The sequence below is a fragment of the Chionomys nivalis genome, chromosome 11 (genome assembly GCF_950005125.1).
Source record: "Chionomys nivalis chromosome 11, mChiNiv1.1, whole genome shotgun sequence".
NCBI classification, from domain to species: domain Eukaryota; kingdom Metazoa; phylum Chordata; class Mammalia; order Rodentia; family Cricetidae; genus Chionomys; species Chionomys nivalis.
In genome coordinates, this window is record NC_080096.1 from 80,813,346 (window position 1) to 80,885,434 (window position 72,089).

The window sequence follows — 72,089 nt, forward strand, 5'->3', positions numbered from 1 at the left end:
GGAGAATGCTGGGAGAAAGAAGCCGAGTCAGGAGTCGCCATGATTCTCCCATTCCAGACAGACGCAGGTTAAGATCTCCCTGGTAAGCCAGCTCGTGGTGCTACACAAAATATTAAAAATGGGTTAGATCGATATGTAAGAGCTAGCCAATAAGAGGCTGGAACTAATGGGCTAGGCAGTGTTTAAAAGAATACAGTTTCCGTGTAATTATTTTGGGGCATAAGCTAGCCATGCGGGCGGCTGGGTGCCGGAGACGCAGCCCCGCCGCTTTTATTTCAACAGGGAGACCAGGGGAAGGTAGGGGGGATCAGGGAAGGCCAGGGGACCTAAATTAGATTCCTTCATCTCAATCAAGCTGACTATTTCAGGCCACCACTCCAATAATCTAAAACTAGCAAGACAGGCTAAGAATATAGCTCAGAAGCAAACTGCTCTCTCAGAACTGGCAATGTCCTGGGTTTAATCACCAGCACTGAGGTTTTTCTACTAAAGTCAACCAAATCTAAGAATTTTCAGGCTAATTGTGTTTCTCCAACATTACATCATGATGTAAGTAAGTGACAAGATCAGCACATCACCTGAGACACACCACAAGAACCGAAGAAACTCCTTTTTCTCAAAAGTCGTCGGGAAATGAGGTGACTAAGGACATTGCTTTGTGTTTGGACATAGAGGACAACACCTTTTTAATGTCTATTTTGTTTTATGGCTATCATAAGCATATACTGTCATACATAATATTTAGTATTAAAAGTTGTATGTTGATTTTATATTTAAAATGATGCATGTAGATTTTGACTTTTAAAATGTTATATCTGAGCATGTGAAAGAGAGGAGGAGAGACGTTATGGGCACACAAATGTCACAGTGCATGTGTTTTAGAGGACATGACTGTTATGCCCAGATCTGCAAAGTCCCCCAAAAAACAACAAGGTGACCAAGTCCCGTATGTAAAAGCAAAGAGCCTTTATTTTATACAAGTTTGTAAACTTGGTCTCTCTGCATCTCCAACGTATTGGAATAAACAGAGAGCCCCGAGTTCAGTTAGAGTTGGGTTCTTATAGTGTAAAGGTGGGGGTGAGGGATTTTTAAGGTTCAGGACCCCTGATTGACTGACATTTGTCTGATGAGTGTGTACTGGTAGGTGATTCTACCTACAATGGTTGGAACATTAGGCATTTCCTTTGGATGGTCTGTTCTTGGGTGGTGCTTGGGTAAAATCAGTTTGTGGTCTTCCTGCAACCAGGTATTGCTTCAGGGTAAACTACTGAGACTCAGGCCTCCATTAAACTCATCCATGGCTGAGTCCTACATTGGCAGATGATAATGGTTGGAAGTAAAGAACTTCCTTTGGGAAATAGCCACAATGAAATCCAAAAGAGCTGTACCAGATTGCATTCCAAGAGAAGTGTTCCCTTTTCCCCAAAACTTCTCCAGCATAAATTGTCATCAGTTGGCCATTTTTACAGGTATAAGATGGAATCTCAGATTTGTTTTGATTTGCATTTCTCTGATGACTAAGGATGTTGAACATTTCCTTAAGTGTCTTTGAGCCATTTTAGATTCCTCTGTTGAGAGTTCTCTGTTTAGGTCTGTACTCCATTTTTTATTGGATTATTTGTTCTTTTGATGATCAATTTCTTGAGTTCTTTGTATATTTTGGAGATCAGATCTCTGTCTGATGTGGGGTTAGTGAAGATCTTTTCTCATTCTGTAGGCTGTTGTTTTGTCTTGTTGACTGTGTCCTTTGCTTTACAGAAGCTTTTCCGTTTCAGGAGGTTCCATTTATTAATTGTTTCTCTCAATGTCTGTGCTGCTGGGGTTATATTTAGGAAGTGGTCTCCTGTGCCAATGTGTTCAAAGTGTACTTCCCACTTTCTTTTCTATGAGGTTCAGTGTGGCTGGCTTTATGTTGAGTTCTTTGATCCATTTGGACTTGAGTTTTGTGCATGGTGATAGATATGGGTCTATTTTCATTGTGGCGATTTCTCAGAAAATTAGGAAACGATTCCTTCCTCAAGACCCATAATACCACTTTTGGGTATATATCCAAAGGATGCTCAATTGTGCCACAAGGACACATGCTCAACTAATGTTCATAGCAGCATTGTTTGCCATAGCCAGGACCTGGAAACAACCTAAATGCCCCTCAGTACATTTACACAATGGAGTCCTACACAGCAGAAAAACTAACAATATCTTGAATTTTGCAGGAAAATGGATGAAGCTAGAAAACATAATTTTGAGTGAGGTAACCTAACACAGACACAGAAAGACAATTATCACATGTAATTGTCTTTTTTTAGGTGGTTTTTTTAAACATAAAGCAAAGAAAACCAGCCTACAAACCACAATCCCAGAAAACTTAGACAACAATGAGGACACTAAGAGAGGCTTACTTAGATCTAATCTACGTGGGAAGTAGAAAAAGACAAGATCCCCTGAGTAAATTGGGAGCATAGGTACCTTGGGAGAGGGTTGAAGGAGAAGGGAGAGGTGGGGTTGGGGGAGACAGAAAAAAAATTGTAGAGCTCAATAAAAATCAATAAAAAAAATCAAAGAAAAAAGGAACTTCCTGTGGGTGGTCTGTTTCTATTGAGCTTCTCATGGCTGGCTCCTACAATGATCAAGTTTCAAATGTCTGTAGTAACCTTCTGCCTTGTCTGAGACAGGGTATCCTGCTGTTTGCTGGTGTGTGTGCTATGCTGGCTGTCAGAGTGAAAGCTTCTACCTTCCTGCCTGCCTCCCATCTCTCAGCAGATTGCTGCGACTGTAGATGCACACTACTATCTCTAGCTTTCTATAGGTTTAGGGGACTCTAAAGCTGGGCCTCGTGCTTGTGTGGTATAAGAGCTTTACCCAGCAGAGTGAGGGTCTCCCTGGCCTGGTTTGCATTTGTCTTTATTTTTAAATTTCTATGTGCCTCTGGCTGTGGTGGTCTGAATGATAACAACCCTGTAGGCTCATAGGAAGGAACACCATTCCAGGTGGAGGAAGTGTGACACTAGGGGTGGGCTTGGAGGTTTCAAATGCTCAAGCCAAGTCAAGGGTCTTGATCTTCCTGCTGTCTGCAGATCTAGATGTAGAACTCTCAGTTCCTCCAGAACCATCATGTCTCCTGTCATGACAATAAGTGACCAAACTTCAGAACTATAAGCAAGCCCCAATTAAATGCTATCCTTTGTAGAAATTGCCTTAGTCATGGTCTCTTCACAGGACACTAAGACTCTGGTGTTGGGCATATGAGCAGTGTGTACACATGTACACGTAGTGTGGATGTGTGGATGTAGGTGTGTGGATGTGTAGATGTAGGTGTGTGGATGTGTGGATGTAGGTGTGTGGATGTGTGGATGTAGGTGTGTGGATGTGTGGATGTGTGGATGTAGGTGTGTGGATGTGTGGATGTAGCTGTGTAGATGTAGGTGTGTGGATGTGTGTATGTAGGTGTGTGAATGTGTGGATGTGTGTATGTAGGTGTGTGTATGTAGGTGTGTGGATGTGTGGATGTAGGTGTGTGGATGTGTGGATGTAGCTGTGTGTATGTATCTGTGTGGATGTGTGGATGTAGGTGTGTGGATGTGTGGATGTGTTTATGTAGCTGTGTGTATGTAGGTGTGTGGATGTGTGTATGTAGGTGTGTGGATGTGTGGATGTGTGGATGTAGCTGTGTGTATGTAGGTGAGTGGATGTGTGGATGTAGGTGTGTGGATGTGTGGATGTAGGTGTGTGGATGTAGGTGTGTGGATGTGTGAATGTAGGTGTGTGGATGTAGGTGTGTGGATGTGTGGATGTAGGTGTGTGGTGTGAGGCTGGAGATCAGGCCTCTCTCTTGAACAGCTCTCTACCTTTATTTTTTAATTATTTATTTACATTTTAATTAAAATATAACCACATCAATTTCTCCTTCTGTTTCCTCCCTCCAGCTCCTCCTATGTCCTTTCTCTTTAATCTTTCCTATACTTCCCTCTCAAATTTATAGCCTCTTCTACCTTCACCTAAATACACACACATACCCTCCTGAGCTATTTTTCTTGTTTATGTACAAATGTTTTCAGGGTTTACAGCTTTGTGTTGGATTACCAGTAGGGGAGTTCATCCCTAGGAGAGGTTAACTCTCACTCTCTCAGCTGTGATTGGCTGCCGGCAGCTCTTTGACTAGAGATAGGGCCCTATGAGATTCTCCCCCTGACACATTGGCATTTCCACTTATCAATACTGGAATTGTCTGTGTGTTGTTTATGCGGTCACGCATCAAACGTCCTGGTATTCTGGCTATTACAGTCTTTCTGCCCCTCTTCTGTGATGTTCTCTGAGCTATAGACTCATGAGCTATGCTGCAGATGGGTGCCCCACAATCCCCTGGTCTTTGCGTCCAGTTGTGGCTTTCTGTAACTGTCTCCATTTGCTGTAAAGAGAAGCTTCTTTTTTTTTTCAATAAAAAAATAAATAAATAAAAAGAGAGAAGCCTCTTTAGTGGGCAATATAGCTACACTTGTCTGTGGGTCTAAGGCTTAGGGTGTAGGGAAGAAATTAGGGTGCTCCAGGAAAATAGTGGTAGAGACTCTCTTCTAAAACAAATTATCTCACTAGTCCCACATAGTTACATGGGTTTCAAGTACCAGGTATTATTCCTCTCCTTTTGAGTGGGACTTAAGTCCACCTAGACAGCTATTTGTTGCCACCATTATGTGGGTGTCATTACTGAGAGGTATCTAAGGACACCAGCAGTGGTGTTTTATTGTATTATTGAGAGTCACTCAAAAGGAGGTCTCTCGTTGCTCGGTTCTGAGGTTCTTGTTTGTTTACGATTTTTGTAGGTAGTATTGTCATTTTTTTGAAACATGGTTTCTCACTGAACATGAAGCTCATAGATTTCAGTAGGTTGATGGCTGAGTTTCAAGGACCCATCTGTCTCCACACAGACACCATGACACACACCCAAGGGTTTGGTCAAAGGCACATGCCACCACACCTGGTTTCACGTGGGTTCTGAATACAAAGTCAGCTTTCAGTGCTTGAGCAGTAGACACTTTCCAACTGGACTACCTCCCCAGCCCAGCTTTTAGTTTTGTTAATTATTATAAACCCATAAGCCTGAAGATATGGAAGTGAAGCCTACCTACAACCTTCCCTCTCCGTGTATCATTAAATCCTGTTCACTTATGAACCAGACCAACTTCTGGCTGCCATAAGCCATGGCATGGAATACAAAATATTTCACGATATTTGTCATTTGGATCTGTCTTAGTTGCTTTTCCTGTTGCAGGTGACAAGCTGACAATTGACACCATCATACTGTACACTGATATTGTTTTCTTATTCTGATGTAAGGAGAACTAGGTAGTTTCTTTGCTCTCTAGTGAAAATCCAGTTTCTTTAGCAGTCTCAACTTTCAAATCATTTTCAGTGTGACCAAAAGCAGAAATATTGGAACCAACCAAGTATTGAAGGGGAATTCAAGGGTCTGACCTGGCCCGAAGTGCTAGTTCATGCTATGGCCAAGGACAACTGGAGAACATAATGCGGATGTGTCTTTTTATACAGTGGAAAGCCGTGGAGGCGTTTTGGAAAATGGCAAACAATGATGCTGTAACTTAAAAGTCTGTTACCCCTCCTTTAAAATGTGATCCCTGGTACAACAGTATGAACTGGTGAAACTGTAATAATGGGCAGCCATGGAGGCTTCATGTGACTTACATATGATTAGCACCTCATAAAAGTATTTGAAAGCTCAGGCTTAGTCTCTCTATTTCTTTTACCATGTGGGGACAAAGCATTCACCCCAGAAGGTGGAAGGACATGCCCAAGGGGCACTAAATGTTGATCTGTAATCACCTTTATCTCCTCCAGAACATTCAGAAACAAATGTCTATTCTTTAAAAATTGCCTAGGCTTAGGCATTCTGCTGTAGTTGCAAGAACTAAGATAACTACCATTGTAAGTTATATATTGATCGAGGTAATATATGCCTCAAAAGATAAATGTCACATAGTCTCTCTCATATGTGACTCATGCCTTCAAATTTTCATATTTTTAAATTTAAATTGGAATATATAGAAAGACCATATTTTGGGAGGGGAGCTGAGGCCTTATGTGGGTAAGGGCAGTGCAATACATGTGCTCTGAACACAGAAGAGGGAATGTTGAGAGAGGTAAGGACAAGACAGACATGAACTGGGAAACTGGGGAAGAGAAAGAAGATAGGAGAGGGTGGAGCCATCAGGAATAGGATCAGTGCTCCTACCAAACACGCTCCAGCAGCCAGCTCCCTCATGGTACCATATGAGAACACAGCACACAGGAGCAGCCAGCTCCCTCATGGTACCACATGAGAACACAGCACACAGAAGCAGCCAGCTCCCTCATGGTACCACATGAGAGAACACAGCACACAGAAGCAGCCAGCTTCCTCATGGTACCATATGAGAACACAGCACACAGGAGCAGCCAGCTCCCTCATGTACCACATGAGAACACAGCACACAGGAGCAGCCAGCTCCCTCATGGTACCACATGAGAACACAGCACACAGAAGCAGCCAGCTCCCTCATGCTACCACATGAGAACACAGCACACAGAAGCAGCCAGCTCCCTCGTGCTACCATATGAAAACACAGAACAAAGGAGCTGTCCATGAGCCAGCGAGCAGACCTTCACAGGAACTTCCTGGCATTTTGATCTCAGACTTCTTTTCTCGGCCTTCAAAACACATTTATCACCCAAAATATGCCACTGGGTGATGTTCTGATTTTTCAATCTGAGTTAACTAAGAAAAGGAGCAAGAGTTAGAAGCAGAAAAATGATTGCAATCTATAGGAAGATTGAGATACGTCTTGGAATCGTTCCAGATTTGATTATGAAAACAGAGCAGAGAAGACAGAGGATAAACTGAAGATGGCCCAAATCGTCAGGTTAGCTGAGCAGGTATGCAAAGAGCTATCAGCACCATTCAGAACAGATGACAGACCCTAGGACAAGGCAGAGGAAACCTGATCTTCATTTACACGCTGGAGTTTACACTGATGGTGGCACAGCCTTCATAACACTCACTGAGAAGCCAGAGTCAGAGGAGACTCCAAAGGTCTAGGGTCTGTGAGAAAAGGGACTTCATGAGATGAGTGGAGAAAAACAGCTGAAGCAGAATTTTCCGCAAACTGGGATACCGTGTGGAGTTAGTGAGGCCGATGCTTCAGCAGTGCTTGGGGTACTTTGATTTTCTTCCCTGCTCGGAATAAAGTTGTAAGAGAATCTAAATGCAACAGGAACACTTATCAGTGCACTGGCAAACAGAATGAATTCCTTTGACTATTTCCTGGGCACACATGCTGAACCCCAAAGAATTGCTTATAGTTTAGAAGCTCAAATCATCCAGTATTTAAGGCACGGAAACTAGGAAAATGCACTGTGAGTGGAAACTGTCTTCCAAACCAGAGCTTTTCAGGCAGCCCAATGGTAGAACAGCAAAAATGTCCCTGATGGAGGGACTGATAGCTCCTTCTGGAAGCTAAACAGCCAAGAGTAACATGAAGTCAGGAGAACCAGAGAACACAGACACTGCTGCCTTCTGCGTGGGATTCCAGCTTGGCATCATCCCACTACCCTGAATTGCCAAAGTAAGGCCTCCTTTGGGGAGCCCTATCACGGAAGATCAAGCCCTGTCCTTGATGGGAGTGTGAGGAATGTTGGCTTACCTTACCTGCTCTGCGCCCCTCCCTACCCAAGTGGGGACTCTCCATGCTCACACTTCACAGCCTCCCTTGGGTGCTTTCCCCTCTGACATTCTAGACTCCTGGCATGGCATTTCCTACTGCCAACGTGTTCCTCTCCCCGTCCCACTGGAACGGATGCCATCTGCTGGGCATACTTTCCAAATACAATCAATTATCACCTCCCTTTCAAGTGGCAAGAGGAAGAGAGAAGCAGGCATGGAATGCCCAACCTCAGAAAAGTAGAAACCAATCACATCTAAAAATGCCATGGTCACATATGGTCGATAAACAGGTTTCCCAAGGGACTTTCCTCTGTGGGCTTCCAGGCTTCTCAAGAGGTTTCTACTCTCGTCATGACACGAGGAGTAACTCCAGCTAGCCTAAGCAAGCCAATGTGACAGGGATCAAAGTAAATGTACCCTTTCTATCTGCAAAAAGAGCCCACTGCCTGTTTCCCAGACAAAGGGAAGGCTCAGTAAGTATCACCACCCGGCAATCTGAGTAGGGCTGGAATTGGGTGTTCCAGAATGGCCTGGTAGTTCTCTTTAAAAAGTAAAGCAAACTGCTAGCTTTGATTCCACTCCCCAGAACTAGGATAAAATTAGATGTCTCCTCACTAGCATCAGAGCCAGGCCATGGAAGGCCTTCATCACATGCCTGACTGCCCTATGGAAGAGGTCGGCCAAAGGGGGTGAGATGTAAGCCACACAGCTAAAGAGAAAGCTACAACATGAGGAAATTATGTAAACCCCTCTCTCCATCCCCTTTACCCGAAAGAGGATAAATCCATGGGCCAAGCCCAGGGCCATATTTCCTTTCTTGCAGAACTAGTAACTTATACGGCTGATGACCGATCTTACTAAAGAGAAGAGAGAAAAGACAAGGGTGGAGATTACCAGGTCCAGACAAGGTCTGGTGATGACAGGAGAGGACATGATGGTCCCTCCCTCTCTCCTAGGTGGTTCACCCAGTTTGCCAAACATAATCTCCAAGCCTGCTCTGAGATCCCTGGAAAGGTGCCAATTGTTTAGATGTCTCACCAAGCTTAGGGCGCCCTGCGAGCCCCACGGTAACTCAGAAGTGAAGTATTTTGTCTGTCATGTTTGCTTCTAGGCTCCAAGCACTTAAAGTCAAATAACATGAAGCACACAAGATAAAGTCAAAAATATTTGAATTAATAAATCCCCCAAATCTGACTGCTATTCGGAATTAGTGATTTATTTGGACAAAAGGTGACTGACCTCTTGTCTCTCCATGGCTGTGAATGAGTCTAGAGCCCATGGTGTTGTTAATAATTTATACCATTGCTGCTTAATTAGCACCACCAACGTGGAGAAAGGGGAGCTGAATCACTTCCTCTCCATTCTCAGGAAACCCCATTCTCTCTCTTGCCCAAGTTCATGTCAGGAAGAAAGACAAATAAAGCAAGGTATTCACTATTAACCTCAGTCCTTTGACCATCAATGGACTGGTTAATGTTTAACAGATGGTTACCTGAGGAAGAAAGGCCTGTGTTAATAGCTTTTCCCAATTTTCAGAGTGTAAATACTTTTCTTGTAGCGAATTCCAATTCCCAGTAGAATGTCATTGAACTCAGACCTAGGTACTAAGCAAAAGCAAGCTAGTGTTCTTATTTTCTCTGTTCACATACAGCCTGCGAGTCACCTTAGGACTACAGAGGTCATAGCGACAGTCATAAATTAATTATAGGGAAATAATCAAGAAATAGTGAACTTAGGATACCTCTGATCTATGTTCTCGATATAATTCATTTGTTTAGAAATGACTTGAATTTTTAGAAGTCTGCTTTGTTCAACCAGCAGCTCACAAAAACTCCTGAAAATCTAACAAATGAGCCAGAGTTTGTTGACTCCAGACTCTAAGCCCACCTTGCTGTGGGAACAGCGTTATATACAAATGGTCTTGAACATCAAAAGATTTCAATGTCTCAAAGGACGGCTTCCGTGTGAGTCAAGATAAGTCTCAAGAAGAAAAATACTCCTTTGATGTTCTCTAGAAAATCTTCTTAGGAGAAAGCAGCTGTATTTTGGGGTCCTTGAACATGGAGAAGGCTTGTTTGTTCTTTGGGGAAATGCAGTGCAAGCTGTCATTTTGGAATTCCTGTGACTTGTAAAGTTGGAAGTAAAAACCACAAGCCACCATCTTGCCTCTGCCTCCCTATGGCTATGTGGCTTCAGGCAAGTGATCTCATACTCCTTGGCCTCCATTTTCATCATCTGCAGAATGGGGACAGCACCGATCTCCACGCAAGGCTGTGAGGTTGATGAGATCATGTATTCCATTTGGCTTTGTGATCTGTGAGACATAGGCTAAGGCTTTGCTTCTATGTGGAGAATGAGACAGAAACCTGGAGTAAGGAAGAGCGGGTGTGGAAGGAAGGGGGGAGATGGCAGTTAGACAAATGACAGTGTAAGAAACCAGGAAGAAGAGGTTTGGAGTGGGAGGAAGATAAGGGAAGCAGGGCTGACATAGCCCATCATTCTTAAAGTCATTGCCGCAATGCCTTTCCATGCTCAGGTCACACTCACTGATGCAAGTTCCTTATTTCTTAACTGTTTCCAGTGCATACCACTGAGAATGATCATGTGTTCTAGCAATCATGAGTATACCCCCGTTCGTGCTCAGACATCACACACACACACACACACAAAATTTGGCTTTTCTCAACCGAGACCCTGTGCCTTTTCTGCCCACAGGGACTCTTCTTCCTGTATAACAACAATCTCCACTCCACTGCCGGCATTAGAGTTCCCTGTTGCCCCAACCCTATGCAATTGAAAAGATCCTTCTTGAGTTCAGTTATGTTTCTGCCTTGTTTGACAAGCAGCTTAAAATACTATTAAACTTTGAATGAGAAAAAATTAAATCAATTTCAATCAAGGCACTGGCTTGCCACGGCAACGCCATCATTGATCACCTGTTTTATGCAAGAATTCTTAGACAACTCTTTGAAAGACACAGCTTTCTCTGCCTGAGACAGGTTGAAATTGTGTTGGTGGGTAGATATACCATATTAAAAGCACAAACAGTCTATGTGAGAGGTAGCCACCTTCTTGCAAGCAAAGAGTAGACAGTTGCTTAGTGACCAGGTGAGGAGGTATTGAGAAGACTCAATATGAAACTTCTGCCTTAGTTCAGCCGGTACTAGTATAACAAAAGACCTGAGACTAACGAGGTTATTAAGGCCAGAAATGTATTTCTGAGAATCTGTACATTGAAAAGCACAAGTAAGTTCAGATATGTAATGAGGGATGCTCTTTGCTTAAAAGATGGTACTTCGCTGGAGCTTCCCCCAGAGGAAATGAACTCTGTGTCCTTCATGGTGAAAATCTGAAGGGAAGAAGGTGTTGAAAGCCACGGGAGACCTCTATGGAAGGCCTGCACCCACTCATGAGGGAGGGCTCAAGATCTGGTCATTTCTTAAACAATCCAATACTACCAAGCTGACCTTTAAGTTTCTGTAGGAGAGGACACTGGCATCTGAACCATGACAGTTTCCAACACTCTTCCACATCTGAGGTCATTCTGCCATGACCGAAATCTCCAGCCTCAGGCCGCATTCCTCAAGTTCCTCACCTGAGTTTCGCCACCTGCAGCAGTTTCTTACAGAGGTTGTAATATTCCTTCCTGCCAAACACCCAGCTGTGTTGACTAGTAATATGTCAAGACACAAGCTAGAGTCATTTGGAAAGAGGTATTCTCCGTTAAGAAAATGTCTCCATAAGATAGGTCTTTGGTAAGCCTGTGGGCTATTGTCTCAAAAGCTGTGGAAGAAACCAGCTGACTGTGGGAAGGGCTGTCTCTGGGCAGACAGTCTGGAATAGGTAAGAAAGCAGGTTGAGCAGCATGGGGAGCAAGCCGGTGAGGAGCATTCCCTGTGCTCCTGCCGTGGATAACCTCAGTGATGGAGTGTGGCCTAAGATTTTTAAGGTGAAATAAACCCTTTCTTCCCAAAGTTGCTTTCACAACAGCAATAAAACCCCTAAGACAACAGCCAGCAGTATTTCAGGCAACTCACAAAATGGCCATCCACTTGAGGCCTCTCATTTCCCAAGGCATCCATAATTCCAGCCACGGCTATGCCCCATACTTGTCTTTGAGGCCATTGTAGAAATATTCAGAAATTTTAAATTTGAGGATTTGCAGTATTTATCCCTTCTGTTTTTGTCTGCAGCCTCTCCCACACCCACGCCAAGCCTCTAGCTCCTGCATGTGTCAGGACAAGGGGATCAGCTTTGTACCCGGGGCTCTACTCCAGCCCCTCTTACCTCCTGGTAACCTCCACAGCTGCTGGAGTGGCGTGTTGAGGTGCATCTGTCATCTGGACCCACTCACCGACCGTGTTTTCCACGGTTTATTGCTGCCCACAAGGACAAAAGTCCTTCTGAGCTTAATCAGTTGGCTCTTAGGGTCTGAACACCACCCTACTCCTCTCGCTCCACTATCTTCTCCTCCTTCAAATGTTCCAAGTCACTATTGTGCCCAAGAACTCAGGCTGCCTGTGTGAATGCTACCCGTCCTTTAAAAACCTTGCCACCTGACCTCCAGTCATACCGTCTCCTCCAAGTATATGTCTCTTCCATTCCCTAAGTCTCATTTCAAAGAGCATTTGCTTTCATAAGATTTTTAATTGTACAAATTTATGTGACTCAGTGTGGTAATTTCAAACATGTACATGGCCAATTTTGGGTAGTTGCATTTCCATATCATTTTTGTAGACTTTTATTGGAATAATTATGCTTTTATTTATAGGGAATATATGCTATTTAATGTGTGTGTGCAATAGATATTGATTATGCTTAGTTTGAGGATAAACAATGGTTCCTAGTTTTTATTTCTTTGGATTTAGAGGCTTCCTAGTTCATGATTATAGCTATGTTTCTACAAACTGTCCTCGCCTTCCCCAGTTCTAAACTTCAAAGTACTAAGTAACCTCTTTTGTCTAAGTGTCTTAGGACGCCTGTCCTCTAACCGTCAGCAGCCTGGTTCCCCTCCTGCCTGCCTCTAGTAGCAACTGCTGTACTCTGTGTGAATTTATCCTTTAGTTTCATCAGTTTTTCTGCAAATAATGAAATCTTTCATATGTGAATAATTTTTATTATATATATAAACCACATTCTTTGTTCATTCACCTATTAATGAGCAACTGCGTGTATTTTAAATGCTAGCAGTTCTAGATAGTGCAGTAACAAGCACGTCCCTCTGGTAGTCCCGGGTGCACTCAGCGGGGAGGCTGGTACATTCTATGGTAGATTTGGTTCTAGTTTCATAGAGAAACTCTAGGCTGTTCATTCTAATAATGGTATAAATTTACACCCTCACCAAGAATCTATGGGTTCCTTTTCTCCACATCCTCACCAGCATTTGGTGTGTGTGTGTGTGTGTGTGTGTGTGTGTGTGTGTGAGAGAGAGAGAGAGAGAGAGAGAGAGAGAGAGAGAGAGAGAGAGGATAGCCTTCCAAAACTAAAGTAAGATATTATCAAATTGTGGTTTTGACTTGTAGCTAAATGGCTAATAAAGTTGAACATGGTCTATGATGTGTTGGCTACTTGAAATTATTCCTTGGATTAGTGTTCCATCTATTTTATTGTTATTTTTAGATTCCTTACCTATTTAGAGCATTAATCCACTGCCAGGTGAATCATGTTTTTCTTTATCTGAGGATTATTTCTTCACTCTCATAAATGGTAATTTTTTCTCTCATTTTTTATTTTGTTGTTGTCGTTTGTTTATTTTCAGTCTTTACATCTCAACCAAAGTTCTACCCCTTTCTTTCCTCCCCCACCCATCCACCCCACCCAGTTCTCCTCCTCTGTTTCTCTTCAAACACAGGCTGGCATCCCGTGGGTACCAACCAGTCATGGCATATCAAGCTGCAGCAAGACTAGGCACACCCTCTCCTATTAAGGTTGGACAAGGTAACCCTACAAGGAATGGGTCCCAAAAGCAGACAACAGAATCAGAGACAGCCCTCTTTTGGGACTTCCATTTGAAAAAAAAATCTACACAACTGTAATGTATGCAGAGGGCCCAGGTCGGCCCCATGCAATCTCCCAGATTGTCAGTTCAGTCTATGTGGTGAGCCTGGTTTAGTTGGTCGGTTTTGTAAGTTTTATTGTGATGCCCTTGATTCCTCTGGCTGTAAATGATTACTTTAACAATATGATCCAAATTGTGATATGACTAGTTTTTCCTCATATCTTGCTTTTATATTTTTATTTGAATATTTTACTTTATTTATTTATTCGTGTCTGCATGCATGCACATGTGCACACATCTGTACATCCCACAGAGTGCATCTGGAGGATAGAGTACAATCCAGGAGCGTATTATGACCTTCTTCATGAGCGCTTCAGAAATCAAACTCAGCAGCAGGCATGTTTCCCCACTGAGTCGCCTCACTATTGGGACACTGTATTACCTTCCCTGGACCCGGCTCCCTCCTCTTCTCACACTTTCATGGTTTCCAGTCTCACATTGAAATCTTTGGTTTGTTTTTGCTTAAGTTTGCTAGTTCTTTGAGAAGTCACGCAAGCGTTTTGGTCACATTCATCCCTTTTCCTCAACTCCTCCCAGGACCACACACACCCTTCCCTCCTCCCCCAACTTTTGGGTCTTTTTTTCCTACCATCAAGTCCACTTTGTGCTGCCTACATAGACTTAGATACATGGCCTTCCACTGAAGCATGATCCCCTTACAGGGGCTCCACTTTTAAACAAGACTGTTTGCACCTCTCCCAGCAGCTATGAATTGCTCATAACACCTCTAGTAGAAGCAGACTTTGTGTCCACCTCCTCATTCCACGCTGGGATTTGCTGTCTTGTGCTCTCAAAGGTCATATACATGATGTCATGGCTTCTGTGAGTTTCTAGGCAGCTGTCCTGCTGTGTCTGAAAGACACAGGTTCCTTGGAGTCACCCACTACTCTTTCTGCCCCCTTTCACAATGATCCCTCAACCTTGGGATGAGGGCGTGATCAATTAGCTATAAGCACACTGCTCTTGGACCAATCTTAATCATTTATGTTGTTGTTCTTTATTTTTCTATTGAATGAAAAATAAAGGTCACATTTCGATGCCCGATATGTAAATATCTAGTTTCCATAAATACACAAACTGTTTATTGAGATATTGTCTTTATTCAGTTTTTTGTGTGTTTTTCAGGAAATTAGTTGACTATAAATATGTGGGATTGTTTTGGGGTAATCTATTCTGTTCTATTAATTTATGCTTCTATATTTTATGAGAAGTCCATAGCATTCAATTACTATAGATTTTCAATGTATTTAATGTTGGACAATTTGATGCCTCTTTGTTCCTTTTACCTAAGGTTGCTATGGCAAACCAGAGACTTTCATGTTTGCACAGAAATTTTAGAGTTGTTTAAAAAACATGAAAAATGTCAGCAATTTGATGCCTATTGTATGAAAGCTGCTTTAGGCATATAATATATTAGTAATGTTGGTTCTTCTGATACATGAATATGAAAGGTTTCTATATTTGTGTGTCTGTGTGTTCCTCTTTAATTTCTTTCATATGAGTTTTGCAATTCTCATTACAGAAATATTTCATTTCTTTGGTTAAATTTATTCCCATATATTTTATTTTGTAGCTATATTATGAACAAGATTTCACCTAAAAAAAAAAACCCATAACCAACATCATAGTGATGTCTAATCTACTAATCTAAGATTCAAAACAAAACAAAATATCCTTTATCACCATTTTTATTTAGCATGGCATTAGAAGTTTTTTTTAAGAGCAATTAGACAAGAGAACGGAAGAGGGAAGCATGGGAATGGTAAGGGAAAAACAAGTTATCCCTCTATGCCAACGAATCAATTCCATGCATAGGAAATGGTGTTATTGCCACTTTTATTTCCCGGAGAGACAGAAGCATTGCCTGGTTCTTACAGGAACATCTTATCCAGTATCACAGAACTCTAAGAAGTCAAGGGTTAACTAGTTCCTAGAAACTCATTTTTTAACAACAACAAAAAGCTGGTTCTCACAAGCATTCAGCTCCAATACTCTGTATCATTCTTCATTTCTTTCCCAGACTTTGTGAATAATTTTGGCCCAAATTTTCAACTTGCTATCTTTCCAAGATGCACATCCAGAATAACAGTACTGACTGCGCAGCTCTCCTGGCTCTGTACGCGGCAGTGGCATCTCTCTCCACTTCCCAGCAGCACACATCACTAGTCCCCTGCAAAGCTCTTGCAGATGCTTCCATCTGGGCCACTGCACACATCTGTAATCCACCCAACAATAACTGGATTTACCTTGATGAGAAGTCCAGTGCTTTTTATGTGCTCCATCTCACAGAGTGGGTCTTAAATTCATTTTAAGTGGTTGGTTACTCCCATACCATCCATGCCACTATTGTACCAGTGAGCATCTTTTACCAGGAGTGTCATTACTGTATGCAGGATTCACAGCTGGGTGAGACTGATGAGTGCCTTCCAGCACTATGGACACTGCTAGTTAGAAGGAACAGAGTTTCCTGCTGAGTACCAACTAGGCGTTCTATGCTTTAGATATCTACAGCAACAGGGTCCTAACAGTTGACAGTTCACTGTTATCCTGAAACAAATATCTCCTAAAAGATTAATGAAAGTTTGTCATAGCCTTTTTGGTCTTCAGCCATCTTTATAGCTGGTCACCCCACTCATGTAATTTTGCCGATGGAGCAATAATCCAGAGAGGATAGTTGTGATGGATGTCCTCCCTGTCAACCTAACTGGACTAACTGGATTTGAGTTCATCTGTGAGGGTGCTTGAATACCCATCCTAAATGGAGGCAACACCATCCCATTATCTGGGCTATGCAACTAAATAAAATTAAAAAACAATAAATCCAGATGTGCACCATTCCGTTCTCTGATTCCTAGTCTGCCCAGATGTGTTACGCTTTCCCATAAGCCAAAACACATTTCTTCTTAAGTTGCTGTCAGTTTTCTTGTCATAAGTCTTGTAAAAACTATGACTAATACTATTACTATGATTGCTTACTGACCTTGAAAAGTTCCCCTTTCATACTCTGATTTGCTCAGCCCTGAGAGTCACGAGACAGCAAGAGATCAAGCTGAGCTCAGTTCTGATAGGCCACATTGAGTCAGACTTAGTGAACTACTGTATAGGTACCAGGTTATGGATTACCTTATATGAAAAGGAAACTAAAATGCCATTTCTGGCCACTATGACACTAGACATTTCTTTCCCTTCCAGAGCCTCAGTTTCTCTTTTTATGACTGGGTAGGTGTCAGCTCAAGTGGAAGATGTGTTTTCTGCTAGGTTAACCATTTCTGGAGGTCATATTCTCTTTTTAGTAAGTGTGTGGCTCTCCTGTTGTTGAGTCAAGTGATAACAGAGACTCCACTGAGACTGAGAAGAACAATCTCTGCCCTCACCAGCTAACTCTCACACATTTCTCCTTGAAGCCCCAAAATGTCTTCTTCCTCCCAAAGTTGTTCTCTCCATTCACTCACAGAACAGCAACTTCTCAGGCACCACTATGATGAGTGTTCTGGGAATTCACCTTTGAGCCTGTTCTGAAGCCTCTGCTTTCCAAGAGCTCAAGTGGCAGGAGGACACACAGAGGACACACACACTGAATCATAGGCAAGCTGGAAGTGTCCAACAGTTGCAGGAGGAATGGCATGCTGATCAAAGAAAAGCAACCGCACGTGGTCAGCCTCTGCCTAGACCTCACGGGATAGCATAGTGCTTTTGTAGATAGACCCACTGTCAGCTTTGAAATATCACATTGCTTTCCACAGTTCGCCAATAAATGAGGCTCAGAAGGGTTCGCTATAATTTGTCCAAGATCACAAAGTTTGTAAATACTGGGAGGATATCAGTCAGGTCACCCAAGCACCTGCTTAGATGTGACACTGAGTTTCCTAATTTTTCCTTAGGCACTATAGCCAAACCAGTTTGGGGCACCATGTTGGGCTGGTACAGAAACAAAGAGAATTGGCTTTCAAGTTCTAAAGTTTTCACCTGTAGAATATGACCATTTATACCACATGTTTCCCATATGTGTGGACAGGGTTGATGGAGGAAGGTCATTGGTTAACTAATAAAGAAACTGCCTTGGCCCATTTGATTGGCCAACCCTTAGGTGGGTGGAGTAGACAGAAGAGAAGGCTGGGAGAAAGAAGCCGAGTGAGGAGTCGCCATGATTCTCCCACTCCAGACTGACGCAGGTTAAGGTCTTTCCTGGTAAGCCAGCTCATGGGCTACACAGAATATTAGAAATGGGTTAGATCAATATGTAAGAGCTAGCCAATAAGAGGTTGGAACTAATGGGCCAGGCAGTGTTTAAAAGAATACAGTTTCCGTGTAATTATTTCGGGGCATAAGCTAGCCATGTGGGCGGCTGGGTGCCGGGGACGCAACCCTGCCGCTCTTATTACAACTGAGTGGCGCCCAACGTGCTAATGAACTCCACATAAAACCTGAGAGGACTTAAAAAGGACACAGAGAGAATTTAAGACAGCTTTTTGCTGTTTGTGGGTTGCGTGCCGCAAAGAAATTGTCCTGACTCATCAGCAGGAAAAAACTGGCTGTTTTAAAATGCCGGCTTTCTGGGCTGTGCCGCCATTGCGATCTCTGTCTGGCTCCTGCGGGAGACAGAGCTTTTAAACGGAGCATTTGGAGTAAAGTGCTACGATTTGTTTGATGGCAACTAGACTCACTGTGTGCCTAAAAGGAAGCATTTTGTGCTGCGGCTCAGAGGCACAAGCAACTCCACCACGCTACTGGTGCAATGTGCAAGGATCAGAGGCACGAGCGGCTCCGCCATATTGGCCTGGGCGGGGCAAGCAGGCAGTACCTGTTTTTGATCTAGGAATGTCACAGCTTAGATTCTTAAGAGCTTAGCGATTTAAGCACAAAACAAAGTGCTCCTGGATAGTAAAAAAGTTACAGATTCACAATAGAACTGATTCAGACACTGTTGGATGAATGTACGTAGGCTTGAGAGAGAGAAAAATATATATATAAAGAATAAAGTTAATGTCTTTAAAAAAAAGGGTAAAGTCTTTAAAGAGACAGAATACAGATAGTTGTAGATTAAAAGAAATAAAGAAAAATAAGCCACGTAAAAATGGAAAATTCACAGAGAGTCTGGATTCTTTGTATTATTGTGTTTTCTTTAAAATTTTTGACTGTGAAGGAGCTAAATGCAGAGAGACATTTCATTATATGGGCTGCCAAGCTAAACCAGAATGGATATAAGGGTATTATGATTTCAGAATTTGGGTCTAAGGACATGATGCTTTGGAGAGGGTCTTCTTTTGTTTTCACAGAGGATGCGACCCTGTGGATTTCTTCTATCCCAATATGGTATGATAGACCACGCCCTCCTGAAAGGTTACTGTAAACACCCTCAAAAAATTACTTCACTCAACTGCCAACTGGGATGACCCTGGCACACAGGTTATCCCATGAAAGATCTGAATACAGCGCCCCCATTCAGCAGGAAGCAGTTTGGAGAAAAAAACTGCGCCCATGTTCCCAAATATGGTTTATAAATGTTCTTTTACATTTAAAGGGGGATATGATATAGATATAAATAATTTGCATTGGTGTGGATTTGAAGGTCAATTTTGTTATATGTATATGCATATTTCTAATCTTGATTAAGGTATTGTGATTGTGTAGTTCATTTAAAAATGTAATGTATAATTAGGAAATATAGGTTGCTAATGGATAATTATAAATAATAGTCAAGCTTTTAGTCATGTTAGTTAGATTTTCTAGATATGCATAGATATATTTCAGCTAGGGATATATATTTCAGTTGGATAGGCATTCTTCATATCTTTCAAAGACTACAGAATATGGCATTTAAATGTTTTAATAACTTAGGGCTTTTCATGACAATGAGACACTCTGCTCCTGGAAGCACCAATCTACTTCAAGAGGAAGATGGGCATCGAAGAGGCTCCTTAAGGAGTTTGATAGCCATTTGGGCAAGAAACTGTTCTTGCCTGGACTGTTGCATAAACTGGACACAAAGAACCTACAGAGAGAGGACTACTGAACTTGCCTAAAGGTGAGACGGTCTTTCGGGGTTCCTGACTCATAAAAGAGTCTGCGAGACATTCTGCAGGACACAGCAAAAAGTGACTGAACTGTCTTTGGAATTTTCCTGATTCATGGAAATGTCTGCTGAAAACTATGGGCCTGTAGGCTGAAGATGGATGCCCCAACGGTACAGAGGAACTTTGGGTGACTGTCCAGGCAGCAAGATGTCTCTGTCATTTCTAGAATTTTCTTATTTCTTGTTTACTTAGGTAATATTATATCCTTCTGGAGTCTTTGATGGAGTTGAAGAATAAATAGATAGTTATAGTTTTCCTTAGTTATGATAAAGATAAAATAGATGTAAATATTGTAATTTTTACTTGATAACTGTTTTGTTATATGTAATTTTGCTGTTAAAGTTAAAGCCTTCTTTTTTTTTGTTTAAACAGAAAAAGGGGAAATGATGGAGGAAGGTCATTGGTTAACTAATAAAGAAACTGCCTTGGCCCATTTGATTGGCCAACTCTTAGGTGGGTGGAGTAGACAGAAGAGAAGGCTGGGAGAAAGAAGCCGAGTGAGGAGTCGCCATGATTCTCCCACTCCAGACTGACGCAGGTTAAGGTCTTTCCTGGTAAGCCAGCTCATGGGCTACACAGAATATTAGAAATGGGTTAGATCAATATGTAAGAGCTAGCCAATAAGAGGTTGGAACTAATGGGCCAGGCAGTGTTTAAAAGAATACAGTTTCCGTGTAATTATTTCGGGGCATAAGCTAGCCATGTGGGCGGCTGGGTGCCGGGGACGCAACCCTGCCGCTCTTATTACAACACAGGGTCTTGGAGAGAAGAAATGCTTGGATCAGGTGAAGACAGATCTAAAAATGCTGAACAGGAGCCTGAAGGGTTAAAGAGAGAATCTGGGAGTTGAGGAAGCTGTGAGTCTTTATGGACTCATGAAGGAGTGGGCATAGGGAAAATGAGGCTGGCTGTGTGCTTTGGGGACATAGGAAGAGCTTTAATAAGATTTCAACCCACTCTCACTGAAGACTAGTCTGAAGTCCTAAGGTCCCACTGGGGCATGACATGGAGGGATGGATGCAAGTCTAAATTAGGAATTCACCAAGGATAAACAAGAATTGACTTTAGAGTCCTCAAGAATTAATAAAAATAAGATGGCCCTCAAAGAGCTAGCCTCTAAAACAAGAAGAGATCTAAGTGAGGCAAACAACCAGCATGTTTGTAAGGGTGAAAGCCATGCCCAGAGAATGACCTTAAGAAGCTGGGCAATTCTAAAGCTCAGTGGGGCTTTCAGTATGTAAAGGGCAAAGAACAGCCTGGGAGCCAGTGGGCTACCTTGGAGTCAACCATGATGAAAAGAAATTCCAGCCCAAACAACTCTTTGATGTTTGAACTCAAGCAGTCAATCTCTCTCTCTCTCTCTCTCTCTCTCTCTCTCTCTCTCTCTCTCTCTCTCTCTGCCTCCAGATTTTCCGTCGGAATGGAAAGAAACCTGGAATTGCTTCATCATATGTTAATTTTAAATGTAATCATACTTACATGTTCAATTATTAGTTTGCCTATACCAACATTGCACCTAAGAAGTCATGGTTGAAAAAAGGAAGACTGAGTATGGACTGGATACTCAGATGCCAAATACTGCCCAGGAATTAGCTTTAGGGGTGAAGAGATGATTCAGTGATTAAGAAAAATGGCTCCTCTTCCAGAGGACCAGCATTCCAATCCCATCACCCACATGGTGACTTACAACCATCTGTCACACGAGTTCCAGAGAATTCAATGTCCTCTTCTGTTAGCCATGGGCACTAGATATTCTTGTGGTAAAATGCCCATATATGTATAATTAAATTTTTAAAAATATTTCTAAAGTATTATTATCATTAACCTCCATGTGGTTCTTTCAAGGAGGTATCATCAACTCAACAGACTAAGAAATTGAAGTTTATAGATGTTAGGTAACACCTAAATATTTAATAAAAATCTCAATTTAGGTATGTCCAATCTGGAGTCAGATAACTTGGGCTCCCCCTGACTCTTTGACTTCCAGCTCCATTCCTTATTGCCCTCTTGTTTTTGAAACTCTCTGCAATTCAGTTTTCTCATCTGAAAATTGTGAATCCCCCCCCCACACACACACACACACTTCTACCATAGTTGTGAGATTGATAACCTAGCTATCAGGGTCAGCCCACAGGGAACACTCCAAAATAGAGTTATCTCAATGGTGAAGATGTGAACTGTAGATTTTGAACCTGAATCCAAAGCCCAGTTTCACTCCTCTAAATGACATGATGGGAAACAACCCCAGTGCCCAACCCTACATGAGAGACAACTGCTATCGTCCAGACGCAGGGGAGTTTCCCGAAAGGATCCAGCTTCTCTGCAGCTCTACCGAGGCCTAGCTCAGTCCCTCGGGTTCTTCCCATTAGTTTTATTCCATTGAGTTCAATCTCAGTCAGTAGCAATTGTATCATTTGAACGATGGCCTTAACATATCATTTCTTTTTTATTTCTTTTATTTTTGAGAGTATAATATGATCACATTATTTGTCCCTTCCACCCAAGTCCTCTCATAACCCCCACTCACTGTCTTTCAAATTCATGGCCTCTCTTTCATTAACTGATGTTATACACATATTTGGATATGTATCGATGCACAATCGCAACCTACTCAGTCTGTAAAATGTTTCCAGGGCTGACTATTTAGTAGCGAATAATCAGCTGGTATACTCTTCCTTGGGAAAGACTGTGTCTCCTGCTTTCAGCAGTCCTTAGTGACTGTGATCTCCGTGTATGGTGAGCACGCCCCTTCGTCCTGCCATGCTTACTGTTGCCCTCCTTGTTTGGCTCATGTTTGGGTGAGACTTTCTGGGCATAGCTTCTGACATCTCTAGGAGACAAAGTCTCACAGCAACCCCTCTGCTCCTCGGGCTCTACAGTCTCCTCCCCCTTCTTCCACAATGTTCCCTGAGCTGTAGAGGCACGAACTACACTGTTTGCTGATGTGCCAAGGTCCTGCTGGAGCGAAAATGCCCTACCAGCAAATAGAAAGCAAGAGGTAGGATGTGTGACTGAAGTCTTCAGTGAAATCAGGGGAAACACGAGCAGAAGTCTACAATAGGGTTCACCAAAGCTTTGGTAGATGTGGGGTGGACGGTGTTAGTGGAAGAAAGAATGCCAGAAACAAGTTACCAAGGACCCACAGACGACATGGGCTTAGACAAAGCCTTGATTTCCCCAATGTAACAAAGGTCTCGAATCATTTTCCAGGTCTAACAGTCTTAGCTGCCTGGAAAGAGTACAGTTAATAAGAGATTGAATGAGGCAGACTCCTTCCAAAAACCTCTTAAGCTCATAGGAGACAGAGAGGTCAGTCTCTAGAGAGAAGCCAAGCAATGGGGGCCTCAGTTTATCACCTTATCACCCAACTGTGATTCTAAATAACTAGTCTCTGATCCAAAGTCTGGGCTTCCCATCTTCCGATGGTTCCTAAGACCAAAGCTTAACCTCGAAAAGCCCACAAACGGCTAGACTTACATTGTTCTATTGCTTAAAGAAAGTAAGCTGCAATCCGTGGGGGACAGGGGAGCAGGAGAGAGTGCAGAAGCTATTTTTATGAAAGTCAAATTCAAATACATCTCATTTTTAAAAAAGCCTTCAGTGAATGACGGCCCAGCTCTTCCCCAGTCAGATGAGCTTCTACAGCTCTGTCAGATGGCCCCACTTCTAACACCTCTAAGGCAGAGGCACTCAGGACGACTCGGTATGATTGCACACATACGTAACTGTTACTGTTTGAGCAGAGAGGATACTATTGGTGTCTAACAAATATGACCCCGTGCATAGTACAAAGTCGAGTCACTACATGGAGATAACACAGAGAAAAAGAAGAGAAATGTGAGGGTGAAGAAAAATCAAAAGATGAGTGAAAAGAGCTTTGTATGCTACTTAGGAAGCTGAGCTTTATCTTAAGAATAGAACACCAAGGCTGGGTCAGAAACAGAGCAAGGAGGATCTTTCTAGATGGATGGGCAAGATGGATGGTGAATGTCAAAGTTAGTGAAGAAGGGGGAGGTAAGGCAGCCCAGCCTAGAGGAAACACAATAAGGGTCAACCATGCTTGGCATTTGAGAGGAGCAGTTCCTGGTAACTGCCTAATTATAGAAAGTAAGAAGCTTGGAGAAGCTAAGAATGACCACTTGAGTTATGCCAGGACCACTGTGGTGACCCCTAAGAAAGGAGACGTAAGAGGAACTACAGAGGGGGTCAGTATGGCTCTTCCCACCCCACGTGTTAGTTTCCCAGTCAACTGCTGTTTATACTGGACTGTATCTAAGAAGAAAGGTCGAGAAATCCAAGAGAGTGTGAGACCAAGGATGAGGTGACACTTCTGTCCACCTTATAACACACATCCAGGCCTGCAGAGGATGAATGGAAGCCATGTTGCAGGTGTGAGTCTGCTCCCAGCCCGTCGTCCTGTAACCTGTATGTTCCCCAATATCATGATGGGAGGGACAGGGATGCGCTCATGGGTCTCTGAATCAACTCTGCCCGACCTCAGATCCAATGCTTTGCTCTGCAAGATTACCCCATTACATTCAAAGTAGTGAAGCAGCTAGGCTCTAAAGTGGCAAACACTTGGGTTTATATACCAGGTTCATAGTTGATTAGCAGCCTATTGCCCTTGTCTGCAAAATGGAGGCTATCATGCCCACTTCAGAAGGACATCATGAAACGTTTACACAGGGGTGGCATAAAGTGCTGGATAAAGGCTATCAGCATTGTGGTGCTTTGTGCTTTAAGGCATGTTTCTCGTCCAAATCAGTGTTCTCCAGGAGATAGGTGGCGATGTCTGGAGGCACTTCTAGTTGTCACAGCTTGAGAAAGGAATGTTACTGGTCTCCCAGAGAAGACACCAGGGACACCGCGGGGAAGTGTCTACACATGGGACAATAGGGAACTGCCTGGTCTGAAAAGTAGATGCAAGCTCCCTGTTACATAAGCCTGAGAGACCGAGTTGGATCCCCAGAACCCACATAAGAAAATCACCAAGTGGAGCAATGTGCCTTTGAATTTTCAGCACTGGGGAGGCAGAGACGGGATGATCCCTGGGACTCAGCACTGAGGAGACAGAGACAGGATGATCCCTAGGACTTGGTGGCCAGCCCTCAGAGCTGAACTCCCAAGTTCCAGATAACAGTGAGACACCCTATCTCAGAGAAGCAACTGTGTCCTAAGGAACAGCACCTGAGTTTGGCCCTTAGCTTCTTGGCACATTTAGTTGTAAATTCATGCACACATGTGTGCACACATATATGAAAGTCAATAATAGTGAGACTGAGAGACCCCATTTTAAGTGCAGAAAATCTAACCTAGGATGAGGCAGAAGTCAATTCTATTATGATTTCTTTTCACTTCCAGGTTTCACAGAAGAGACTATGGAAAACTAGAGTGGAAAGGGCCATATCTCAAAGAGAGACTGGATAGAGAAAGAGGATGCTGTAGACAGAGACAGCCATCTGGAGGCTGAGCGGGGAGGATGTTTGCCCCATTGGCCATCCTTTCGGAAACATTGGGTGGGGGAAATTATTCTCTGACCTCATACAAGGAGGTCATAAAAAGAGCATCAGTGGTGGCCAGGGTAAGGTCACTCAGGCTGACCCCATAAAGGGAAGAGAAGAGAGGCAATGTACTGTACAGTGCAGTCAGCACCTTATGAACATTTTGTCTTTTGTCTTCATAGCATGTGGACGTATGGCTGCCACCTTGTCACGATCGAGGAGAACACAGAGGCTATGAGAGGAATCAACAGTGAGCAGAAGGTCTCATGGCTGAAGGAGGTAAGGCGTACAGGCAGGAGCAGCCCTTCATACACTTTCACCCACTAACCGAGACTGCCACCAGTAAAATCTCAGTATAAACCTCCCTCCAAGCCCATGATTACAGGAAACAGCCAGTTTCTGAACATCGGGCTTGGTGTCACTAAAGTCAGCCAAGCTCACCAAGAAGCACATTTCCCCACAACAGCCCACTCCCTGCTTGCCCACATGAGGACCCTTGCTCTCCTGGAGATGGGGGAGGGGGCATGCTGATGGCCTGAAGTCATGCAACAAGTTTTTGACCGGTCTCCTGACATCTTGACTGTTTCATATTTGGAAATAGAAAAGCAAAAGTAAAAACACCCACTCTGCATGTTGCCTTCTCGGGACGGACAGCTTTCTGAGACAGAGATATTAGCTTGAAGCAGTTCCCCCTGAAGACCTTACGGAAGGCAGTTTACAGAGTCCTTTCTTCCCCAGCTAAAGTGGGTCTCTGGGCTGTTAGAGCAGCAGCTGGAAGGGGCATGAGGACAGCGTAAACAAAAACTACCGGAAGGCCCAGGCCCTAGTGGTTTCAGTTCTTTAAACCTTCAAGCCTGAAGCTGAAACACCACTTTCTTTTCAGAGAAGGAACGGCCGCTTCTCTTCCACTGCAGCTGTGTGCTGGCCCAAAGGCCTTTCCTCATACATTGCATTTAAAGCTCATCTCACTCAAAGAATATTAAAGTGACAGATGAGCATACAGACACTACAGCAAGACGAGGTTGCTCAGGGTTTCCGTTCATGGCCCCTTTGTTCCTCAGGGGAAGGGACTTCTAACCACTCTTATTTAGATTTTTATTAATAGTCATGTACTTGGTCATCCCGCTCGACTTGGAGGGGAATTGAGAACAGATGGAGAGGGAAGCCCCCTCCTAAGTGACAGAAGAGAGAGACTGGTGGTTGAGGTGCCTGCAAGCCATAGTTATCCAAGCTGTCCACAGCTGGCAACCCAATCGCCACTCTGGTCTTGCTGTCTTGGACTCAAAGGAATTCAGAGTTCTGATGATGATCGTGCCCTCCTTTACTTCCCTGAGACCACAGACTTGCCACCCAACCACGCAGGCTTGTTAGTGAGATGAAAAACTAGGAAGTGTTTGTGTATGATCCAGCATTTGCCATGAAGAGGATGTCAAGACCTGAAAGCTTCAGTGTGAAGTTGCTCCCTGAGATGGAGCTGTAACCAGTACCATCATAGTGTGTGAAGTCATCATCCTGGCACATGAATCCTGCAATGATTCTGCTAAAGGAGTAGCTGTGACAGGCAACTCTTTTCTCTCTAATGCTCAGAGCACTGAAGTTGTCTGCTGCCTTTGGAATTTATTTATGAACAGCTTGAAAGAGACACAGACCAAGGGCTTGCCATCAACAGAAATATAGGGAAATACAGTGAGGCTGGTCAGGGTTGACAACCAGCAGCTATAGGGGACAGTGGCATCTGCAATGAGTGCCTGCAAATGTTTTATGAAACACCAAGTATTTGCATAAGTATATAAATCAAATATTTACCTACAGTAAGGCATAATTTGTTTGAAAACAATTCCATGATAGCATATAATTTTACCATTTATTAAAGTTGAAAGAGAGCTTGCTAATGACAAGATGGATTGCTTGCTTATTTTTACATAAATTATTATATCTTAGCTGAATGTTTGACACTTCTTGATGGAGAGCATACCCAACATTTCTCAGAGTTGACTGGCATTCTGACTTACGACTGCAGACGCATGTTTAGAACCACTCCAGAAGGGCCTGAAATTCTCTCCTAACATGAGTCAAATTCATTTAATGAAAGTCTTCAGTAACTTTACCAGTGATTGTTTTTTAAAGTCAAACATTCTAATACAAATGACCCAAAGATTACCAATCTGATAATCTGATACCTACATGCTGAAGAAAGATAGCAGAAAATTATTGAATGTCTGTTTTCTGTAATTAAGTCGTTCTGGGTCTAAAAGCAAAAAAAAAAAAAAAAAAAAAAAAAAAAAAAAAAAAAAAAAAAAACCTTTGCAAATGCAGCAAAGACACATGATTCATCACATGACTAGGTGTGACTCTGAACTGATGGGCTCCAGCCAGGGTCCACTGGATGGGCGCACTGTAATGGTATGCACAGTGCAAAGTGCACGTGCGTTCAGAACCAAAGCTGCAGAGCTGTTCACAAACTTTTCATGACCCACCCCAAGTTCCGTACCTGAGCCTGTGTAGGGTTACAGCCAACACTTTTATAAGCAGTGTTGCTAGGGAGGTGGCTAAGGAGGGAAGTGCCTATTGTACCAAATGAGGACTTGAGTCAGATTCCCAGAACCCACATGAAAGCTGACGTGATGGTCCATGCCTGTAACCCCAGCACCGGGGGAATGGAGACATGTTGAGTTCACTGGCCACTGCTCTAGCCAATCAGTGACCACCAGATTCAATGATAGACTCAAAAACAGAGAAGAAGGAAGGAAGAAAGGGAGGGAGGAAGGGAGGGAGGGAGGGAGGGAGGGAGGGAGGGAGGGAGGGAGGGAGGGAGGGAGGGAGGGAGGGAGGGAGTCCAGTGGTTTGCCCTGCTTTCCGCCTGTTCCTGCATCTCCAGCTTGTTACCCCAGTGTGTGCCATCTTAGCGTGGGCCACCATGTTTGTATTTCTTCTCTTTAGGCTTTTCTACTCCCTTCTCCCACATCCCCACCCTCCCTCACATGGGCTGACTCCAGAGATATGCTGTTGCAACTCACGGATTTTATGAAAATTAGTTCTGGATAAAGCAGTCCTTTGGGTCCTCAGTCACCTTTTAAGTGAGTTAAGTCAGCCTTAAATTAACTGCCCTCTTCACCCGAGTCCAGTTTTGACTAGCTAGTGTGTTGAGCTATCTTTGAATCACTTCCTTTTCCTCTGATAGTGGACCTCGTCCCTATTCGTTACTCATTTCCAGTCCCAACTGCTCAGGCTCGCCCTCCACCTCGTCCCTCTAACGTCCCAAACTGTTGCATTTGGCAGGAGACCTAGCATTTCCTTCCACACAGCCTCAGCTTTGTGACCAACTAGAGAAGCATTCCAGGGAAAGGCTGTGATAAACTCGTAACCCTTGGGGACTCTCGTAGTTAGAAAGGGTAGACAGAGTCCAAGCAGACTGTGTGTGAACACGATGCTTCATCTGCCCTTTCCAGAGGAACTGCCCGCTCTCTTCCACTACCTCATCTCCGGCTCATTTCCCACACCCTCCCTGCCCTGCCTGGAGCCCTGACCTCTGCTGGCCACAAGCTCCAGAAGGAACAGAGCAGAGCACAGGCCCAGCAAACTTGGAGCCTGAGTTCAGCTTCAGCTTCTACCACTACCACTCCGTTCTTTGGTGATTCTGAACAAGTAAGAATTGCTTTTCTGGTTTTGTTGCTGCTCTTCAAAATTAGAGGAACGACGCCTACCTGACAAGGTCGTGTGGGATTCAAGAAAGACCATATAGATACAGAGCCTTAGGGCTGAGGGGATAGCTCAGTTGGGCAAGTGCTTGGCTTGAGACCGTGGGGACCTCCTGAGTTCAATCCCCCAGAAGACACAGGAAGGGGTAAAGATAGGAGGACCCTTGGAGCTTATTGGCCTGCTTGCATAATTGACAAGCTCCAAGTCAGTGAGAGATTGCTTAAATAAACAAGGTGAACAGCACCTAAGGGAGGGCCTCTGAAGTTGCCTTTGGCTTCCATTAACACACGCACTTGTACAGACGCACACCTAGGTGCATGAGTGTGCACATACACATGATTCTGAGAGCCATCTAAAATTGGGGCAACAACGTGGAAACATTCATTCTTATTTTCCCTCTTCTCTAGACCAGCCATCATCAAGTCCCCGATAGGCTTGTAGGCTTCCCTGTGGCTAATACCACAGAGTGACAGTAGTGATTCTCGGCAGTCGGAGTCAGGTGTCGTCAAGCATGAGGTTCTGGGCAGTATTTACACTACCACCAATGGCCCTCGGCTCCATCCTTATTCTCCCTATCTCCATCCGTGAAATCTATCAGAAAACACAAGTCAAACCACTCCCTCCTGTTTGAACTGTCCTGAATCCTTCCAGCCTGTGATAACATGTCCCAACAGTAATGTCCACTCCCTGAGCCCTGGCCACATGTAGAGTTCCCCCACAGGTTTATTTAGCAGTTATGTCCTGAACTTGAATTATCAGTTTACAAAGCTTATCTACTGCCTGTGAATGTTTGCAGGCTAGTGGGCAAGAGCACCGTACAATATTAAGCAATATTATTTCTCCGCTCCCGTCTTTTTCTCCCCCCTCACCTTTTACCCTTTCCCATGATCCCTATGCTCCTAATTTACTCTGAAGATTTTGTCTTTCTCTACTTCCCATGTAGATTAGATCCATGTATGTCTCTCTTAGGGTCCTCATCGTTGTCTAGGTTCCCTGGGATTGTGAATTACAAGCTGGTTTTCTTTGCTTTATGTCTAAAAGTCACTTATGAGTGAGTGCATATTATATTTGTCTTTCTGGGACTAGGTTACCTCATTCAAAATGATGTTTTCTAGATTCGTCTATTTGCCTTCAAATTTCAAGATGTTGTTTTTTCTGCTGTGTAGTACTCCATTGTGTAAATGTACCACATTTTCCTTATCCATTCTTTGGTCAAGGAGAATTTAGGTTGTTTCCAGGTTCTGGATATGACAAATAATGCTGCTATGAACATAGCTGAGTCCTTGGGGCATAAAGAGCAACCTTTAGGTATATACCCAAAAGTAGTATTGCTGGGTCTTGTTTCCCAATTTTCTGAGAAGTCACCATATTGATACCCAAAGTGGCTGTACCAATTTGCACTCCTACAAGCAATAGAGGATTGTTCACTTTACCCCACGTCTTCTCCATCACAAGTTGTCATCAGTGTTTTTGATCTTGGTCATTCTGACAGGTGTAAGATGGAATTTCAGAGTTGTTTTGATTTGCATTTCTCAAATGGCTAAGGATGTTGAGCATTATCTTAAGTGTCTTTCAGGCATTTTAGATTTATCTGTTGAGAGTTCTCTGCTGAGGCCTTTACCCTATTTTTTATTGGATTATTTGTTCCAACAAATAATTTTTAAATTAAGAAAAATTGCTTTTCCCAATCAAAAAGCAACAGGGCAAACATCTGCTGACGCCACCACCATCACCCCCGATTGCCCCGTCTCATTCTTCATGGTACAAACTTTCTACAATGGGAACTTTCTACAGTACACTCTGGGGAAAAAATTATTCCAAAACTAGGATGCTAGAGGACCGTGTAGGGATGGTGGGAAAATGAAAAAAATGATCCAAGGAAGGGCAGAAAGAGTCACAGAAGCCCTGGATATTATGCAAAGCATCCTTCGCTCTTCTGAGTTCACAGAATCCTGGCCCCAACCCCTTTTACAGTCCCACGTGGTGGGAAGAATGGAGTCTGGAGAGTCGAAATAATCTGGATCAGTTCCCCAATCATTGAATTTCCTCTCAAACTCTCGCTCTTGAAGCATTTATCTCCTGCCTCTGTGCGTGTGGTGTATTTCTAAATGGCACTGACACGGGCTTAACACTGAGATGAATGTGTCTTTCCCTTCCTTTGGTTTACTGCCCCAGCTTAACAGCCACCGCCACCTCTTCCCACTGACAGATGCCACGCAACAGTAATGACCTGAGTTCTGTGGTCCACCATCTTTATTCTCAAGATGTTTAGATCTAGAATTGTAGGGACATAGCCCCACCCATTGGGGGCGTGTTCGCCTCGGGCTAATGTTTACGGATAAATCTGCCGGGCGTGAGCCCAGCAGCCCTTTTCTTTTGCTCCGCTTTTCCGGTACACCGCGGGAACCTTTGGTCCTGTAAGTTTATTTCCTTATTAAAGCTGTATATATCTATATAATCTGTCTACATTCATTTGCGCCACCACATTTGGCGCCCAACGTGGGGCTATTTTGCCCCCGACCCGGCACAGGGGGGGCGCAAGCTCCACCTTTCCCGGCTAGTTGCCTGAGCTCAGGAAGGCGATTTACAGCGCGCTCCCTGCTCGCTTTCCCTTCCCCCACTCCAGGCCACTACAGTCGCAGAGCAGCGACCCCCCACAGAGCAGTTAATAGCTCCCTGCTTCTTCCAAACCCTCACTGACTGATTTAAGTGAAGCACCCGCGGTTTTGAAGTAAAAGCCACCAAACCCCTTCCCTTAACAGGCAATACAATAATTTTTGTTTTGAGTTAATTGTTTCAGACCGGCTCTGGCTTAGACCACATGGACTCAGGTACATTTCTTTAGCCACCACTGGCAGAAAAACTTCATTACAGGTACATAATTTTCTTTTATAAATAAAAAAAATGTCTAAAAACATTACCATTCAAGACTTTAACAGCCTTTTCAGTTGTACCATGTGGGAGATTTTACAAGAAGTGTCTGTCAGCCCACAGATATGGATCTTTCTGGGATTCGTAGTTTTCCTTGGTACTGTATGGTTTGATAATAGAAATATGATAAAGTCTTTACGAAACGAGGTTAAACGTTTAAAAACAATTGAAAATGACAACAATCTTCTCAAGAGAAAAACTGCGCCCATGTTCCCAAATATGGTTTATAAATGTTCTTTTACATTTAAAGGGGGATATGATATAGATATAAATAATTTACATTGGTGTGGATTTTAAGGTCAATTTTGTTATATGTATATGTATTTCTGATATTAATTAAGGTATTGTGTAGTTCATTTAAAAATGTAATGTATAATTAGGAAATATAGGTTGCTAATGGATAATCATCAATAATAGTCATGTTAAAAATTTGTAATCATGTTAGTTAGATTTTCTAGATATATAGAGATATATTTCAGTTAAACAGGCATTCTTCATATCTTTCAAAGGCTACAGAATATGGCATTTAAATGTTTTAATAACTTAGGACTGTTATAATGAGATACGTCTGCTCCTGGCAGTACCAATCTACTTCCAGAAGACGATGGGCATCAAAGAAGCTTCTTATGGAGTTGGTTAGCCATTTGGGCAAGAAACTGCTCTTGCATGGACTGATACATAAACTGGATACAAAGAACCCACAGAGAGAGGACTGCTAAACTTGCCTAAAGGTGAGATGGTCTTTCGGGGTTCCTGACTCATGAAAGAGTCTGCGAGACATTCTGCAGGACACAGCAGATAGTGACTGAACTGTCTTTAAATTTTCCTGCTTCATGAAAATGTCTGCTGGATTCTATGGGCCTGTAGGCCAAAGATGGATGCCCCAACGGTACAGAGGAACTTTGGGTGACTGTCCAGGCAACAAGATGTCTCTGTCATTTCTAGAGTTTTCTTATTTCTTATTTACTTAGGTAATATTATATCCTTCTGGAGTCTTTGATGGAGTTAAAAAATAAATAGATAGTTATAGTTTTCCTTAGTTATGATAAAAGATAAAATAGATATAAATATTATAACTGTAATTCTTGCTTGATAACTGTTTTACTATATGTAATCTTACTATGTTAAAATGAAAGCCTTTCTTTTTTGTTTAAACAGAAAAAGGGGAAATGATGGAGGTGGTTCTTGTATTTTATCTGTTGCTTTCATTGGTTAACTAATAAAGAAAACTGCCTTAGCCCATTTATAGGCCAGCCCTTAGGTGGGTGGAGTAAACAGACAGAATGCTGGGAGAAAGAAGCCGAGTCAGGAGTCGCCATGATTCTCCCACTCCAGACAGACGCAGGTTAAGATCTTTCCTGGTAAGCCAGCTCGTGGTACTACACAGAATATTAGAAATGGGTTAGATCAATATGTAAGAGCTAGCCAATAAGAGGCCGGAACTAATGGGCCAGGCAGTGATTAAAAGAATACAGTTTCCGTGTAATTATTTCAGGGCATAAGTAAGCCATGCGGGCGGCCGGGTGCCGGGGACCTAGCCCTGCCGCTCGTATTACAACATAGAATCGCTAAGGAAATCCTCTGGACATGTCTGGGCTGGGGTGGGGGTGGGGTGTTCAAAGTGGTTTAGGTGAAAACGGACTCTTCACTGAGACTTTTTCCTTTGTCCAACTTTGTAAGAAAGGACAGACCTCTGCTCCAAAATCTATCCTAAATGTGTTATTCCCTGAAACCTTACCTGTTGATACTTTACCAAAATGCCAGTATGTTCCTCCCAGATGATCAGAGAAATGTTCAACTTGTTTCCCAACTCTCCCTTCCCTTGAGCTGCTTTCAAAACAGTAGCCACCAAGATCTTCTCAAAACAAAACCAAAATTCAACAACTTCTTTGCCTTGTGCCTTCAAAGACCCTTCTGGAAGATCAATTACGTCTTGCCCCAACCCCAGAAGCCCTACCCAGCCAGCTGCCTTCGTGACCACCCAAGCCCACTGCTCCATCTTGGCGGCTTGATGTTCACACTCTGGGAACATACCCCATGCCTTTTCACAAAGGACACTCTTGGCTGGTTATAGACAGCCTTCCTGCCTCCTTTAGGGCCTCATTCGTGTGCCTGCTCGCAAGGAGACTTAGTCTCTTCTTCTTTAATTAACTTTTTCAGTTCATGTCCAAAGCATCAGTGTGTAAGGTCACTTCCTCACACACATGTCCTTGTGGTTTCTTCACGCTTGCTCTCACGTTACCCTCCCCATTCCTCCTCCCCCCCCTTCTTGGCTTCCTTCCTTCCTTCTTTCTAACCATATTATTAAATTAAGATCATTCCCAAGCTGTAATTCAGCTAATAGAATTCATTGGTTTGCCATCGTCCTGATCAAGCAGAGGAGGGCCCCGTCAACCTCAGTCCTCCATTTATGGTTTCTACTACGTAGAGTCAACCATGGTCCAAAAGTACTGAACAGAGAATTCCAGAAATGAACAGTCCTCCATCTCAAGTGCTTGCCATTCAAATGTGGAATCTTGTTCTTGCCCCATCGTTGCTGCCACCTGCTTCTGCTGTAGGAACCGTGCTCTCCCACTGCAAAGCAGTCAGTAGGCATCTTGACTATCAGATCACAGCATCAGAATGCTTACAATATCATAAGCCGCACTTTATTTACGAGAGCTTTCGAGATGCACCAGTAGCTATGCTGGCAATTTTAGTAGAGGGTAGTGTTACAATTTTTCTATTTTACCATCAGTTATTACAGGTATTTTCTTACTGCACCTAATTTTTAAACTAAGATTTGTCACAGGTACATATGAAAAGGAAAACCATTGTATCTATAGATGGCCCCCAGTGTATATAGTTTGTCTTAAAATTTCCCCTTCATGACGGTACAAAAACAACGCATAGTCTTTATTGTATCCTTCCTAGCAATCTATGACACATACTCTCTGGGGAGTCTCGGCAGCTGCAGTAAGCCCCAGCCCTCATCAGCCACTCAACAAAAACTCTTCAGTACCCCACGGCACTAAACATGATGTTTGAGACCTTAAATGTGTTAGATATGATTTCAGCGTCCAATATCTTTGCCTTCAATAGCTTGTCTGGGTGTCACCACATCATAAACTGCACATAGGTGGAGGAGTGCTCTCATGGGATTTGGTGACTTGGAGTTTCAGGCATCCGCAAGAGTATGCAAACATACTCCCCGTGACTAAAGGGACTGCTGCATGCGCTTTGTGTGTGTGGATGGGGCGGGTTCTAGGTTTTGCTGTTTGGTTAATGAGTGCATTGACTTCCTTTTCTACAATCTGATCACTATTTGCCTGTGAATCCATTGAGAATACAGAAAAGAAGAAATACACATAGCGACCAAAATAGATGTCTATGTCACCAAAGAGGATTTAACAGATGGCAAGTAAACCCATAAAAAGACATTCAACATCATTAGTCATTAGGGAAATGCAAATCAAAACCATTGTGAGTTACTATTTCACATCTATCAGAATGGCTAAAGCATGCTGGGTTTGGGGGTGCACACCTTTACTCCCAGCACTCAGGAAGCAGAGGTAGATGGATCTCTGTGAGTTCAAGGCCAGACTGGTCTACAGAGTAAGTTCCAGGATAGCCAGGACCACGTAGAGAGATAACTGTCTCAAAACAAACAAACAAGAAGAGTTAAAGTGAGCTGGGGAGATGCTCCAGAGGGTAAAGTGTGAACCCTAAGCATGAGAAGAAGGTTTAAATTCCTGGAACTCACATCAAGTCAGGTGATGCACATCTGTAATCCCAGAAATCCTACAGGGAAACAGGAGGCAGAGACAGGATGATCCCCAGATGTTCTCAGGCTCGCTAGGCTGAGAGCAAACATAGCAGCAAACACGTTATTCCTATCTGCAATAAAGTGGAAAGCAAGAACTCACATCCAAGGTTGTCATCTGACCTACGCCTACACACTCATACGCATAACACATACTGTGACACATGCGTGTATACAGACATTATACACATCATACCACGTACACAAACACCCACACTGTGACATGTATGTATACACACATACACATTACACACACACACACACACACAAATAGGATAAAAACAAGCATTAATACCAAACTCTGGAAAGGCTGCTGGATCTCTGGCAGGCTGCTGCTGGATCTCTGGCAGGCTGCTGCTGGATCTCTGGCAGGCTGCTGCTGGATCTCTGGCAGGCTGCTGCTGGATCTCTGGCAGGATGCTGCTGGAGACGAATGGCACATCTCTGAAGTGACTTCAGCGCTCACCACACAGCTCAGCAAAGTCGCTCTTGGTCACTGGTCAAAGAAATAAAAGTGAGTTTGTACAAAGACCTCCACATGAGTATTCATGACAGCTTTATCTGTAATAACTAGACATAGCCTAAATGGGTAAGGTTAAACAGACCGGAACATCTGCTCCATGGTACAGTGCTCTGTCACCAAAAGAAATGTTAAGTTTCAATAACAAAGATTTGGGTCAGCCTCAAAGGTTTATTTCTTAGTAGGTCTGTTAAATTAAGCATGAGTAAACAGGGGTCAAAAAACCACCCTTTGCTGGAATTCACCTCAATTGATGCTAACTATGAGTTCAGTATGTAAGCACTACCATGTTAGGAGCAACAACCATAGAGAAGGCTTAGCACAGCCCTGCTAGCTTGGATGCTAGTGCAATGAAGTAACAGAAAGAGCCGAGCCAAGTCCAGTATGAAGCCCTCACTGTCAGAAGATGGGATGAACACTGAAGACAGCATTGCATCCAGCTGAGGGAAGGGAGTGCAAGAAAGGGTTCTACGTACCACTGAGGAATGAAGAAAGCATGCATATAAAGAGAAAAACCGAAGCTTCACAGCAGAGAAGATAGCACAGGTAAGCGCTAGTCTGTAGGGACCAGAGAAATGATGCCTGGAGAATGTGGGAAGAATGAGGCTGGGTCCTGAGGAGGGCAGACAACAAGCAGACTCCGGGGCAAGGGTTTTCCCACATACTGAAAGTGTTCTGGTTGTGATGAAGGTTCAAGGAACCACTGGACAGGAACAGGCTATCCAGTTTCCTGGGTTTTTTTTTTCTTCTTTACCCATTGTTTATTGTTTGTTCATTCATTTGTTCTGCAGGGATAGATGGTGCAGTGCACACACTTGTCACTTCTCCCTTCTACCATGCAGGTTTCAAATAGCAAACTCAAGTCGCCAGCCTCAGCAACAGGCACCTTCGCTTGCCGAGCCATCTCGCTGACCCTGGGCTCCTGATTTCCGTAGCCGCCTTTATACGGCCTCCTCTCCCCTCCTTTTCCATGGTGACAGCCCTCCCTACCTCCAAGACCAAGTTCAAACCCCACCTCCTTCTCCAGAAGACCCCCTCACCCCCTCATGGAAGGGGATTCTCTCCTCAGACAGCAGGTACAAGGAACGTGTGTGTGTGTGTGTGTGTGTGTGTGTGTGTGTGTGTGTGTGTGTGCCAAATGGTAGCATACGTACAGTGGACGGTGATGTTTACAGTCGGAAGCCAGTCTGCCTGAGCCGCGGTCATTTTCTGGTCACCCCCTGTCTGTGTTCAGTCACCTCATCTGTGAAGCAGAAGTACATGAAAAGGCTCTCTCAGGACCAGGTGTGGTGCTGCACACCTTTAGTCCTGGAAGTCTGGAGTCAGGAGCAGGAAGAGCTCTGTGAGCTTGAAGCCAGCCCAGTCTACCTAGTGAGTTTCAGGACAGCCAAAGCAACATAGCGAGACCTTGCCTCAGAAAACAAACAAGCTGGGTGGTGGTGGCATGTGCCTTTTATCCCAGCGGTCGGGAGGCAGAGGCAGGTGAATCTCTTTAAGTTTGAGGCCAACCTAGTACACAGAGTAAGTTCTAGGAGAGCCAAGGCTGTTACAAGGAGAAATCCTGACTTGAAAACCAGCCAAGCAAACACACAGCTGTCTCAGGACGGAATAAGCAATGAATTAAAAAGCAAGTGCTTGGTGAGTGTTACTCCTTGTCATTCTGGCTGCCATACTTCTCCCCCATCTGCAGCCAGCACAGGCAAGGCAAACATTGGGACACAGGAGCACAGAAGTCCATGTCCTTATCTCTCTGACAGTCACTCCTGACTATGACCCGACACACTCTTCATTGACTGTCCTCAACAGATTAGAAATATCCTTATGTGAGCCGGGCAGTGCATGCCTTTAATCCCAGCACTCCAGAAGCAGGTGGATCTCTGAGTTTGAGGCCAGCCTAGTCTAAAGAGTGAGTTCCAGGACAGCCAGGGCTACACAGAAAAACCCTGTCTTTAAAAACAAAAACAAATCCTTACATTTCACGGGTAATGCCATCTCAGATCATGACTTATAATGGGCATCTTCCTGGCTCTGCCTCTTGCTCCCAGCATGACCTAGGGCAGGTACCTTTTTACCTTTCGGAACCTCCATGTTTACATCTGTCATCTGTACAAAGACAGGGAGTTGCTGCCAGAGCAGGAAGGTTAAGAGGCACTTGGCAGAGGACTGATGTAAACGTGATTTCCATTTCCTGCTGCTGCTACCAGCCACATACCTCCCAGGCCCTCACTTTCACTTCCAGAAGGAACACACTCTTCAGTACAGCTCCTCTGGCAGGAGTCCAGTGCAGGGAGCAGGTACATTTTAATGCCCCACCCACTGACTTGCTGCATTCTGGATCTCCTCCTCCAGGGACTTTCCTGACTTCCCTTCTGTAAATGTAGGAAAGAGCACGTCACATGAGCATACTGTATATAAATATGCTTGGGAAAGCTTTCTCCTTCTTCTTCTTCTTTTTTTTTTTCTTAAACCAAACTTGGTTTCTGTTGTAGGCGGCACATTCCCTAGCCGGGCAGGGCGGGCTGCAGCGAGCCACCAGGGGAGGCGGGAGTAAAAAGGGGAGGAGAAGCAGAGCATGAACTCACCCAGGGTGACAGCTGCTCCCTTATTTAATGGGGGGTCTCTGGTCAGGAGTCAGAAGTGCCTCCAGGAGAGCAGAAGCATGGCTGAGGAGCTGGGGCTGGGCTTCGAGGAAGCAGTCAGAGTGGAAATGCCAGAGGGCAGAGCCAGGCCAGCCGCCAGGAGCAAATCATGCTTGGCTCTCATCTGCTGCCTGCTGTCATTTTTCACCATTGCAGGACTTAGCACTTTCCTGATGCTCAGCCAGCCCGGGGCCCCGGGAAGAGACTGTATGCCTCGGGTAAGTACACTTGCTCCTGCCTAGGGAATCGGTGGTCTCTCTCCAGGCAGATACTCATTCCAGCTTGGGGCCTATGTCAGAACTGTTCATGGGCAGCATTGCGAGCTTCCCTGTACAAAGAAAGTACAGACTGGGAGGGTGAGAGATGGAAAGGTCCCATCTGGTTCTTAACTCTGGATTCCCAGGGAATTGAGTTGTTTCATCTCATGTTTATACAAGAACAATTCCACAGTCCATTTTTAAAGATAATTACAATCATAGTGTACTGATACTTTAGAAACATTCCTTTTTCTTAAAAACAAAAGGCTCTTAAATTGTTTTATATAATGCACGGTTGTTGAGGTGAAAGAAATCACAGGCAAGGAAATGAAGGAAAAAGCCTTACTCATAAATCCTTAGAAGAGAAAACTATTAACTATCTAAAGTACATAATTCCTTTCTGTTTTTAATAAAATGGGATTATTCTGAGCTTCCTACATAGTATGAAGCTATGTTTTGTTTCTACAGTATTGACTCTGTGACGTATGGCTGGCTATGTCCCTACATGTGTGATTACTATGATGTATGACTGACTGTACTATGTTCCTATACGTGTGATTACTATGACGTATGGCTGTACTATGTTCCTATACGTGTGATTAGTATGACGTATGGCTGGCTGTATTATGTTCCTATATGTATAGGCTAAGATTTGTCTAACTAGTTCCCCTTCTCAGGTTTAGAAATATTCTTCCTTGCTCAGCTAAGAACCTACTGAACCTAAGATCTCCCTGGAGAAGCTGTCACCAAAAGGCTGTGGGATTGGAGTTTGGAGAGTGAGGGTGCAGGTGTCCAGGAGGAGACCAGGAGTCCTGGGAAGCCCCAGGAAGGATCTGAAAAGTCAGCGTGTTAGTTAATGACTTTTCTTTAGAGGAAATGTCCCCGCATGCTCTGCGAGGGCTGATTAAATTTTAGTCCCAAGGATCCAACTATAAAGGGGAAATAGGCGGCTTATTGGAAACCTGGTCTCTAATCAGTCCTGGACAATTCCCACATCGCGGCTCCTGTGTAGCTCCTGCCACTCCATCAGGGCCAGCAAACAGTGATTCCGGCAGCCACGTGCCACGGCTTCGAGAATGCAGACACGTGCAACTAGACCAGAAAGGCTGCTTAGGTTAGAAGAGAACTGGAGGGAATGAGAAAATGGGAGGTCAGGCTTTGACCCCAGACACACACACACACAAGACTGAGAGACTTCAGGGAACTCTCCAATCAGAAGGGGACAGCTGTCTTGAACGAAGTATTACAAAGTGGCCTCCAGCAACCTGTGCCTTTCTGGATTCTGAAGGGATGCCGACATACAATAGGATTCTATTACCAGGGCGCTCTCTGTAATCCCGATGTTGGCAGAAGCCAAAGAAGGTCACCTAGGCTACCAGTGGATGCTGCAGTCCAGGAAAGGGAATTGGCAGGGGAAGTGACCAGACAGGAAGACCCATCAAGGAGGGTACTGTTATCACAAACAGCAACAACTCAGAATCCCCTTCTTGCCTCCCCTACTCAGGTGCTCGAGACTTGAACCACACTAATACCTAATACCTCCCATCCCATCACAAAGAAAACAATCTCCCTGACAACGGGGCATGGGTTGGGGGAGGTACACAGGATGCTTGAGGGTGTTGTTTAGCCGGGCTATAGGACAATCTTAGTGCAGCAAAACAGAAAAGAAAAGGGCGTGAGGCTGCGGTGGGTGTGCTGGGTGCTATGGATTTGGGGGTGAGGCTGGGGTGGGTGTGTGGGGTGCTATGGATTTGGGGGTGAGGCTGGGGTGGGTGTGCGGGGTGCTATGGATTTGGGAGCGAGGCTGGGGTGGGTGTGTGGGGTGCTATGGATTTGGGGGTGAGGCTGGGGTGGGTGTGTGGGGTGCTATGGATTTGTAACAGTAACAAATGTGCAGTTATAAAGTAGCAACAAAATTTTATGTTTGGGGTCACCACAGCATGAGAAACTGTATTAAATGGTCACAGCAATAGGAAGGTTGAGAACCAACGTTTTAGAGGAATCTAGAAGGAAGGTAACCCTTGGAAAGGACCTGACTAGAAAATGCAAAAGTTTGGACCAAGAAAAGGGTAGGCAGAGGGAGCAAGAAACATTGGCCATTTTCCTCTTTAGAACTTTGACCGAACTCGAGTGGGAACCAGGGCACAAAGAAGCCAGGTAGGAGCCCAGGAAGGAGTCACACTGAGGAGGGCAGAGATGGGAGCGGAAACTAAGTCAAAATATGGCTCTCAGGTCCCTGTGCTTAAAACCCAGTTTAGCCATTTGTGCCCAAGTGGAAAACCTTCAGTCAGAAGGGGGCGTTTCCGACAGCATGCTGTCAGCGTTAATAAGACGAGCGCAGGGCATTTTGCATGGCTGGAATGTGGCTGAACGGCGTGCTCAGGAGCCTAGAATACGCTTACCACTCTGTGCCAGGCACCAAACAACCACTAGGGAAACTTGACCTTGGGTCTCAAGGAGCTTAGAGGTTGTGGTGTGAGACTGAAAAGAAAAGAAGCTACTTCCCCGGCCTGTGCTACAGTGTTTCCCTAGCCTGCGCGCGCGCGGGGTAGAAACCTTTGTTTTGCAGATGGACAGCGGAGGGGGTGGAGACTTCGCCAAGGCTATTTCTCTAGTCGGAGGCAGATCCAAGTTTAAAACCAGACAGGGGCTTATTCCCACTGCACTAGGTTCTAGATATCACACCGTGAGTTGAAAAAAAGCTTCTGCTGCTACCCCTACCCCACGGCAACCCAGTGAGGACTTTCACAAACCTACGGCACACCCACAATCACCCACCAAGGACTCCTAGCTTGGCAGGAAATTAGGACTCTGTGTGTGTGTGTGTGTGTGTGTGTGTGTGTGTGTGTGTGTGTCAGAGAGAGAGAGAATATGAATGAATCAGAGAAGTGGTCTGGCTCTCTTAAGCTGAGGAAATATAATTGAAAACAAAATTGTTTGCCAACCCAGATCTCTCTCTCTCTCCCCCTCTCTCTCTCTCTCTCTCTCTCTCTCTCTCTCTCTCTCTCTCTCTCTCTCTCTCCCTCTCTCTCTGAAAAGGCTGAAGAGAAAGAAATACTCTTATAATTGAATAATCGTTAAACTAAGATGTGATGTGCATGACAGGCAATGGCCTCAGAGGTCGCAGAGGAGCAGAGAGATTGCTCTTTGATATGCATGGGCAGCAGATACAGCCCAGCACTCACATTTCAGTGTAAAGAGCCAAGCGACTCACAGCAGACACAATAGGAGACGCTTTGTTCCTGGAAGAGCTCACCTGCATGTGTGCATTTACAAATGCGTGGAGTAGCCCAGGAAAGGCTGAGAAGTAGAGCTTCTTGCTGACGTGAAAGGGAGGCAGGTGGCTGAGCCAGCGAAGGAGGGAAATGCTTATAAACATTCCTTGAAGAAAGTGTGATGTGTTCCCTATTTAAAGAAAAAAAAGAGACAGTGCAGTGTTTTAGGATCTTCAGATTTATGGGAGGCTAGGCAGATTTGCATTTTGGAAAGGCCATGAGTCACTGAAATCTCAAACATAGTCCGGGTTCTAGACTGGCCACTAGCTAGTTTGTCATCTCCCTTCCCATGGCCTCTGCTTGCATTTGTATAAAATGTGGATCATTAGAAACAGGGTATGTCTGGCATTGTGGAAACTGGCCAACAGCAAGCTTACATCATCATGCTGAGCAGGGAAGTTCCCTCCCTGGGAGATTACTTGACAGAGTACAGCTTCCCTACCTGCTGTGGAATCTGCCCTTGCAGGACAAAGAGGAGGTTTGGGTGCTGTGGAGCTCTTCTTGGCCTTAAGAATGTCTCAGCGCTCCCTTCTGCAGTACAGTCTTGCCCATTACCACAACCTCTCCCCTCAAACCGCTGTGTCAGTTGATTTGACCATAGTTCGGTATCCTCCGGGACCCTGAATGGTTCCACGGCTCCAGAACAGGTGCACTGGCTCTGTGTGTCCTCATCCTCCTCCAGCCGCAGCAGAGAAGATGCTGGAGCCTCTTGGCCCCACGCCAGGCATAGATAGACTGGTACCAGATTCTGTGCAGTGAATCGCCTGGACAGTGTAGCAGGGCTTCCTGCTTGGCCTGTCACCTTCTGTGCTGTCCTCCCAGACTCTCCTCACATTCTTGCCAGTCCCTTTTAATCTCATTTCTCCACCTTTCTGATAACTCCTGCAAGCTTCCACTATTTTCTGTACCTCACACACCAGAAAAGTCTGGAACACATTAAATGATCAATAAATGCTAGCTCTATTTCCTCCTGGAAAGGTACCAGCTGTGCCTGGCAAAGACATTCACTTGGTGTTTTCTGGATGGAAAGGAAGATAAAATACTTGGGCAATTTATCAGCCTTCCCTGATCCTCAGACTCTCAGTCCACTTTCTTCCTCATACTGTCGTGGGAGTTCTGCAAGACTCCAAGACATCCAGAAAGCTATAAGCAAAGACAGGATGCTCCCTGGAGGGCTTCCCTACCCACTCTGCCTTGGACAGGACTCTTCTCTTCCCAAGGTTTTTCTTGTTTTGAAGGTAGGCAATAACCCATAATCGCCAGCATTGTCTAGAAGACCCAAACAGATGAGATGGAAGAAGTGTGTTCAAGTCTGTCCCATAGTGGAGTCACCCCTGCTGTGAGCAGCTGCCAGGGACGACAGTGGTATGTCCGAAGGCAGAACAAGACCAAGCTGCAGGTCACCTCACAGGCCACATTGTCACTCCCTCAAGCGAGCCTGCACCACAGTGAGCACCATACTAGCTTGGCAAACTCCTGTGCCCTCACCCAGCCCAATAGTGTATGCCGCCAGACACCACAGCTGCACAGCGTAAAGGTGTGTCCCAGCCTGAGCCTCATGCCACACAACAACTGAACAACAGCAAGCTGAGGGTTTAAAGTGGACAGTTCGGCTTCTTCACACACTGGCATTATCAAAAGGCGGAGTTCATAGCAAACTATGGATCTACCACATCTACAAAGTGTCTGTGTTTGGAAAAAGGAGTAACGCTACCCCTAAACTTATACAGGATCTTAAATCCGCTGCTTCTCATAAAACATAGCCAATGGCAGCTCCTGTTTACAGACAAAGTAATAAACGCTTAAAGAAGAAGCACAGACAACACAGTATTGCTTGGGCCCAAAGAAAGAAGGAAAAGAAATGAATTGATAGAAATTTTAAGTGCAGCCTCCCTGAGCCACAAGGATAGGCCTGCCAGCAAAGAATATCGAGGTCAGCTGCTGTGCCAGGATCGGGAACCAAGAAATTACGAAGTTGGGATTTCCGAATTTACTCTGCTACAAATGCCTGACTCTTGGCAAGCCTGATCCAGGCCAGGGAAGCAAATGACGCAATGAAATGAGATCAAGTAAGCCGTTTCCAGAGGGATTGATCCTTGTGAAGATACACAGAGAGAGGAAGCCTCACGTGCCCTGATTTCTCCTAGGTGTGCTGTGGGACGTGTCGCAGGTCATAAAGCATGAATGTCTTTTCAATTGTAGCTATTATGACAGCAAGAAATGAATATAACTTCCTGTTTGTGAACAGGATAGACAAGAACAGGTGACTGCAGCCGGTGGGAGGGAAGGCTAAGGGGATCATTAGTTTAAAAGCACTCACGGGAATTTTTCTGGGGAAATGCCAGGAAATCTAAAGACCAACCCACCGCTAAGCTGTTTGCTGGTGTTCCCTGTCGATGCTTAGAAGGATCCTGGTGTACCCCAGGAAGCAAATTTGATCCAGCGGTTCAGATCCCAGGCCCCCTCCCTCCCTTTGACTTTGTAAAGGCTCTAAACCCCAGTGATGAACTCAACTTGCTCAGACTATTAAAAGGCTTACACACCAAGGCCCAGCGCAGAGGCCAGCAAGAAGGAACACTTAGCTAATTGGCGTGCCCTCCTTCCCACAGCCTTTCTTCTGCCTAGCTTAGAAAAGTAGATTCAGTCAAGAAATGTGTGCAGGAAAGGACACAGTCAGTTTGAGCCAGGGGTCACTACTAGTCAACATACCAAAAAGAAAAAAAATCAATGAAAGAAGGAAAATCATAAAATAGTGATCATTAAAGGTAGGGGGATGAGCGGGGAAAGTACTAATAATATTTCAAGGGTTAAAGCAAGCTGCAGGTCCTGGACACCCCACTGTCCCACTAAGATGTATGTTCATGAGCGTGTATATTAGCTTTCTTTGTGTTTTTTTTTTTCTTGTTGTTATTGGTTTTTGTTATTTTCAGACTCTGGTTTCTGGCCAACCCTTACATCTTTCAACAAACATTTCCAAAGCCCCAGCCGTGTTCCACACAGACTTTAGGGGCCCTTTAGAGACTGCAGTACCAACAGGCCATGACTACTCAGCTCCAAGTCGTTCAAATGTTCTTGGTGTTGTTGCTGCATTTATTCTGTTATGTGTACAAGTGTTTTGCCTATATGTGTGTATGTATACCACACACATAGCTGGTGTTCAAGAAGGTGAAAGACACTACCAGATCCCCTGAAAGCGTGGCTGCAGCTGGCTGTGAGCCACTGCATGAATGCCGATGCAGGAATTGAGCCTGGGTCATGTGCAAGAACAGCACTTGCGTTTACGTGCTGAGCATCTTCCCAGAATAAAAGGCTTTAATCTCACCAAAATTATCTCTCTCCCAGATTTCTGGGTGTGAAACGCTGGCTATTGTCACTGAGTCTGAACTGTGCTCCGTCGCTCGCTCCTCTCTGCCTCTGTCCTCCTAAGGTCTGGAAATCTGCTCATTTTGTAGATTACATAATCCAGTAAAAACACAGGCACTTCCCTGGCCACTGGGGACAGAGTAGTTAAGAGCAGACCAGCCCTTCTGCCTAACAAATTCTCCTAGAAGGAAAAGCATTGTCACAAGAAATAAAATTGGATTCTGATTCTCAGTCCTTGGTTTGAGAAGTTATGCTAAAGGGAAATGCCCCGTTCTTGAGGCACAGCCTGAGCCCAGGGTCCATTTGAATTTGGAGAGTAATGAAGCATCCTTTTGGACTTGTCATCTTCTAAGTACCCCAAAGTCACCCAGAAGAGACAGAAGAAACCAGGCTGAGAGGATAAGAATGATGTCTTACTGTCCTGGTGTTGCCAGGAGCTATCTGGAAAGCAGGCATTAGGGCAGCTTGGATCGTGAACCTTAATTCCCCTCCACAGCAGTAAAAGAAAGGAAGATAGAGTCCCCGCTCCTGTTTTGCCTGCAGATTTTGGGATGGTGTGGTCTTCAACACCTTCCAGCAGGGCACAGCTCAGACTCCACATGTAGATAGTGGTAGTCTGGACCACTAAAACCCCATGCATCCCAACCATAGATGGAAATAAAATTTGTGTTCAAGGAATAAAAACCCAACAGAGCCATCAGGAATCTGTGTGCATATCCCAGATATCTGCTCACAGTCCTGGGACTCTTAATCAAAAAGGAATGCTCTAAAACTTGCCCTGAGAGTCTGTTCACACAGCTTAAGCAGGATGAATGATAGTTTCTCAGCAGAGAAGTAAATGAACCAAGAAGAATCTGACTAAGGTAGCTATACTTCTTGTTTACCAGGAGGAAATTCAATAAAGATCTCCCCAGTACTCTGAGTACCTCACTTCCCACTTCCTGCCTCACCAAATAACAAATTCCCTTATTAACTCTGCCCATAGCAAGTCAAGTACCAGATAGAAACCGAACCACTTCTAGGTGCGTCTCCATCCTCAAGCCAGCAAACTATGGACGTGGGACAGTTTGCCCCAACAATTGTTTAGGCTTTTCCAAGACCCTGGGTGAATATTCAGTGTCTTCATTCCCTAGCAGGAAGCCTTGCCATTTTCCAGCTGCCCCCGTGTGCGATTGGGCCTCCTTTTTCTATTTTTTTTTTTAAATATTTATTTATTAAGTATGCAATATTCTGTCTGCATATATGCCTGCAGGCCAGAAGAGGGCACCAGATGGCTGTGAGCCACCATGTGGTTGCTGGGAATTGAACTCAGGACCTTCGGAAGAGCAGGCAATGCTCTTAACTGCCGAGCCATCTCGCCAGCCCCGGACCTCCTTTTTCTTGCACAAGCTGTTAGCACGTCTAGTGTGGCTATCGCTCCTCCTTCATCTGGCTGACTTGTCAGGACCTTTAAGCATCTATTCAGACTGACTCCCCTCACAATTCTGGACCAGTTTCATGTTCGGGGAACCTTGAGCTTGCCCCCACTGCCACCTTGCTGACCCTCTTGTCTTCTGCCCCAACATATCAGGAGCTTGTCTGTAGGTTGTAAGTCACCTGACCAGAGTTAGCATGCTATTTCACCTCATGTGGTATATAGAATATTCAACAAGCCCCACCGCCACTATGGGGATGTGAATAGCAACCATTATAGAGTGTTTCATGAGACTGGATGTACTTATAACCAATAAGCAACAGCTGAACTCTCTGTACTTTTAAATTTCTTGATTCATGCACTGTGGCAAACTCTTACAGCTGGAAACATGGGGGCATAAAAAGAAGGAAGCAGTTAAGAAGACAGGAGATCAGTGGGATACAGGATGTCAGGATAAGCGACAAGTGTGGGCGGAGAGATGGCTCAGTGAGTCAAGGACCCTTGTGGGAAAGCAAATAGCAGACCAGCACGGGTTGTCCTTAGTTCGCCACACATGAACTGTGCATACACATACCTACACAAAAATAAATAAAACGCAATTTCTTAAAAATATAGAACATATCATGAAGTGTATGAGGAACCACCAAAGGATTATGAGCATAGTAGAATCTTGATCATAATAGAATTCTCTCTAGTTAGCCTTCTAGAGAGGAGCTAGAACATAGATGAAAGGAAGAAACCAAAGGCATGAAGCTCTGCCAGGAGGCTTTAGAGGGACCCAGAGAGCAGGAAGCAGGGCCTAGGCATATTGCTGCACTCTCTCCTGTGTTGGTGCTTGTTCCCTTGCACTCACACAGACACAACCTCTCAAGCACACACATGTGCACATTCAGAATTTTAGTTGTAGACATAGATCAGAAGTCCGTGCTAGAAGACTGGCTTGGGAAGGTGCACAAATGTGCGAAAGGCCAGAGTTAGGACTAGTGAGTTGAGGGCCTGCTTGCTCCTGGGCCTTGTGCTCAGGCCTGTGAGTCTTATATTTTCCACATAATCTTTGAGTCGATTAGGGCATTTTCTTATTAGATCTTCTCCTTGGCGCTGCACATCATTTGGGTTTGGTAGTGTTAGTATCCCCAGTTTATAAATGGGTACAATAAACTCAGAGAAGAACGGTGTTTTCCACAAGATCTTTTCATTGGTAAAAGACAGAACCACAATCCAAATGCGTATCTATTTGATGCCAAGACAACTGCCTTTTCTCTATCATAGGAAATCTGAAATGACTTACGCATTAGGATTGTGGTAGTGGAAGAATCCTTCATGTGTTCCGTGGAAACAGGAAGAGTGGCAAGACTGATGGGAAGGAAAAGGGAATATCACCATTATTTGACTGGATCATTTCCAAGACTTGGAGAGACAAATATTGCATGTTTTCTTTTATATGCGGATCCTCAATTATATCCAATCATCTGTATAGAGATGATATAGATATAGCTATAGAGGGGTGGATTTCATGAAATTAAAAACTAGATAATCTGGGAAAAGGAAGACTAGCTTGGGAGGAAGAGGAGAAGAACAGAATATAAGAGGGTGAATATTGTCAAAGTACATGATATATATATACTTGAGTGAGAATGTATATATGAAGTTCCCCATGATGCACAATTAGTATATGCCAATACAAAAACAATAGTTCAAATCGTCAAAGTAAAGTGGCAAAAATAAAATAACTCCCACTGTTGGTTTACTACAAGCAATGACAGGATGCTGAGGTCTCCTAGGATACAGCAGGGAAAACCCTCAAACTAAAAGATAAAGATAAAAGAGAGTGAGGACATTGGGAGAGCTGAGATACAAGATTCCCACCAACTGAGATGTTCCAATGTTATTTCCCTCCCAAGAGAGCATCAAGGCTTAGACAGCCGAGTCTATGGGCATCTGTGCATGTGTTGAGGTAAGAAGGGCTTTAAGGACTGAACTGTATCTCTCTTTCTCAACAGGCTATACAAAACCAAAATTGTGAGCCTTCACCACAGCCAGTTTGTAAGTGTTCATTTTTGATGCTTTTTCTTGGGGGAAATAAGGGCATTTCTTATAGTTTTAGGATGAAAGTAATTGGGAGTGGGTCTTTCATTGACACATTGCTAAGCCAAGAGATGCAGAGAGACTTAAAAGAATAGTGAGGCTCCTCACCCATCATTAAGAAGGCAATATTGGTTGGGCGGTGGTGCTGCTGCCAGGCGGTGGTGCTGCTGCCAGGCGGTGGTGGCGCACGCCTTTAATCCCAGCACTTGGGAGGCAGAGGCAGGTGGATCTTTGTGAGTTCGAGACCAGCCTGGTCTACAAAAGCCAGTTCCAGGACAGGCTCCAAAGCTACAGAGAAACCCTGTCTCAAAAAGCCAAAAAAAAAAAAAAAAAGGAGGCGAAACTGTGTTCTAACTACATGTATGATATGTGGCCTGAGTCCAAACTCGCAGCTCACAAACATGCTGGGCAACGCAGCCTTCAGACAGATCATTCCAGCTGTGTACAGTCAGTCATCTCTGACCGTGGTTATCCTTCTGGCTAGCTAAGTGTGGATGAAAGTAATCAAGTCCGATTAAGGACTGAGAACAGTTCCCAAAGCAGCAAAAGTATACAATAGAATCATCTTTACCACTATAGATTCTATAGCATAGAACATGTTTAACTTTAATACAAAAGCCAACATGAAATTATAAGTTCCTTCTTAAAGACTAATGAGAAAAGGGCCCAGAAAGGGAAGAGGATCCTCCAAGGTCATGGAGCAACAGAGTGGATCCTACTTCTTTCTCCCCCCATCCCTTCTCTGTTGAGTTATCCACACACTTCAGGGGATACAGTAAAGGAACCATAAAGAATATGAAAAGTCATCTGGCCCTCACAGAACAATGAGCATGGTTTTTATTAGGCCTGGCTAGGGTCCAGCAACCATGTAAACACAGCATTCAAGGTAGAGTTTACTGTGCCCATCTCAGAGGCAGAACTGTGTCCAGGCTAGGCAACTCGCCCAAAGTCCTTTGCACGCAAGACTCTTATTCCTGAGTCTCCCATGTCCCCAGTGGTGCATCCTACAGACACCATAGCACATGCCAAACCAAAGCCCACAATACATGGAGCTGAGCTGCAAGGCATGGGGCCGATGCTCCTCTCCCACCACAGGGGCGGTCGTCACTCTCTTAGCCTTACTCAAGGCATATTTCTTGTTTTGTTACAGACACACCTTCCAGAGCCAAGCCAAGGGCGCACCTGACAAGTAAGACTTCCTGTACTCCTTTAAACACCACTGGCCATAGGCCTGAGATTTCTTTCATTATATTACCAAAACTCACTGTGGTGGCTTCAAATGGGCATCAGAATTGACAATCAAGGATTTTGAGTAACTTCTTCTTCCCTGTGACAATGGACTCATGTCTCTCGGGTGCTCGGTGTTCTTCAGTCGGCCTTCTGCCTGCCTGTCCTGCTTTTCTCTGGCATACACACACCCAGCCATCCTGAAGTGGTTTTCCTCCATTCTGTGTCCTCAAGTAATTCTGGCTCTCATAATGGCTGAAAGATCTCTGGATTGACTTGAAGGAGCTGAAGGGCAAGCTCAGTGAGTGGATGCTGCTGCTTCTTAGTCTAGGTACCTGCAGTGCTGGTGCTAGGTGCAGGCTCAGTCAGATCCCAGAAGCTCCATGGACAGCTCCATACTCTGTGAGGTCCATCTCAAAAATGAAGGTGGAAAGCCACAGGGGATGATACTCAGTGGCAACTTCTGGTTTTCACAGGCGCACACACACACACACACAAGCACACAACATAGACACACACGAAGAAGACATTTAGGAAACTCAGACTCAGACAATGATTTGCATGTTCCTAGACATGCAGAAGAGTTCAAAGTTAAGCTGGCTTCTTTCGGCTATGATTTTCACTGCAGCAGGCTTTCTATTCCGGTTCTGACTTCTGCTGAGCTAACACAGCTTATTGCATTCTGTACTATGAGGGTTACCTCTCTAGAGGCACAACAGGACTGGTTTATGCATCATCTGAGAAAACATGTCAATCACCGCATCATCCACAGTGAAGAACCACCAGATGTGACTTACAAAGATGTCTATATGGAGGTGCCAGAGCTTTCCAAGAGCCACTTAATGTAGAGACTAGATGAGTTCACACCCATTCAAGACTGTGCCAAGCTTGCAAAAGAAACCCTAGTCCAGTCAGCAATGTGAAAGATATCTTAGAAGCTCCAGAGTCTAGGTTTCTGGTCACCCACTGGATGTGCAGGTTGTGAATTGTTCCTTAAGGCAGAAGCTATCCACAAACTATAGTGTCAGTACATAATGGTGATTGCTGTGAGTTTCCAAAGCAGTTAGAGGCAGTCAAGATGTTTTTGTTGTCTCTAATAGAATAGTTTTTTATTTTTTTTGCAAATTATCCTATTTGACATCAGTAGTTTGAAACAAGTTTGATTCCATCCATTTCCTTTAACTATAGACATCAGCTAATATGTTTAATTTAATTAGAATTAGGAGTGAAGCAGGCATGAGAACATATGAAATATATTAAATAGCACAGGCTTACTCTTTAATCTGTCTAAATGAAGCATGGTGCTTTATCTGAACAGAAAACAACAAGCTCAACTGTACCCGGCTTATTTTAATCTATAAAATGCCCGCATTGGTCTGTGCACTTAATGTTCAGAACAAGGCTCTAAAGAGCCCAATCCTCAGCTTCCAGATGAGACACCGAGGTGCAGAAGAGAAAGCAAACATGCACAGTTGATAGAGAGGTTTGCATGGCGCAGGATCAGAGTTGGTACTGGGCCCAAGCAGCCCAGAGCCCAGCTTCCTTCCATCCCACAAGTATATTTGCACTGACTTATATTTGGCTCTGGCAGTGTGGGAGAGGAATTGCTGAAATGTTCTGAGTCTCTAGTCCCAGCCTGTCCTCAGGCAATTCATTATTGATTACCGCCTGTTTTGTGACATTGGACCACAACATTGTGATGTAATGACAAGGTTGATCTCTCTCTCTTCCTCTCTCTCCTCTCTCTCTCTCTCTCTCTCTCTCTCTCTCTTCCCACTCCCTCTCTCCATTCCTCCCTCCCTCCTTCTCTTTGGAAAAGAGCTTGTCTGAAGCAGAATGCTAGGAAAGATGAGTGCATTTCCCAACAGCCATGGATTTTACACCTCCTTTAGTCTTTCTCACAAGTGGTATTTGTCTTTTTTAGATTTTAGGGTTTTTAGAATTTGTAGAAGGCACTGTACAAAAGGAATTTTTCTAGATGGAGGGAGAAGGGGGAAAAGGAGAGTACAGTCATATATTCCATATTGGTGGGCAACTGTTTTCAGGATCTCCAGCAGACAGTCCAATCCTTGGATGATGTAGTCTAGTCTCATAAAAATGATGGAGCAGTAACAAACTCTGCACTTTTCCTCCCGGTGTATGCTAAATACTTCTGGCTTTTAACACCAGATACAATGTAAATACTTCTAGCTTTTAACACCGGATAAAATGTAAATACTTCAGACTTTATAATGTAAATACTTCCGGCTTTTAACACCTCATACAAGGCAAATACTTCCGGCTATTAACACCCAATACAATATAAAGAGTTTTACTATATTACCTGGGGAAATGTGCAAAGAAAAGATGCTGTATGTTCAGCAGACACTATTTTCCCCCAATATTTTTGTTTCCTGAATTGGGGTGAATGATAAGCGCAGGACTGTGTATGGTAAGGATGTTGGTATAGTGATGGAAATATTACATTTGGGAGCAGGCTTTGACATAAAGTTTGCCAGTTTCTCCAGCTAAGTTAAAAGGATTTTTCCTTGTATAGAATGGGTAGGAAAAGCTGGAATGAACCAGGCATGGAAAAGGAGGATAATCAGGGCTAATCTGAGAATGTCTTAGCTCAAAGTCAGCCTTGTCTTCCAGACAGTGGGTGCTAGTCATGCTGAGGGCAGGCAAAGCTGAGGGGCCTGGAAGAACGATTCTACACATGTCTTTGCCAGTTGGCCAGTGAGGATAACAAGGTGGACTCATCGTTCATAGGCCCCAGAATGAGCACTGGGACAGTCTGGTGTCAGGATTTGCCCTGGGAAAGCAAGCTGTTAGCGGTCGATTCTTTTCAGGTGCACAGAAGAACAAAGGGATTTCTTAACTTTCACTGCATCCATGTAGAACAACAATTTGTGAATAAGAAAACATTTGATGAGGAGGCAGGAATGAATGACCACACCAGAACACAGACTTAAATTACCAGGAATGCACAGCTCCGACTGTGGATGAAATTACATAATTCTAGAGACCCCAAGGAAAGGGAATGCAGAAAGCAGGGACTGGAAAGCTGGCTGAGTCTGAAAAGTGCTTGCATTGCAGCATGAGGACTTCAGCTTGAATCTCCAGCAACCACTGAGAAATCTCGGCACAGCCACTCATGCCCGTGTCCCTAGCACTGGAGTGACAGAGATAGGTAGGTCCCTACAACTTTCCAGCCAGCCAATCTGCTCAAGTTAGTGAACTCCAGGCTCAGTGAAAACCCATGTCTCAAAACATAGGGTGAAGAACAACTGAATAGGACACCCCATTTCTACCTCTGGCCTCCACATGCATCTGCACGCACACGTGTAGACACAACACAAACACATAGGCGCATGCACACACACTAAGAAAACAGGCAAAGAGCACAAGACTTTATCAAAGGCCACGGGTTCTGACCTGTGCTATTAAACTTCTCTCTTGTATTTGCAGTTCTTAAGCAAACTCCAGGGCCACATCTGCAAAATCAGTTTCCTGCTCTGCACTGGGAACATGAACTAGGCTTGGCCTTCACCAAGAACAGGATGAACTATACCAACAAATTTCTGGTGATCCCCGAGTCCGGAGACTATTTCATTTACTCCCAGATCACATTCCGAGGGATCACATCTAGGTGTAGCAACATCGGCCAAGGAAGACGACCTAACAGGCCAGACTTCATCATCGTGGTTATCACCAAGGTAACAGACAGCTACCCCGAGCCCTCCCACCTCCTCACAGGAACCAAGTCTGTGTGTGAAATAAGCAGCAACTGGTTTCAGCCCCTCTACCTTGGGGCTATGTTCTCCTTGGAAGAGGGGGACAGGCTGATGGTTAATGTCAGTGATATCTCCTTGGTGGATTACACAAAAGAAGATAAAACTTTCTTTGGCGCCTTCTTGCTATAAGGGGAAACAACCACAAGGATGTAGGGCCTCCTTGACCCCTACTTCCCACTCTTCTTTGCTCATGTGGAACTATAATCAGGGGTGTGGGGGATCAAGGATGGGGACAGAGGTTTAGCTACATAATTTAGGAACCCAAGATGATCCTTTCTATATGTTTTGGACTGAAATAGTAAATGAAAAACTCAGAAGAACTCGTGTTTGCTAGAGACCTGCTGGGTTTTCAAAATTAAAACAGCCGTCTGCAATGGCTCCATCCACTACTCTCCAGACGTGATGTTTCTGAGATGTCCTCCTTCCTGTTCACTGATTAGCTGAGGATGCTTAATCAGTGATTCTAGTCTGGCTCCATGGTCAGAAAAGGAGAATGGAATGTTCTGCCTGCATCTATCTCCATGGTGCATGAGAGCATCAAGCAGCACAGACTTACTGTAAGGACTTGCGCAAGAGCAGCCAAAATGATCTGCTCACCTCCTCCACTAAACCCAAACTTTGTGTCAAGGGCCTTCAAAACTGCCCATGGCTGATCTGGGCAGCTTGGAAGTTTATCCAAGACAGGGATCTTCTGGCATCCCGGGATGCCTGAGGCTCTGGGAAGTTCCCCATCAGGTATTCATTTTGCCTGTTTGTGGAAAACTGAAACTCAAATTTTCTCTACTGAGTTTGTTAAATATATATATTTATGTGCATGTGCATATGTGAGCATGTACATGTGTGCACATGTGTACATGTGTGTGTGTGTACGTGTGTGTGTGTGTGTGTATTACTGTCCAGAAGGGCATGACCAAACATTCCTAACTGGACTCAAATCAGCACTTCTGTTTCCAAGGTACTGGTCCCACAGCAGACATGAGGCCACTGCTGTGTAAAGCAAGATGGGAAAAGGATGCTTTCTAAAAACACGTGGTGGCGTCAAGGGTGGTGGCACTCATCTTTAATCCCAGCATGGAAGAGGCTGAGCCAGGAGGATTGTCATAAGTTTGAGGAAAACCTGGCCTAAGTAGTAATTTTCTGACAAGTCTGGGCTATATAACAGGATCTTCTCATAAATTAAAATTAAAAAAAAAATAGAAAATAGGCTGGTCCTCAAAGATAAAGTAATATATTCAAGGATTTGGGAAAGAGGGCATGTGTTTTGAAAAATAGTTAATTTAGTGAAAAATGTTTTGCTGGTTAAATGCTTCTCAAAAAGCTACAGAACTCAAATAGATTCCATAAGCATTTATGTCGGACTTACTTGACCTGGGGACAGAGAAATAAATTATTTTAGTCTCAGATCCACTCATCCTAACAGATTGGCACCTCCGTCATTTGTGGAGATTTCCGTCACTCTGGCTGTGTTAGCTGGTTAATCAGCTAACCTGAGACGCATTGGTATTTTCTTATTATGAAAATGGGCGCCGTTTGAGAAGGACAATCAGTAACAGAATGATCTGCATTTCTTCTTGAGTGTTGTTATAACAGCTGAGCAAGGGCAGTTTCCCATAAATAAACAAGAGGGGAGTAAGAATACAGCTCCCTATGGTGAGATCCAGCATTGAAACAGTAAACAGAAAGAGATTGCTGACGCAAACACCTTTGAAAATACTAGAACTTTGTGAATGGCCTAGAGGTGCTCTGGAAAGTCTATGTCCCCAGCAAAAGCAAAAGTCATAGTCATCTTTCATAGGTCATTGGAATTTTGACCTTAGCTGGCTTTGGGTCTGTTTGGCAAAACACAATTGCAAGGCTGTAACTTCTGAGTTGATTTTGTTGTCTAACTGAGGGATGGTGGGAAAAAGGAAAGTGAACTTCTACCATCTCTTGGAACGGATTAGGTTCCGTGCACACCAGAGCCCTTGGATCTATTTCCATGCAAGCTACTTCACCCCAAGGAAATTCCAATTCCATGCTTGGCAGTAACTCCTTGGCTTATAGAAGTCCACGAGTTCACTGTGCACAAGGCATGGCCGTTGCCAGCAATCTCTTGCGTGGTATTTCTCTCAAGTCCTTACTCAATCAGGTTTCCATGATTGTGACATTAAGGATTAATTTCTAGAGCAGGTTTGTTTATATCCTGTCCCTTGCAAAATACATGCAGATATGCCTGGCCTCAAAATCCCCTGGTTGTCGGGGCTTAGAGTTCTGGGACTGTTGCGCTGTTTTCAGTATTTTATTAAAGCTTGCATCACTGCTCTGAATGCTGACAGTATTACAGCATATTGGCTGCTAGCCTTTGAAGGATTCGCTGAGCCCTTCCCGAGCTCTGTGACACAGTTGCCTCTTCCATCTGGCCATCTTGAAGACACTCACAAGCCCATGTTGCTGTTACTTTTTCAGAGTGACGCAGTCTATTCATGGAGAAGGCAGAGCTGGAAGTCTGTCTTCCGAGACGTTTGTCTTCCCACTCTCTACTCTTGGCAAATGATACTGGTTGATGCAACTAGAGGAGAATTGAAGAAAGGCAGGAGAAATCTCTTTGACTACCTATGGGGCAATATAGAATAGTAAGGAGATTTACACATGGTACCTATACCTAAACCAATTTTCTGCCCCAAAATAGATATTTTTACCTGGTAGTGATAGCTCGTTCTCTGGAGAGAGTCAAGCAAAAAGAGAGTTTTGTAGAAGCTGTTGCATCACGGAGGTCAGGAGAGGGAGTAAGTCAAAGGATTCCTTTCCCAAATCTGTGGTCTTTCTATCAAATCATAACAAACCTGACAGCCCTGCCAAGAGTTTTGGGCTTCACACTGGGCTAGAAAAGTAATCTCCCCCACACTATCAACTCTGGGGTCTTAACCAGTAGATAAGATGTCATGGGATTTCAGAGCTGGCATGAACTTCAGAGTTTTCTATTCAAATTCATATCACTTCAAGTGAAGAAACGCAGGCTAGGGGAGATGCTGTACGAGGCTTGGTGCAGGGAGAGCTTGATGAAGTGTGGAGACTGAACTGGGCTTCCTGTCCCCGACACCAGGCTCAGCAGCCTTTCCATTTGATCTGGGGATTGCTGGCTAATTTGGGGTTTTTTATTTTATTTTATTTTATTTTACTTTTTTGAGCACCTGTCACACTTAGACAAGAGGATCAGTGACAGGAAGTCCTGCTCTGCTGTGCACGCAGGGGGAAGGAGACTCACAGTAGTGAGAAAACAGAATAGTGAACTTAGATGATTTTAGTCTTAAAGTGATTAAGACACACCGTTTTCCCCTCTTGTCTCAGAGGGCATACAGGCTGACCGGATGTTCGTGTTCGCCTGATTTTAGTGATAAGCCCTATGTGCTTTCATTGGTTGTATGTTTTATGTTAAAACGTCACATCGCCATGGTACAATGCATATTGTATGTTGTTGGGTCTGAAATTAACTAGTATGCATCACATGTATGAATTCTAATCTCTGTAAATGAAAATTTATGTATGTTAACATATATAATAGTTGTAATTTAATAAACTGGCAATGAAAGCTGCAGGAATTTGATTGTGTCAATTCTTTTTGATATAACACAATTCTTTTTTGATTCTTTGTGAATTTCACATCGTGTACCCCAATCCCACTCACCCCCAGTCCCTGTATATCTGCCCCCACCCCAGCAGCATCCTCCCCCAAAGAACCCCCCCAAAAATAATTAAAACAAAGAAAAATCTCACCTTACCCCTCTGTCTTTCCAACACCTCTTCATTCCTCCCAGAGACAATGGGTGCTGCAGTGTGTCACAGAATACAGCTTTGGCCAAGCAGCTCTACGGCAAAATGGTCATTGCGACGGGTCTGTTGTGTGGTCCAAGGCCTCTGGCACACCGCCATCAATGGACCCTCTCCCAAACTCCTCTCGGTTATCCTGCTGCTGCCCCAAGTCACGGAGGTCCTTCTGCCATCATCCCAGGACCAGGCTGTTTGTGTATTCCAGCAGGTCATAGATGGGGTAGACGTCAGGATGTATCAGCAGGTCATAGATGGAGTAGACGTCAGGGTGTATCAAACCAAGTCCCTGGATGTGGAGCTGGATGGTAGCTGAGCTGGTCTGTCTGGGCCACGACGACCACCACCCTGTCAGGTGAGGGGCAGAGCCAGCTCTCCCACATCCATGGTGAGGTTGGGTCATCTCTCCCAAGTGTGTGTGGGGGGGGGGGGAAGAGGGCTCTCCCAATGAGGGGTGGGGTCAGCTATCTCAGGGCCAATGGGTGGCAAGGCCAGCTCAGCACAGCTTTTGGATTTCAACATGAATGGTTCCTATGACCCCCGCAGTAGCATGGGCCATACGTGCAGGAGGAACACAGAATCAGACATGGCCCTTGGCGGCTCAGGCCCAGACTGGCATGGCTTTGGTTGCAGCATGGCCCTCAGACATCAACAAGGCCACAGGCATCCATGTGACCTTTGGTGGCACCAGGTGCCATAGATATCAACACAGACCCTGGCTACGGTAGGACCACAGACCCAGACATGATCCTCACAGCAGCCCCGGCCGGGATGTCACCATGACCCCAGGTGGCAGCACAGGGCATTCAGACCAGCATGGCCCCTGCACCAGCATGGCCCAAGGACACTAACATAGTCCCAGGTGGTGGCCCAGAGCCCTGGCATTGACCTGGTCTTCAATGGTATCAGGAACCATGGGAAGAGTAAATCAACTATTTTATCAATCAGCTCATTTATTTTTATTTCTGGATAAATATCCAAGGGCAAGAACCTCTTGGAACTTTAAAAAAAAAATACATCTAGGTGGCAAGGGAGATGGCTCAGCCACTAAAATGCTTGAAACACAAACAAGAGAATCTGAGTTTGGCTCCCCGAAAAGGGACATGAAGGTCAGATGGGTGTGGCAGCCATCTGGAGCTCCAGCTTTGGAAGGCGAGACAGGGATCCCTAAAGCAGGCTTTGTGATGAGACTAGCTACATCACTGATCCAAGATGTATTTTTAACCGAGAGATCACACTGCAGTGAATAAGATGGGAAGGAACTGGGGACGATCTCAACACCAACGTGAACCCCCCTTACACATGCACATATGTCCCACAGACACACTGACGTGTGCCCTCACACATGAGAACACACACATAGATATGAAAAAATACATCTGGCTGTTCATGCCCTCAGCATGATTTTAAAGGACTATAAAACACAAACAGATTGAGCCATGCTGGCAAGGAAGCAGCAGAGCAGGGCGAGTCCATTGGCTTCCATTAATGCAGACAGGCACTGCAGCTCAGTGGCTTGGTTATGTGGCAAACATCCCTGAAACAGTAAGAAGAGAGCGGGAACACTGATGGACCTGCGAGCCTGTGCCTGAAGTTATGCCTGTGTCTCCCATGCAAACAGCAACTAAGGACTGGAGAGGGCTTTTGCTGTGCAAGCGTAGGTCCTGAGTTCAGATCCCCAATACCTAGATGAAACGTATTGGGTTAGCCAGGGTTAGCCGGGGTTAGCCACAGACCCTGGAATTCCAGCGCGTGAAAAGTGGGGAGAGAGAAGGATCATAGGTCACCAGCCTGTGGAGAAAATAGTGATCTCCATCTTCAGTAAGAGACCCTCTATCGGGAGAAGCAATAAAGAGTGCTAGAGACGGATAGCCAGTGTCCTCCTCGGGCCTACACATGCACTCACTTGCACACATCTCTGCACAGAGACGCACACAAACAGCAGTCGGAATAACTCAGGCTAAGCGTGGTGGTCCATGCATGTAATCCAGAGCTCAGGAGCATAAGATAAGAGGAACTTGAGTTCAAGACCAGCCTGGGCTTACAGAGTCAAATAAATAAATAAGCAAATAAATAATCCATATCTGCTAACTTATCAGAGCACTAGACCAGCTCACTTCTGGTGCTCAGTCAGTATTAGTGTGAACTACCTTAAACTGCCAATTTTTTTTTTTTTTTTTTGCAAAGTCTATATAGTCCTGGCTGTCCTGGAACTCACTTTGTAGACCAGGCTGACCTCAAACTCAGAGAGATACACCAGTCTCTATTTCCCAGGTGTCCAACATTAAACCGACATTTTTATTTTACATACCAATCACAGTTCTCCCCCCTCCTTCAACTCCTTGAACTCCCCCACAGCCCTCATCCACGCCTCAGAAAGGGTAAGGCTTCCCATGAAGAGTCAACAAAGTCTGGCATATCAAATTGAGGCAGGACCAAGCCCCTAGCCTAGTATGGAGGCTGAGCAAGGTGTCCCTCCATAGGAAATGGGCTCCAAAAAGCCATTTCATGCACTAGGGATAAATTCTGGTCCCATTGCCACTGGTCCGACAGACTGTCCAAGCCACAGAACTGTCGTGCACATTCAGGGGGCCTCGTTGGGTCCTATGTAGGTTTCTCAGCTGTCAGTCCAGAGACAGTGAGCGCCCACTAGTTTGGGTCAGCTGCTTCTGTGGGTCTCCAGCTCATGATCTTGACCCCCTTGCTCATATAATCCCTCATTCCTCTCTTTAATTGGACTCTGTAAGCTTGACCCAGTATTTAGCTGTGGATCTCTGCATCTGCTTTCATCAGCTACTGGATGAAGGTCCTATGATGACAATTAGGGTAGTCATCAATCTGATTACAGGGAAGGCCAGTTCAGGCACCCTCTCCACTATTTCTAGGAGTCTTAGCTGGGGTCATCTTTGTGGATTCCTGGGAGTTTTTCTAGTACCAGGTTTCTCCCTAACCCTATATGGATGGTTCCCTCTATCAAGATATCTTTCCTTGCTCTCCCTGTCTGTCCCTCCCCCAACTCAACCCTCCCATTCCCTCATGTTCTCCTCCCCCTCCCCTTCACCCTTCCTTCCTCTCCCCACCAGACTCCCTAAATAGACACTTTAAGGGTTAGATCATCACATATTAGAAAATCTCTCTCTCCCTCTCCAGGTATAATCAGACCAAAAGGGCAGAAGAATGAGGCTCTGTTGGAAGCATCTCCTCCAAATCTCTGGCCAGCTTGGGGAAGCCTCGTGGTTCTTCCCCTCCTCATTCATCTGTGCCCATCCCTAGGGATGATGGAGAACAGTTTGTTCTTGATTCTTGTATCACAAAACGAATCACTGGCCTTAAATGCACTGACAGCCAATGCCAGTAAAAACATTTCAATTTTCAGAGGAAAAATAGTGATGGAAGTCTAACTAAGTTTTCCAACAGATTCTGCAAATGGCTCTCCATCTCCAGGAACTCTAGAGCAAAGAGGCAAAGCCATTTACCTTCTCTCCAGGGTTGGTCTAGCTACCCACAGGGGACACCCAGTGACAGATGTGATTCCCCACCTCAAAAGACTGATGTTGCCATTCTGGCTGTTAGCTAGTACAATCACAGTCAGTAATGAGCTGGCGTCTACCCATCTTACACACATACACCATCACAATAATAGTCAGCACTAATGTTCCAGTACGGAATCATACAAAGCGCAGCGGGTGAGGCCCTGGTATGCCAGTTTGCCTATTGCAAAGCCTTGGGCCAATACTTTTGTAAGTTTCCCTTTCCTTCTTTCATAAAGAGCAAGCACCAAATTTAGCCCTAAATGGAATGTCTGTATCAAACCCTTCCTCTAAAGGTTTGGTGATCTGTGCTGAAAACGAAACTGAAGGACTGTAAGAGTGAGTCAGAGGTGACAGTGACTCCAAGGAACCGAGCATAGCAGGCTGGTGCACACATGAACTCAGGGACTATGACAGAATGCAGAAAGCCCACACAGGTCCAAGCTAGACACAATCCCAGCGAGAAGAAGGAGAAGGGGAAATGGACACAAATCCTACCCCTAACCAAAAGCTATTTGTATTGATAAGTGGTGAGAAGTGCAAAATCAGTTTTCTCCAATGGAGAGATATATAAGCCACACTCCAGGGAAGGCCCCATGCTCAGGGGTCATTAACCAAACTAAACAAACTCCATGTTTTGTGTGCACTTTTTGTTGTTGCTGTTACAATTTGGTGGGCTTAGTCTTTTTAGTTTTTGCTTGCTTTGTTTTCCTGGATTTTTGTTTGTTTGGTTTTTGGTTTTTCATGGAGAAGGGTTGAAAAGAAGAGAAAGTTGGATGGGTAGGGAGGTGGGAAGGACCATCAGAGATTTGGGGAAGGGGTTAAATATAATCAAACTATATTGCTTTAAAAATAATAAAAATGTAATTAAACAAATGAACAGGGTTGGATAGTCTGTGCCCTGGCACTTGAGTTTCAAATGTGCTCCTTCCATCAGCTATGTCTAGGGAGTGAAGAACACTTCTCCAAGAGAAAGCAGAACTGCGGCCCTGTGCTTGGGGACTTTTCTCCTCTTCAGTGCAGGAAACAGAAAGGTAACTGGAACTGAGATGCTTCTCCCCACGTCTGCTCACGCTGCTCCGTGTTCACAGAGCCCTTCAACTCCCTTTTCCCACTGGTCCCCTTGACTTCCAGTAGGGCTTGGTGGCCCCTCTCCATCCCACATCACTGGAGATCCTAGCAGGCTACTATTGAACCTGGAGCCCAGCATTTACAGCTGGCGTTTCCCCTGTCCTGAGCTTCAATCCTTCCGTAAGTCACCTTGTTTCATAAGGCTATGAAGTTAGTCTTCTCTCACTGAGTAGATGAGGGGAATGAAGCCAGAGAGATGAAGTTCACTTGCCCAAAATAACTCTGCTGAGCCAGAATTCTAATCCAGAGAGGATGAAAGGACCCATCAGTCAGACTTCTCATACAGTAGTCAATAAGAACAGCTAACTGACACCTGGAGCGCTTAGAAGCACTGAGCTCTTTGCACGCCTCATCCATCTCATTTGCTCCCCAGAGCATCATAATTTCCACAGAGCCTGTCAACAGCCACCCCTGCTCGCTCCTCCAGCCATGGCAGCCTCGGGAGTAAGCACGAAGTCTTCAAAGGCTGACTGCATCTTCCACTCACGCGCCGTTTGACACTGCAGCCACAGCGGAGATCCCACCCGTGACTGTCTTCCTTTCTGGCATGCCAGGTCACCACGCCTACTGACCTATAGGAGTATCAGCACCATGACTGTGTTTGTCATCCCAAACCTGGCTGAACTGAGCCCCTCAATTTGGGGCCACATCAAATCCTCAGAGCAGTTCCAACTACTAACCAGAAAGTGATATGGGCTTCCTCTGCACAGGGACTAGCACAAAGCCACGGAGCCGGAATGCTCTCTCTGGACTTGGGCCTTCCAATCCATGTGATTCCAGCTTCTCATCCTGTCTTGCCCGGCTTCTTGGCTTTGTTACACCTCTGTGACTGTGTATCATTGGCAAAGTCACCTCACTCCTGTGGACTTCAGTGGGGACATGGACGTTCACTTACAGATCTAAAAGTCCAGGACCCTAGTGTAGCTTTAGCACAGCTTTCATCACTCCCGCGTTATGTGAAGTCTGATCTTGCTTGTTTAGAGGACATTATACCCAGAGCTCTCTCCTCTCCAGGTTAGCATTCTCCAAAGCATTCTCCAGCAAACTGTGCCTGTAGCTACCACAAAGGAGAGATGCCTTACTGGTTGTGTTCGTCTGCCTAAGCTCCCAATTTTGGCTGGATATTAGTGGAAGTAGAGGCTAGGAATAAATTATCCCAGACCAATCCAATCAGAATCTCTGTCTTAGCTACTGTGCTGGCTAATTGTATATCAACTTGACACAGACTAAAGTCATCTGAAAAGAGGGAACCTCAATTGAGAAAATGCTTTCATAAGATCCTGCTGTAGGGCATTTTCTTAATTAATGATTGATAGTGAAGAGGGAAGACCAAGCCCAATGTGGCTAGGACCACCCCTGGGCTGACGGCCCTGGCTTCTACAAGAAGGCAGGCTAAGCAAGTCAGAGGAAGCAATCCTGTAAGCAGGTGGCCTCTACATCTGTTACAGCCTCCAAGCTCCTGCCCTGCTTGAGTTCCTGTCCTGACTTCCTTCAGTATTGAACAGTGATATGGAAGCACAAGCCAAATAAACCCTTCCTTCAAGTTGCTTTGGCCATGGTGCTTCATCACAGCACTAGTAGCCCTAAGACAGTTACTGTTCTACCACTGTGAAGAGAGCGTAGCCAAGACAACTCTTATTTTAAAAAAGCATTTAGGTGGGGGCTTTTGAAATCACAAAGCCTACCCTGAGGGACATATGTCCTCCAACAAGGACACACTTCCCAATCCTTCCCACACAGCTCATCAACTGGGGACTGAGCACACAAGCATATGAGCTTCTAGGGGCCATCCTCATTCAAACCACCACAACCTCTCAGGTTAAACACAAGCAAAGTGTTTATCAAAACTCCCAGCTAATTCGCACAAGCTGAGTTTTCAAAGCACTGAGGCCTGAGGGAAAGAGCAGGGTCCTGGAGGTAGATAGGTGTATGATTTCCCTTCTGCCATGTTCCAGCTCTGAGACCTCAGACAGCTGAACTAGTCTGTCTGAGCCTTACTTTCTCTATCTACAACACAGTAAGATTGGTGCATGCCCCATGATGACCTTGAAGCGTCAAAACAAGACAGTACGAATGACAGTGACTGGTCATGACTCTGTCAAGATCCTTGGTCCATGCCCAGTAAGTGCCAACTGTACTCTGTCTGAAAATGACCTTGATATTCTGTGGTCTTCATTTCTTTTCTGCTGCACCTATAAAAGACATACTAAACTACGAACATACGAGGCCATAAGGCCACAGTGGCATGTTAGGCTCTGCCAAATACATGTGTGAAACCATAAAGCTACTGGGAAGTGGAGGGTACAAGAAAGGAATTACTAAGTAATTGCTAAGCGGTTGAGACAAAGGACACAAAGGAAAGAAATGGCTTTGGAGATTAAGGATGAAAAGGGGCCTTTACCCCAGGAGGCTCAGGGTCTGTCTCCTCGCCACCTCGGTGCACACAGTTCAGCTTAGGTAACAGTTGACTTATAATTTCGCAATATACTCATCAGCTAATAAGTGTGACTCGCTCTGATTTTGGGACCTTTGAGAGCCAAAGACCAAGAAGGCAAAACACAGGCCAGCTACCAGCTGCCCAGGGTCAAAGCAGCCCAGCCGCCATTGGCTCCCCTGAAATGCTCTCCACGCTCTCAGATGGCAAGGGCCTCTCTTGCAGCCAACATCCCTCTCGTCACATGACTTTTAAAACCACACCCAGCTAGGCTTTAGTCCCTGTGTCAGCGAGCTCTCTTAGTTTTTGCCTCTGCATAAGAAAACATGACCTAACATCACAAGGAAAATAGGAAACTATGTCCCTCTTCCCAAGAGCTTTGAGCGGGGCAGGGGATGGGACCCAGATGACCGTGTCTATAATGGAAAGTAAAGACAGGTTCAAAGAGGAGGCTGAAAGAGTCAGAAGAATACAGGGACTGAGCAAGTCTAAATAACTGTGACACTGTTTCCCCAACAGGTCCATGTGCTAAAAGGTCAGAGAAACCCCACTGTAGAGGCTACATGCTAAGAATAGATACCTAGAAGTGCTTATGGATCTGATGCAGACAGAAGCAGGGGAATGCCGACCAAGGGCTTTGGGATTTGCCATTCTGTCGGGATAGTCACACCAGTCACACCTTGTCCCCCTCGTCCAGAGATACAATGTATTTCAGAGACATCTATAATTCCCACCAAGTGTCCCTATACAGAGAGTGGTGCCTAAAACAGGTAACCTTCACCCCACATTTAATACTCACTAAGCAAATTTCTGAGACCCATACATAGCACGCCTGTGCTAGACGGCTCTCGCTTGCTGTGACCGTACACCCGAAAGAAAGCAGCTCCAAGGAAAGGGGTGATTGGGCTTCATATCAGCCCCGGGCCGTTTGACCCCATCACTGTTCTGAGGTTCATGGGTTCTGAGGCAGACACCTTGTTAATTCCTTAAACCTTACCTAGAAGGTAGATGTTATTACTACCACAGACGTGTATAAAACTGAGGCTAAGGAAGCTTGTAAAAACTGAGCAATGTTGCCAACTCCTAAGCCGCAGAATTCGTCTTCTAGGGTTCACATTTCTGCCCTCGACATAATCTTGTCACACCCCATGCAACCATTTCCAGGATCAAACAGAAGTCAATATGCCATCCTCAACCAGAAATACAGAAAGCAAATAAGCATTTGCTACAAGAGGACATCAGGGTCATTCAACAAAACAGGAAAGGGGCTGGAGAGACTGCTCAGCAGCTGCTATTCCCGGAGACCCAAGGTCGGCTCCCAGCACCCACATGGTAACTCACACCCATCCATAACTCTGGTTCCGAGGAATCCAAGCCCTCTTCTGGCTGACCTGTGCTGTACAGATAAACATCCAGGAAAAACACATGCACATGAAATAGAAAATAAAAACAAGGGATCTTTTTAAAAAATTTAAAAAGAAAGGAGCTGCTGATTTCATCAAACAGATACTCCTTTCATTCTGTGACTTCGTAAAATGAAAAAGGTAAGTGAGGGTTGGCAAGATGGCTTAGTGGATAAGCACTCGCTTCCAAAGCCTAAGCATCTCGATTTAGGTGTAAGAAGAGTGCTAAAGCCAAAAAGTTGCTCTCCGACTTCCACACCTGTGCCGTGGTACATGCACACATGCACACGCACACACATGCACACACACACATACGCACACACAGAGATAATAATAATAGTAATAATTTTACATTAAAAAAAAAGAAACCAAGAAAATCATACTGAAAACTCCTGGACATTTCCCTGTGCTTCCCCCACAGTCCCTCAAAGTAAACCCCAATAGGCTAGGTGTGGTTTCATCACAAGTGTGGGTCTCAGTTTCAACAAGAAGGGAGGAAAAGACCATTCATGGTGAACTTTGAGCCTTCCCTTAAAACCACAAGAGAAGAAAATGAAAACCATGAAATAAAGCATAGCAAACCCTCACCAAGGGACTCGGAGTCTATATTTTCTTCTGCCTTGCTCCCTTGGCCAGTCTGTATGTCAAAATGTTTGACTGTTCATTCGGCTAACCTCAGGCATCTGGGTCTGGGCAGTACTTGGGGCTCTGAGAAAACAGAAATGAGGGAGATACTAGGACTTCGGGTTTTATCCATAGTACAGTAATGACTAAACATCATACTTCCCCTGTTACCTTGTCACTAAAAACCAGAGAACATATATGAAGATGCTCTGATCACTGAACAGCAAGCCACATAGAACCGCGCTCTTCAGAAGAGAAGCACAATGGTGTGTTTTCCACCCTACTTCTGTTTTCCTCCCATCCAGTTCCTAAACAGGAAGCCTGGAAAATGAAGCCCTGGAGATAGCACTGAGCTTCAGACGGTGAGGTTAAGTCCACATTAGGTCTGTGGGCTGTGACTGTTTTGTTTTATTTTATTTTATTTTATTTTATTTTTGGATTTTCGAGACAGGGTTTCTCCGTAGCTTTTGGTTCCTGTCCTGGAACTAGCTCTTGTAGACCAGGCTGGCCTCGAACTCACAGAGATCCGCCTGCCTCTGTCTCCCGAGTGCTGGGATTAAAGGCAGACAGTCAGTTTTAATAGCCAACTGGGCACAATCTAAAGTCACCCAGGAAGGGGTTTTCATGAGGTACTTTCTAGATTAAGGTGGTCTATAGGTATGCATGTGTAGGATTTTCTTAATCAGGTTAATTGAAATGGGAAGACCCACCTTGAAAGTGTGCAATGCCATGTGCTAGGCTGGACCCTGGACTGGAAGAAATAAGAGCTTGCTGAGTGTGAGTGTGCATGAGGCCATTCATTGCTCTGTGCCCTTGACTGGTGGGTGTGATGTGACTAGCTGCTCCAACAGTCACCGTGACTTTCCCTGCGAAGATGAACTGCAACCTGGAATTATGAGCCCAGTTAACCCTTTCTACCTTAGTTGCTTCTGTCAAAGCGTCTCCAGATTTAAGCTAACAATTCCTATCCCATGAGCTGCCCACCAAGGGATGTTAGGGACTGAAATTCATAAAGAGGCACAGAGAAGGGTGCTGAAGGTGGAGGAGGGGTAGTTGCAGAGATCTTCAGACAGAACTGCACAGGTGCAGAAGCATTGCATAAAATGGCTGCACAAGACTGACAGCTCACCTACTACAGGGATAAAATGAAGGTACCAGGCCAGCACATAGGTCGCTGTCACCCGAGGAACATCAGAAAGGCCATGTTTAACAATATTCTACACCATAGGAGTCTCATGCCAGGAGCCCACAGAAGCCCGGAGAAGCAAGTTCAGTAACAGCATTGGTATGGAATGCAGAAGGTTCAGTCCCTGCCAACAGCTCAGACAGAGAACCTAGACATGTGACAAACCCTGAGAACAAAAGGAGGACAGACGGACCGACACCAGAGTAAGCGCTCACATCATCCAGGGGGTGCTCACCTAACAAAAAGCTCAGGGAACGTTTTCTGTAGAAATTATTTTCTTTAGAAATTTTAACAAAATATAAACAAAAAAAGATTTATAGTGGGGAGAGTGGTGAATAGGGAGGGACTGTGGAGAACATGTCATCCCGTGTCCCCACTTAAGAGCACAGAAAATCTGAGCAAGGTTTTCGAGGCAGCTGTGAAGTGGTCCAGTTACCATGACTGAAACATACACGTCTTGATGCACACATGGAAGAATGTGTATAGAAACCCTTTTCTACTGGTAAGTAGACTCTCAATACAGGGAGGGACTTTCTAAAACATATTAATCTGAAAGGAGAGAGAGAGGGAGACAGAGAGGCTGTTATTCTGAGGAGAGAAAAACACAATCGAAATGTACTACATAAAAAAGAGCCAGATGAAAGGTGTAACGTTGTCCATGAGATACACTACAGCTGTGACTGTCAGAGATACACTACAGCTGTGACTGTCAGAGATACACTACAGCCGTGACCATCATAGATACACTACAGCCGTGACTGTCAGAGATACACTACAGCGGTGACCGTCATAGATACACCACAGCTGTGACTGTCACAGATACACTACAGCCATGACTGTCATAGATACACTACAGCTGTGACCGTCATGGACTCACTACAGCGGTGACTGTCATAGATACACTACAGCTGTTACTGTCAGAGATACACTACAGCTGATGCCCGTGGGAGGCCTGCCCCTTTCTTAGTGAACAGAGAAGGGGCGAATAAGGGGGGCAGGGAGGGGAGAGAGTGGGACAAAGAGAGGGAGAGGCTGAGATCAGGATGTAAAATAAATCAATTAATAAAAATTTTAAAAGACTTAAATTGAAAATAGAGGTTCATGATACTTTGGGTTTTTTTTTTTTTTTTTTTTTTTGGCTTAGCAATCCATGCTCATTTTATTCTTTTTTTTTTTAAGAAAAAGGAAAACAAACTATCTTTTTTCATTTTACATTTTACCAATCCCAGTTCTTACTCCCTCCCCTCCTTCCATTCCCTCCAACTTCCCCCCACCCCACCCCATCTACTCCTCAAAGAGGGTAAGGCACATTGTTTTGTGGAAGGTCCAAGGCCCTCTCTACTATATCTAGGCTGAGCAAGGTGTCCAGCTGGAACTGGTGAGCTCCCAGTAGCTCAGGTGACTGTTTCACTGGGTGTCCCCATCCTGGTCTTCACCTCTTTGCTCACATTCTCACTCCTCCCACTCTTCGACTGGACTTCGGGAGCTCAGTCCAGTGCTCTGCTGCGGGTCTCTGCCTCTGTTTCCATGAAGGTTCTATGATGGCATTTAAAACAGTCATCGATCTGACTACAGGGCAAGGCTAGTTCAGGCACCCTCTCCTCTATTACTTAGGGTCTTAGCTGGGGTCATACTTGTGGACTCCTGGGGATTTCGCTAGTGTCAGGGTTCTTGTTAGCCCCATAATAGCTCCCTCAATCAAAATATCTCTTTCCTTGTTCTCATCTCTGTCCTTCCTCCATTTCAACTATCCTGTTCCCTTAAGTTCTCCTCCTTTCTCCCCTTCTCATGTCCCCCTCCCCTTCTGCCTTCCCTCCTCCCCCCCCCATGTCCCAATTTTGTCAGAAGATCTTGTCTTTTCCCCATCCCAGGTGGATCTATATATGTTTTTCTTAGGGTCCACCTTGTTACTTAGCTTCTCTAGGATCATGGACTATAGGCTTGTTACCCTTTGCTTTACAACTAGTATCCACTTATGAGTGAGTGCATACCATGTTCATCTTTCTGGGTCAGGGTTACCTCCCTCAATATGATGTTTTTTAGTTCCATCTATTTGTATGCAAATTTCAAGATGTCATTTTTTTTTACCGCTGAGTAGTACTGCATCATATAAATGTATCACTTTTTTTTTTAATCCATTGTTCAATTGAAGAGAATCTAAGTTGTTTCCAGGTCCTGGTTATTACAAATAATGCTGCTATGAACATAGTTGAACAAATGTCCTTGTAGTATGATTGAGCATCCTTTGGTTATATGCCCAAGAGTGGTATTGCTGGGTCCTAAGGTAGGTTAATTCCCAATTTTCTGAGAAACCGCCATATTAATTTCCAGAGTGCTTGTACAAGTTTGCATTCCCACCAGCAATGGAGGAGTGTTTTCCTTATTCCACATTCTCTCCAGCATAAGCTAACATTTGTGTTTTTGATCTTAGCCAGACTGGTGTAAGATGGTATCTCAGAATCATTTTGATTTGCTCGTCCCTGACGGCTAAGGATGTTGAACAGTTCCTTAAGTGTCTTTCAGTCATTTGAAATTTTTCTGCTGAGAATTCTCTGTAACCCATTTTTTAATTGGATTTGTTTGGAATTTTAATTGGATGTCTAATTTCTTGAGTTCTTTGTATAATTTGGAAATCAGTCCTTTGTTTGATGTGAGAATGGTGAAGATCTTTTCCCATTCTGTTGGATGCCTTTTTGTCTTATTGACTTTGTCCTTTGCTTTACAGAAGCTTCTCAGTTTCATAAGGTCCAAATTATTTATTGTTGCTCTCAATGTCTGTATTACTGGGGTTATATTTAGGAAGTAGTCTCCTGTGCCCATGCATTGAAGGCTACTTTTCACTTTCTCTTCTATCAGGTTCAATGTGGTCAGATTTATATTGAGGTCTTTAATCCATTTGGACTTGACTTTTGTGCATGGGGGATAGATATGGATCTATTTTCTTTCTTCTACATGTTGAAATTCAGTTATGCCAGCACCATCTGTTGAAGATGGTTTCTTTTTTCCATTATATAGTTTTAGCTTCTTTGTCAAAAATCAGGTGTTCACAGGTGTGTGAATTAATATCTGGGTCTTTGATTCGATTCCATTGGTTCACCGATGCCAAGCTGTTTATTCCAATGCCAAGCTGCTTTCATTACTATAGCTCTATAATAGAGCTTGATGTCAGGGATAGTGATGCTACAAGGCTGTCCACTCTCTCCATATCTATTCAACGTAGTTCTTGAAGTTCTGGCTAGACCAATAAGGTAATAAAAGGAGATCAAGGGGATTCAAATTGGAAAGGAAGAAGTCAAACTTTTGCTATTTGTGAATGATATGATAGAATACATAAGTGACCCCAAAAACTATACCAGAGAACTCCTACAGCTGACAAATATCTTCAGTAATGTGACAGACACAAGATCAACTTGAAAATATCAGTAGCCCTTCTATACACAAATGATAAAGAAGCTGAGAGGGAAACCAGAGAAATACCACTCTTTACAATAGCGACAAATAACATAAAATATCTTGGGAAATGACTGCAAAGGCATAAAAATGTGCTTAAGAACATCGGCCATGCCGGGCGATGGTGGCGCACGCCTTTAATCCCAGCACTCGGGAGGCAGAGGCAGGCGGATCTCTGTGAGTTCGAGACCAGCC

At 44.5% G+C, this 72,089-nt stretch overlaps 1 protein-coding gene across 2 annotated transcripts; it reads left to right on the forward strand.

Annotated features, from left to right (window-relative positions):
- Positions 1–38,955: 38,955 nt before the first annotated feature.
- On the forward strand, positions 38,956–54,461 carry Tnfsf15 (TNF superfamily member 15). 2 transcript variants are annotated; one of them, XM_057785499.1, is made up of 5 exons: positions 38,956–39,146; positions 41,814–41,823; positions 49,245–49,287; positions 50,480–50,518; positions 54,007–54,461. In XM_057785499.1, the coding sequence occupies exons 1-5, from the start codon at positions 38,956–38,958 to the stop codon at positions 54,459–54,461; spliced, it is 738 nt and encodes a 245-aa protein (XP_057641482.1). The 2 variants fall into 2 exon arrangements, with proteins under 2 accessions (XP_057641482.1, XP_057641481.1); XM_057785498.1 differs by lacking the exon at positions 41,814–41,823 and having other exon boundaries at positions 38,956–39,153.
- The last annotated feature ends 17,628 nt before the right edge of the window (positions 54,462–72,089 follow it).

Excerpts from the sequence above, each read along its gene's own strand:
- Tnfsf15 (XM_057785499.1), top strand. The coding sequence starts at position 38,956 with ATGGCTGAGGAGCTGGGGCTGGGCTTCGAGGAAGCAGTCAGAGTGGAA. Across the intron at positions 49,288-50,479 it reads GCCTTCACCACAGCCAGTTT|ACACACCTTCCAGAGCCAAG; the intron begins GTAAGTGTTCAT and ends GTTTTGTTACAG. Across the intron at positions 50,519-54,006 it reads GCCAAGGGCGCACCTGACAA|TTCTTAAGCAAACTCCAGGG; the intron begins GTAAGACTTCCT and ends TTGTATTTGCAG.